General features: G+C 34.7%; 6 protein-coding genes and 2 non-coding genes across 17 annotated transcripts; 4 read left to right on the forward strand and 4 right to left on the reverse strand.

Moving 5' to 3' along the window:
• Positions 1-9371: 9371 nt before the first annotated feature.
• On the reverse strand, positions 9372-11219 carry LOC115717351 (uncharacterized). The gene has a single exon (XM_061103261.1). The coding sequence runs from the start codon at positions 11217-11219 to the stop codon at positions 9372-9374; it is 1848 nt and encodes a 615-aa protein (XP_060959244.1).
• A 241-nt stretch (positions 11220-11460) lies between these two features.
• LOC133030713 (small nucleolar RNA R71) lies at positions 11461-11567 on the forward strand. The gene has a single exon (XR_009684261.1). It is a non-coding gene; the product is annotated as a small nucleolar RNA R71 (small nucleolar RNA).
• Positions 11568-15450: 3883 nt separating this feature from the next.
• Positions 15451-19797, forward strand: LOC115698744 (pentatricopeptide repeat-containing protein At5g39680). Of its 8 annotated transcripts, none has more exons than XM_030625904.2 (4): positions 15451-17985; positions 18220-18307; positions 19156-19223; positions 19378-19797. In XM_030625904.2, exon 1 carries the CDS (start codon positions 15537-15539, stop codon positions 17658-17660), a length of 2124 nt encoding a protein of 707 aa, XP_030481764.2. In that variant the 5' UTR covers positions 15451-15536; the 3' UTR covers positions 17661-17985; positions 18220-18307; positions 19156-19223; positions 19378-19797. The 8 variants fall into 8 exon arrangements, with proteins under 8 accessions (XP_030481764.2, XP_060958612.1, XP_060958608.1 ...); XM_061102629.1 differs by having other exon boundaries at positions 15509-15620; positions 15783-17985; positions 18220-19223; XM_061102625.1 differs by having other exon boundaries at positions 15521-17985; positions 18683-19223.
• Positions 19798-21981: 2184 nt separating this feature from the next.
• On the reverse strand, positions 21982-24839 carry LOC115700783 (pentatricopeptide repeat-containing protein At2g01860). Of its 3 annotated transcripts, none has more exons than XM_030628427.2 (2): positions 24498-24839; positions 21982-24027 (listed from the first exon to the last, which is right to left on the reverse strand). In XM_030628427.2, exon 2 carries the CDS (start codon positions 23622-23624, stop codon positions 22140-22142), a length of 1485 nt encoding a protein of 494 aa, XP_030484287.2. In that variant the 5' UTR covers positions 23625-24027; positions 24498-24839; the 3' UTR covers positions 21982-22139. The 3 variants fall into 3 exon arrangements, with proteins under 3 accessions (XP_030484287.2, XP_030484284.2, XP_030484285.2); XM_030628424.2 differs by having other exon boundaries at positions 21982-24032; XM_030628425.2 differs by having other exon boundaries at positions 21982-24051.
• LOC115703661 (uncharacterized) lies at positions 24719-25705 on the forward strand. Its single transcript, XM_061103262.1, has 2 exons — positions 24719-24792; positions 24910-25705. The coding sequence occupies exons 1-2, from the start codon at positions 24719-24721 to the stop codon at positions 25703-25705; spliced, it is 870 nt and encodes a 289-aa protein (XP_060959245.1).
• Positions 25706-26613: 908 nt separating this feature from the next.
• Positions 26614-26686, forward strand: TRNAR-ACG (transfer RNA arginine (anticodon ACG)). Its single transcript has one exon. It is a non-coding gene; the product is annotated as a tRNA-Arg (tRNA).
• A 275-nt stretch (positions 26687-26961) lies between these two features.
• LOC115699197 (CDPK-related kinase 1) lies at positions 26962-33103 on the reverse strand. Its single transcript, XM_030626486.2, has 11 exons — positions 31593-33103; positions 30821-30951; positions 30274-30315; positions 30045-30153; positions 29836-29914; positions 29462-29758; positions 29045-29157; positions 28208-28315; positions 28068-28130; positions 27782-27949; positions 26962-27507 (listed from the first exon to the last, which is right to left on the reverse strand). Exons 1-11 carry the CDS (start codon positions 32073-32075, stop codon positions 27370-27372), a joined length of 1731 nt encoding a protein of 576 aa, XP_030482346.1. The 5' UTR covers positions 32076-33103; the 3' UTR covers positions 26962-27369.
• Positions 33104-68761: 35658 nt separating this feature from the next.
• LOC133030212 (glucose-1-phosphate adenylyltransferase large subunit 1, chloroplastic-like) lies at positions 68762-69708 on the reverse strand. The gene is made up of 4 exons (XM_061102632.1): positions 69575-69708; positions 69370-69476; positions 69192-69252; positions 68762-69108 (listed from the first exon to the last, which is right to left on the reverse strand). Exons 2-4 carry the CDS (start codon positions 69465-69467, stop codon positions 69007-69009), a joined length of 261 nt encoding a protein of 86 aa, XP_060958615.1. The 5' UTR covers positions 69468-69476; positions 69575-69708; the 3' UTR covers positions 68762-69006.
• Between the last annotated feature and the right edge of the window lie 2381 nt (positions 69709-72089).

Consider the following 72089-nt stretch of genomic DNA (forward strand, 5'->3'; position numbering starts at 1 on the left):
ATATAGATGGTTTTGTCAAGCTTTCCATTAAGAACAGTTGTCTTGCGCGTTCATCTGCCAAATTTCATAATCAAGAGCGACAACTATAGATAAGAGTATTCTGATGGATTTGAGCATGACTATTGGACTAAAAGTGTTATCATTGTCCACACATTCTCTTTGGGTATAACTCTTTGCTACAAGTCTAGCTTTATAAGTTTCGACTTGTCATCAACTCCTCTTTTCTTCTTGAAGATCCACTAGCATTTGATGGCCCTAAAGTCATGAATTTATTTATTTTTTATATAATTTAATTTATTTAATAACTAGAAGAAAAATGTAAATTTTATATGAAGGGTAATATGATTAATTTAAAACATTCTGATTACCTTTCTTTATTGATGTAAACAAAATAAATAATTATGTTTCTATTTTCGGTCAACATAATAAACAACATGTGAAAATAATAATTCTAATTCTATGAAATTTGATTCCCTTTCATTTCTCTCATTAATTTATTCTGATTACTATTATATTTTAGTAAACGTGTCATGAGTGTGATAGTTGTTGTGAAAATTATATTGCTTTATAATTGCGCAAGTGTACACAATCATAAACAAGTAATACAATGATAAGTAATCAAAGTTCGTCTCCACAGGGACTTTTTACTAAATAATGTTAAATCAACTAAAAGTAATTCCAAGAATTTCAAATAAAAATAAAATAAAGTCACACATTAATGCATGAGAAAAATTTATAGCTTTGATTCTAAACTTGAGACTAACTTTTTAAGCTAAATAAACTAAAAATGAGAAGCTAAAAGTGACTAAAGTGGTGGTAATTTCAGATTTGGAAATTAGACTTGGGTGATTAATTTCCACTTGTATGTCCCAGTTGATACAGCAATGACCCAGCAATGACTCAGCAATCCTGGCAGAGTTAACAAATTTAAAAAAAAAACAGCAAGCTTTTTCCAAATCTTGCAATAAACCATTCATAATCTCACAATGCATTCCTACATCAGTTTAGATCACAAATAGCCTAATAAAGCATCAAATCTTTAGTTATGCATGGTAGCAAAATATTCCTATTTCACTACTAATTAATACCTAAAAGAAAAGGTAAAAATCATGCATCAATTAGAGGGGTTCACCTAGGTCTTACTTTTCCAAGTAAGATCTAGCTTGGTAAATGTTAAAAATGGCCACAAATTAACATTCATTCAACATTTCATCACAACTAATTGAACTAAGGCAAGATTACTTCATCATTGCAAAATCAAAACACTAGTCCATACAAGGGTTCATAACCACCCAAATCTCAAAGAGTTTAGTTCATAGCTGAAATTAAAAACAACAAACCAGAAAATAAATTGTTCATGGAGTTAAAGAGAAAGTTAGAGAGAAGAAAATGATACAAAACGAAGTGGAGAGCAAGAGAGATGAGTGGTGAGCTCAAATCCTTTCTTTGGTAGTTGCCTTCTTCTCCTACTTCTCAATCTTCTTCTTCTCTTCTTTGTACTCTTTCTTTCTCTGTACCTTTTTTTTTTTTATTTTCTGCTGTAAGTTTCGTACCCCTCTTCAAGTGCAGCCACCCTCTTTCTTCTAAAGTCCTCCTCTTTTTCTTTTTGCCCCCCAATTAGGGTACCAAAGTTTACCCTAATTGGAAATCCCAATCATCACCCACTTGTCCTTCATTTTCCACATGTTTGTTGAGTCAATAGCCAAATTCCGCCACCTCAGCTCCTTTCTTTCTTCATTAAAGCCAGCTGGACTATCTGCCAAAATAAACTTACTGGGCTGACAAATTGCTACGCGATGATTGCTATAGCAATGCCAGTCAGCAATAAGCATTTTTCTGCTCCTTTTTCTCCTTGTCCCAAATATTTCCAAATACATATTCTTGTATTTTTTCTGCTTAGAACACATAAAAACAATAACATAAGTCTATTTAACACTTACTAACACACACACTTCAATTTATTACAAAGGCACAACAAACTAAACATAGTTACATAGTATAGACATTAATTGCTCCACAATTCACATTAAAATTCAAGCTTAAAGATATAAAAATAACTCTAAATCTTAGAGTTATCAACACCCCAAACTTAGAATCTTGCTCGTCCTCGAGCAATGACAACACAAAATAAACAAAGTAAAACACAACAACAAATTTTTACACAAAAACTCAACATACAAGACAAATGAGAGATTTCATAGAAATTCAAGTTGGCCTAGCGAACATTGATGCTCTCAGAAAAAATAGAATTAAATGGAATAGGAAATTGCTTGTCGTCACTTTATATGTTGCCCCTTTAAAGTTTTTGTCATTGGATAACATTAATACTTCCCAAAAGTCACCTACTCAACAATTTATACAAGTATATCCCACCAACACTTTGAACTTTCCTACAACTACCTTAAACTTTTTTTTTTTTTTTCATTCATTTAAGCTCCATAAGTTGGATTAGTGCACTCCTCTCCACTAATGTAGTCTAAACTTATCCCCTTGATCAATAGGACTTTATTAGGCTTGTAATGTTAGGCTTGGGTTAGGGTATGTTAAAGGATGTATTTTAGCTAGCTCAACACCTAACCACTTCACTTGTCAAAAACCGAGCCTCTTCCTTATGATTTTTTCTTGACTCACTTCCCTAATTCAATACTCACAAGTACTTGATATTAAAATTAACTTCTCTTGCTATGTTTATTCTCTCTTTTTTTTTTTATTTAATTCAAATGGGTGGAATACCCCAAACTTAGTTGCAAGTATATATATATATACTTATTTTTTTTTCTTTTCTTTGATGATTTTTTTTTTTTTTATGTTAGAAAGGAATTTAATACTATATTATACTTATATATAGCAAGAGAAAGTTATTAAAAATGCATACTAATATACCTTGTGAGCTAATTCCCCCACCCCAAACTTACAACCCAACATTGTCCCTAATGTGGCTAAAAGTATAATCTTGAATTAGCTCGCCACAAATTACACTCACCGCACTCACCCCAAACTTAATGTGAAACTTGGCTCTTGACAAGTGAGCAATTAAGTTAGGACATATGTGGAAATGCAAATTAGGATTGACGTGATATGTATGATCGGGTTGCACAATAAGAATAGGCGAAACGGCTCAAACTTGGGTGACTAGGGAAAAAAATTTATTTTATAGGGAAGGTTAGAAAGGCTCAAATGTCCAAGGAAGGCCTAAATCATTTCTAAGGGACAAGTCTAACTAGGATTTCGCTTCAAGGAGGTGCACTAACCAATTCTAGATGCTAAAATTACATGTGAAATAATCGTATGAGAAATGCAAAGCATGGTGGAAAAATACAAGTAGAAACTAGGGAGGAGAGACTAAAGAGAAACATCCATAATATCCAACAATTCAGCATGACAAGGCAACAAATAAAATTAGGCAGCAACAGTAATGGAAAGAGCGGAAAATATCATCATCGAGCAGAACACTAGGCCACAGAATAACTCATAAAACTCTCAATGTCAAGCTAACAACCACATGAACAACATAAAATAAAAGTTCCAAGCACAAAAGACAACACACAACTAGCACAATACAATCGAAAAACAAACAGCACAAAACAGAAAAATATAAAAATAGCTTAGGTATTAGAAAACTCCCTCTACTCGGAGTCCTCGTGGGGCTCCTCTGTGTTCGAAGCTGATGGCCCCCCCACGGGTCTAGAACGTGCTGAGAGAAGTCCGGGAACTTGGGATCAAAACGGGGCGTAGTCCTCTTGAATGCACGCTCCATGACGGCGTCGCGCTTCTACTCATAATCCCACATCGCGTGCAATCGACCACACATTTGTTGTTGCACTTGCTCAAAGCGATCTACGGGAGGCTCCGTGGCTGGGGACGTCGCTGGGGTAGGCGTTGTTTTTGGAGCTCGAGGTGGACCAAAATTGATAGGCCCCCGAGGATTCAGGGCGCCTTCTTCCTTCCATATTGGTACACCTGCCTCGCGGCAAAGAGCAGTGATAGTAGCAGGGAGGAATAACTTCCCCTTCCCCCGGTGTGCACAATCAGCAATCTCTTGGGCAAGGACAGCCCCTACGTCAACATCCCAACCCATTCTAAGGCAATATAGCATCCAAGCGCGGTCTCTCCTGACGGTCGAATCATGTGAGGTGGGGCATAGGGCAGTTTGCACGAATGTATACCAACATTTCAACTCGTGCTCCAAGTCAGTGCGCCGAAATTGAAGATTGCCATAATTATCGAAACCCCATTCGGACCCTGGCTTAGCAAGCACCGGCATCATGTCACCCACAGTCTCGTCGCTCACCTGCCCTTTTTGCGCGGAGTATTGGCACTCGACAGAGTTTAACCCAAACAGGTTGTTGATTGCTGCAGCTGAAAATGAGACTGGGACTTCACGCACCACCACTACAGTGGGCCATTCTTGGGATAGGAAGTTGGCGTAAAATTCCTTGACAACTTCCATGACCGCCGGCTCTCTTTGCTGGACAAAAAGTCCCCAATCTCGCTTATGAACCGTTGCACTGACCCATTCGGGCAACTCATCAATATCCTCAATATCGGCTACTAATCCACGCTCCATATAAAAGTCCTGATTGTCCACCTTCTCGTGATACTTTGTCTCAGCTGCTTGGCAATGGAACTTGGGAATTTCATGCAGTGATTTCTTTTTATTCTTGTTGGCGGTTTTCTTAACTTTCGGCATTTTATTTTCTTTTTCACTTGCACACTACCCCAACACAATGAATTTCTTCTTTGCTTTCTTACTCACTGATGCCCCTCAACACAATAATAACTCTTACAATGCACTTCACTATCCCCAACCCAATCTTGTTCAAAAATCACCTCTCTTTGACCATACCACACTAAGTCAGATTTTGACACATTACACACATTCCATGTAGTACTTGGCCATGATAACTTCCTCTGTGTAACTCACTCAATGCCCAACTTATCCAACACCACTAATCTGTTCAACTTGCAATATTTCCAACACTACAACAAATTCCAATTCAACACCATCTCACTAATTATCACCATCATAAAAGCCACTGCAGAGAACAGTTTGAAATTCAAATGCACACCAACAATGTCCAAGTTACAACCCCAATTTCAAACTATCAATGTAACCCAATCAACTCCTTTATACCAAAGAAACCATCTTCCACGCATCACTCTGTTCACAATCCCTGTTTTTTTTTTTTCACATTCACTAATTTTTTTTTTCCAGCCCAATATTCTTCAACAATTCCACCAAAATCCAATTCAAACCATCCAAACCAAAATTATCACACTACTTCCACACTTAAATCACAAAATAACTTCCAATTATGCAATTCACAAAATACTAGCAGTCCACTACAGCCACCAAGTATGCACTAAAACCCAAAATAACTTTCAAATTAATTTACCCAATCAAAACTTAGCTTGAACCGGTTTCTTGACTCGGGTTGATGTAAGTGCCGACTGAAATGGCTCAGCTGGGTGGCTTCGAAGTCAGGTGGATCCGTTGAGTGTGAGCTGGTTCGTGCGAGCTGCTGGATTCGTGGATGTGCAGGGACTGTGATGCTCGGAGGTGTGTTCTGGTGAAGTCGTGGTTGGCTACTGGGTTAGTATCGAGTGAGGGTGGAAGTTCGGTTGAATGGAGATGAAATGCTGGGTTCGAACTTGGAGGTGGAATGGCTGGTGATTTGGATGATGGTGCTGGTTCAGGTGGTCACGGTGGAGGTTGGTGGTGCGGTCTCAGGTCAAATGGAAGCACGGTTGAGTGAGGGTCGACTGGAACTTGGCTCGGGCAGTGCGATGGTGCGGTTCGAAGAGCCTGGAGCTGGTGCAATTTGGTGGTTCAAATGGTGAGTGGAAGCTCTGATTCAGGTGAGATTGTGGGTAGTTCGAATGGTGGGGTGCGGTTGAATGGGGGTTTGACTGGGTATCGTGTTTGCTTGGTGAATGTTGAACGGCTGAGACAAAGGGGAGTGAAGATGATGATGGTGGATATAAATGTGGTAGGGTTAGGAACTATTGGGCTGATCATTGAGGAAGTGGGCTAGTCAACAACATCATGGGGCCCAGTTGACCACCAATTAAAGCCCCATAAACACTAACTCACTTGTATTTATTTTCTTTGTTCATAACAGGTTGGTATTTTTGGGTAAAAGATGGTCAACCCAAGTACATCAGCCCAAATGATTGGACTGACATAAAGTTTGTACCCAATGATTGTGTCATTAACACATTTTTCACTTGTTCCTCTCGACCACACCAAGTACTTGTTTTTTTTCTTTTTCAAAACCCCAATCCTTTGATCAGCCCAAAACCAAAACTCCTCTTGCTAAGCCCTTGCTATAGCAACTAAACAGCATCCTGCCACCCCAAACTTAATGCTTTTGCCCAATTCAAAACTTCTTCACTTCCACAGCCTTTTTCACTTGATTCTCTGCACAAAGAAAAGACACAATCTCAATTTCACCATGACAATTATTTATAGCTAATTATAATATATATAATTTCTTTTTCTTTTTTTTTTCTATATTTTTTTTTCTTTTGCTTTTCTTTCTTTTTTTTTTCTTTTTTCAAGGGGTGCCTTCATTGAGAATTTTTTTTCTTTTCATTCTTTTCATCATTTTTTTTTCCATTCAAAATTTTTTTTTCTCTTTTTTTTTTAGGCACCCCAAATTACAATGATCAAGCATCTTTCAAAGAAATCGAGGTCTTTTCTCGGTTGACCGCGCCTCTCCAATAGTGTTTCAGCCGCTACCCGGTCACTTTAAATTCCCTCCCGGATTGTTGATCTTTCACTGTAATCGCACCAAAAGGAGTCACTTCTTGCACAGTAAACGGGCCAGACCAACGAGACTTTAATTTTCCAGGAAAGAGTTTGAGCCTTGAATTAAAGAGTAAAACTTCTTGCCCTTTTGCAAAAACTCTTTCCTTGATTCTATCATCATGCCATCTCTTTGTCTTTTCCTTATACAATTTAGCATTCTCATATGAAAACAAACGCAATTCATCCAACTCGTTCAGCTGTAACTTTCTTGCTTCTCCAGCTGCTGAAATATCCATATTGAGATTTTTTAGTGCCCAAAACGCCTTGTGTTCTAACTCCACGGGAAGATGGCATGCTTTCCCATAAACTAGGCGATATGGAGACATGCCTAGAGGAGTTTTATATGTTGTCCTATATGCCCAAAGTGCATCATCGAGGCGTTGGGACCAATCTTTTCTGTTGGGATTTACAACCTTTTCCAATATGCCTTTAATTTCCCGATTAGATATTTCAGCTTGCCCGTTAGTCTGTGGGTGATAGGCAGTGGCAATTTTATGTTTTACACTATATTTTGCCAAGAGGGCAGCTAACACTTTGTTCACGAAGTGTGTTCCCTCATCACTTATCAAAGCTCTAGGAGTCCCAAACCTTGTAAAGACATGTTTATGAAGGAATTTCATAACCACTCGAGCATCATTCTTCGGACTAGCAATTGCCTCCACCCACTTTGACACATAATCCACCGCCACTAGAATGTAGAGATTCCCAAAGGATTGTGGGAAAGGTCCCATAAAGTCGATACCCCACACGTCAAACAATTCCACCTCCAAAATACAATTAAGAGGCATCTCATTCCTGACGGAGATGTTTCCCACTCGCTGGCAGCGATCACATTGTTGAACAAAAGCATGAGCATCTTTAAAAATAGAGGGCCAATAATACCCGGATTGAAAAACCTTGGCCGCCGTGCGTTGTCCACCAAAATGGCCACCATAAGGAGCTGAATGACAATGCTCCAAGATGCTTCTAACTTCACTCATTGGCACACATCTCCGCATAATACGATCTGGGCACTGCTTGTACAAGTACGGCTCATCCCAAAAATAAAACTTGCTATCATGAAGGAACTTTTTGAGCTGCTGCTTGGTAAAATCAGGTGGATAGGCACCTCCAACTAAGTAATTGACAATGTCTGCGTACCATGGTACCCGTGTTTGCTCTACCACTAGCAGTTGCTCATCTGGGAATGAGTCTTGAATTTGTAATCCTCCCTCTAAGTGGCTGCTGTGATTGTTAGTTTCCAACCTAGAGAGATGATCTGCCACTTTGTTTTCTGTCCCTTTTCTGTCTCGAATTTCCAAGTCAAACTCTTGTAGCAACAAAACCCAACGAATAAGCCTCGGTTTAGAATCTTTCTTGGTTATTAAATACTTGATTGCCGAGTGGTCAGTATACACAACAACCTTGGTTCCCACAAGATACGATCTGAATTTCTCAAAGGCAAAAACCACCGCCAGCAACTCCTTCTCAGCAGTGGTGTAGTTAATTTGGGCATCAACAAGAGTTTTGCTTGCGTAATAAATGGAATGAAAGATCTTATTCTTCTGCTGCCCAAGAACAGCCCCAACGACAAAATCACTTGCATCACACATGAGTTCAAAGGGCAATGACCAATCGGGTGCTACAATCACGGGGGTCGTAACAAGAGTTATCTTCAACTTCAAAAATGCTTCATTACATTCAGCGGTAAACTCAAATGGTCTATTTTGTTCCAGCAAGTTACACAAGGGTTTGGACACCTTAGAAAAGTCTTTATGAAGCTCCTATAGAAACACGCGTGTCCAAGGAAGCTTCTTATGCCTTTCACCGTGGTAGGGGCTGGTAACTTCTCAATCACTTCTAGCTTTGCCTTGTCAACTTCTATCCCCTTGCTAGACACTTTGTGACCCAACACAATACCCTCTTGGACCATGAAGTGGCATTTCTCCCAATTAAGCACCAAGTTGGTTTCTTCACATCTTGCTAACACTCTTTCCAAATTCTCCAAACAAACCCCAAATGAATCCCCATAGATAGAGAAGTCATCCATGAATATCTCCAAAATACTCTCAGCCATATCCGAGAAAATAGCCATCATACACCTTTGGAAAGTCGCGGGAGCATTGCACAAGCCAAATGGCATCCTCCTAAAGGCAAAGGTACCATATGGACAAGTGAAGGTGGTTTTCTCTTGATCTTCTGGTGCTATAGAAATCTGATTGTAACCCGAATATCCGTCAAGAAAGCAATAAAACTCTTTTCCCGCCAAACGATCCAACATTTGGTCAATAAATGGCAGCGGGAAATGATCCTTCCGAGTAGCATTGTTTAGCTTCCGGTAGTCCATACACACCCTCCAACTGGTCACGGTTCGAGTGGGAATCAACTCATTGTTTGCATTGGCCACCACCGTGACTCCTCCTTTCTTGGGCACACATTGAACAGGACTAACCCATGAGCTATCCGAAATTGGGTACACAATACCATAATCTAGCCATTTGATCACTTCTTTTCGCACCACTTCTTTCATGACAAGATTCAATCTTCGCTGATGCTCAACAGAATTGCTACAACCAGCTTCTCAAAGTATCTTGTGCGTGCAAATTGTTGGACTAATACCCCTTATGTCCGCCATAGTCCACCCGATTGCTTTTTTATGCTTTTTCAACACCTCTAGCAAGGCACCTTCATCTTCAACTACCAAGTTTGATGCTATAATAACTGGTAGCATGTCATTCTCCCCCAAATAGGCATACTTCAGATGGCTTGGCAAGGGTTTCAACTCCAACTTCGGTGGTTCTTGGATGGAGGGTTTTAGAGGCTTAAAATTACTTTCCTTCAACTCCAAAGATTCAAAGGGCTTCTTGAATTTAGGAATAGGTTGCAATGGCTCCACCCACGCAACTTGGTTGTCTTCATCTTCTCTCAAGTCTTCAAGCTCATTAAAAGAACTGATAAATTTCTCATCCTTCCAAGCTTCCCTGTGAAATTTTTCAGCCACTATCGAGTCAATTACACTTATGCGGGAGCACTCTTCTATCTCATCCGGAAATCTCATAGCATTGAACACATTAAAGGTGACTTTTTGGTCATTCACCCTCATTGTGAGCTCCCCATTTTGCACATCAATCAGAGTTCTCCCGGTAGCAAGGAACGGTCGACCCAAGATAATAGGCACATCTCTATCAGCTTCATAGTCTAGGATGATGAAATCAGCTGGAAAAATGAACTTGTCAACCTGTACTAGAACATCTTCTATTTTTCCTTCTGGATGGGCCATGGACCTGTCAGCAAGTTGCAATGTAACAGTTGTAGGACGTGCTTCACCAATACCCAACTTCTTAAAGATCGACATAGGCATGAGGTTGATGCTTGCACCCAAATCACATAAAGCTCTTCCAACATCCCGCCCCCCAATAGAACAAGGGATTGTAAAACTACCCGGATCCTTCACCTTCGGTGGAATCTTACTTTTCAACATGGCGCTGCATCCTTCGGTAAGAGCTACAGTTTCAAACTCCCCCAACCTCCTTTTCTTCGTCAAAATGTCTTTTAAGAACTTGACATAGTTCGAAATTTGTTCCAATGCTTCCACCAAGGGAATATTGATATGGAGCTGCTTCAACACATCTAAAAACTTCTTGAATTGCCCATCTTGCTGCTGTTTCCGAAATCTTTGAGGAAATGGAAGGGGTGGTTTAGTACATACTGGTGCGGATTGCTGACTGTCAGATTGCTGACCCGATGCTGTATCAACTGGTCTGGTATCAGCAATTTCCTGGGCAGTTTTTTTACTCAATTTTTCGTCATTTTGGATTGAAGTGGGTTCCCCACTACCCTTTATTTCCTCCTCGGAATTTTTCAGATGCTTGCCACTCCTCAAGTGAATGGACTTGCATTGTTCCTTCCCATCCCTCCTTGGATTTTCTGTGTCGCTAGGCAAAGACCCTTGCGGCCTAGCTTTTAATTCATTGGCCAAATGTCCAAGTTGCAACTCTAAGTTTCGAAGAGAGGCAGCTTGACTTTGTATCACCGCATCATTTTTGGCCATATAATCCCGCATTAGACTCTCCAAAGAACTTGGTTGGGAATTTTGAGCATGTTGTGGATGTCGCGGTTGTTGTGAAAAACCCGGTGGATATGCTTGTCTTCCTTGGGCTGGTGCGGTGCTTGAGCTTGCTCCTTGACCCCCCCAAGACAAGTTAGGATGATTCTTCCATGCTTGATTGTAAGAGTTTGAGAATGCCCCATTGTTTCTATTAAAATTCTGATTACCCATGTAGCAAACGGACTCCGGATTAGATGGACACTTCTCAAACGCATGCCCTTCTCCACAAAACACACATGATACATCATCACTTTGAATGGCAGCAGCTGGTTGAATATTTTTAGCGTTCCCAATACTCAAATTCTTCAAAACATTCGTCATGGAAGCCATTTGAGCTGTCAAAGCCGTTATTGCATCTACCTCAAGGACTCCCGCCACTTTTCTACTTGTTGGAGCTCTTGTGTTGGACCATTGGTAGTTGTTACTTGCAATGGTCTCCAAAATCTCAAATGCTTCATTGTAAGACTTCGACAAAATAGCACCATTGGCCGATGCATCTAGCACCATTCGAGAAGCTGCATTCAAACCATTATAAAAAGTCTCCATCTGAATACAATGTGGAATGCCATGATGTGGACACTTTCGCAAAAGTTCCTTAAACCTCTCCCACGCATCACTTGTGGACTCATCTTCAAGTTGCTGAAAAGACATGATCTCACTTCTGAATTTTGCATTTCTAGTAGGAGGAAAGTATTTCCTCAGAAACTTCTCAGCAAGGTCATTCCAATTGGTCACAGAATCAGGCGGCAAAGTGTTGAGCCATGATCTAGCTCGGTCTCGTAGTGAGAATGGGAATAGCTTCAACCTTAACACCTCTTCACTCACTCCTTGGATCTTGAAAGAATCGCTCACCTCCAAAAATGAACGGAGATGGAGGTGAGGATCTTCAGTTGGCATCCCACTGAATTGCCCCACGGTTTGGAGCATTTGAAACATCACTGGCTTGAGCTCAAACTGCGGTGCTTGTATTTCAGGCCTCACAATGCCTGGATTGAGCTCATTAAACATGGGGGCTGCATACTCCCTTATAGCCCTTGCTCGATCATCTGCCAATATGATGGGATTAACAATTTGTTGAGCAATCCCCTCATCATGAAAATTCTCAGCCATGATGTCTCGGCCCTTAGCCTTTTGAACCCTTCTTCTTCTTCGGAATGTGCGTTCAATCTCGGGATCAATCGGAGCAAGTTCAAAGTCCTCTTGTTGGTTGATACACTATAGATACCTGAGATTTCAAAGACAAACCAGCAAGATTAAAAGCACAAAAATTCTTAGAATGTCAATTAGTTGATAAAACAAAATTTAGAACTTAAAGTCCACTTTTGCAAGACCCGCGCCAAAAACTTGTTGTGAAAATTATATTGCTTTATAATTGCGCAAGTGTACACAATCACAAACAAGTAATACAATGATAAGTAATCAAAGTTCATCTCCACAGGGACTTTTTACTAAATAATGTTAAATCAACTAAAAGTAATTCCAAGAATTTCAAATAAAAATAAAATAAAGTCACACATTAATGCATGAGAAAAATTTATAGCTTTGATTCTAAACTTGAGACTAACTTTTTAAGCTAAATAAACTAAAAATGAGAAGCTAAAAGTGACTAAAGTGGTGGTAATTTCAGATTTGGAAATTAGACTTGGGTGATTAATTTCCACTTGTATGTCCCAGTTGATACAAAGAATGACTCAAAGAATGACTCAGCAATCCTGGCAGAGTTAACAAATTTCAAAAAAAACCAGCAAGCTTTTTCCAAATCTTGCAATAAACCATTCATAATCTCACAATGCATTCCTACATCAGTTTAGATCACAAATAGCCTAATAAAGCATCAAATCTTTAGTTATGCATGGTAGCAAAATATTCCTATTTCACTACTAATTAATACCTAAAAGAAAAGGTAAAAATCATGCATCAATTAGAGGGGTTCACCTAGGTCTTACTTTTCCAAGTAAGATCTAGCTTGGTAAATGTTAAAAATGGCCACAAATTAACATTCATTCAACATTTCATCACAACTAATTGAACTAAGACAAGATTACTTCATCATTGCAAAATCAAAACACTAGTCCATACAAGGGTTCATAACCACCCAAATCTCAAAGAGTTTAGTTCATAGCTGAAATTAAAAACAACAAACCAGAAAATAAATTGTTCATGGAGTTAAAGAGAAAATTAGAGAGAAGAAAATGATACAAAACGAAGTGGAGAGCAAGAGAGATGAGTGGTGAGCTCAAATCCTTTCTTTGGTAGTTGCCTTCTTCTCCTACTTCTCAATCTTCTTCTTCTCTTCTTTGTACTCTTTCTTTCTCTGTACCTTTTTTTTTATTTTCTGCTGTAAGTTTCGTACCCCTCTTCAAGTGCAGCCACCCTCTTTCTTCTAATGTCCTCCTCTTTTTCTTTTTGCCCCCCAATTAGGGTACCAAAGTTTACCCTAATTGGAAATCCCAATCATCACCCACTTGTCCTTCATTTTCCACATGTTTGTTGAGTCAATAGCCAAATTCCGCCACCTCAGCTCCTTTCTTTCTTCATTAAAGCCAGCTGGACTATCTGCCAAAATAAACTTACTGGGCTGACAAATTGCTACGCGATGATTGCTATAGCAATGCCAGTCAGCAATAAGCATTTTTCTGCTCCTTTTTCTCCTTGTCCCAAATATTTCCAAATACCTATTCTTGTATTTTTTCTGCTTAGAACACATAAAAACAATAACATAAGTCTATTTAACACTTACTAACACACACACTTCAATTTATTACAAAGGCACAACAAACTAAACACAATTACATAGTATAGACATTAATTGCTCCACAATTCACATTAAAATTCAAGCTTAAAAATATAAAAATAACTCTAAATCTTAGAGTTATCAACAGTAAATCAATGACATGTGCATTCTACTTTAACTTTAACAGAATATCATATTACTTAAAAGAATATTCTTTATTAATTTTATAATATTATTATATATATTTAAAAACAAAAATTATGTAGATAAAAATTATATAGATATTTTATATAAGAAAAATTTAATTTAAATTTAAAATACTTAAAATATTGTAGATATTTTATATAAGAAAATTTTAATTGTAAATATTTTATATTAGTCTTTTGGTCGTATTTTAGTGTGTTTATATTATTTAGTTTCTTTTTTTTCGATCAATATATAAATAGAGTGATACTTAATGATTTTTATGATTTTATCGATCGATGCATTTCACATGATTTTTAAAGGCACGTGATCTTGAAATATAATTTATATAAATTATTTTCTAGTATCAAAATCAAAAGTATTTTAAGTCAAACTATATTTGTAAGGTAAGTCAAACTTGATATATCATGATTATATAAAGTACTAATTATTGTTAGGAGGCATATATACACTAATGTTGCCCCAATAGTTAAAAAAAATCTCAAAAATTAAAATCTTAAATCTCATTTCAAAAATTAAAAAAATAAATACATTATTTAATTAAAAAAAATTAAACATACATATATTGTACTTAACATCACCTAATTAAACCTAATTAAAAAGAAAACTAATTATACATGCAATGCACGTAACATCAACCTAGTATATAAAAAGGTATAAAAGTTTAAAATACGGTGTAATAGTATTTTAGTAAATAAAGTGTATTTTTGTATTTTTTTATGTAAAAATTTCATCATTCTAACCCCTCTTAAAATAAATAAATAGGCTAATTAAGATTTTTACCCATGAATTTTAACATGTACTAAATCATGCTCCCTAAACTATTCTGGCCATTAAAAATTTCTTCTAAACTATTGAGATTATTGGTTTAAGGACATTTGTCTAATTTCATTAAATTTTACTAATTCGGTGATTGTCTATGAACTAAATTATGCATCCCGGACTTGATTACTACTAAACTATGCCCCTCGAACTTTGACATATGCCAAATCATATCTCTTGAACTTTTATCATGGTAGACTTTTCTTACTAAAATTAGATAAATGTCCTTAAATCTAACAATCTCAATAGTTCGAGAAAATTTTTAGCGGTCTTCAAAGTTCGAGGGTATGATTTGGTACATGTCAAAATTTAGAGGGTAAAAATCCTAATTGGCTAAAAAGTAATCTAATCTCTTTGCAATAATAATAATAAGAGAAATTTTATTTACACCCCAAAATTTTTTTAAAATACCCTATTTCAATAATTTTTATTTTATATAAAATTTATATCTTTAATTGTAGTAAGTTTTTTAAATTTTTTTTCTTTCAATTCATATTCTTAAAAATTATACTTATCAAACAAAAATAAATTATATTTTAAATATTATGACAAAGAAATTAAAATAAAAAATTATTTGAAGTTTTTTTAGGAAAAAAAAAAATATATATATATATACATGAGTTAAAAAAATTATAAAATTAAAATCAAAATAAATATTAAAATTAACATGATATAATGTGAGGAAAAAATTAAAAAAAATAATAAAAGTAATTTTTAAAATTTATTTCAGTTTATATATATTTTTTTTTTTCAAGAATAGAGTGTATTTATCATACCAATAATAATAATAATAATAATAATAATAATATGAAATCCACCATCTAATGAGAATAGAAGACTATCTACACTCGCCATGAACAACTACTACTGCAGCGACAATGGCCATTCTTAAAGCTACACCAAGGAACTCTCCTGTTTTTCTGTTCAAAGCTACAGAACACATAACCTCCTCTGCTGATCCGGTGAGGCTCCTGAAATTTGCTACTGATACTAAAAACTTTAAGCTCGGAAAAATAATCCATGCCCATTTCGTCGTTGTTCCGAACAACGCATTAGATAACGGTAGTGGTGTAGTTCACACGAATTTTCTGATCAATTTCTACGCTAAATGTGGTCAAATTCAGATTGCTCGCCAGCTGTTCGATTGTATGCGTGTGAGAAATGTGGTTTCTTGGAGTGCATTAATGGCTGGTTACTTGCATAATGGACGTGACTTCGAAGTTCTTGGCTTGTTCAAAAGTATGTTTTCTCTGGATCATATATGTCGGCCTAATGAATTTGTAATGACCACTGTTCTTTCTTCCTGCACTAATGGTGGGAAAGTCCACGAAGGCAAGCAGTGTCATGGTTATGTTTTAAAGTCTGGGTTGATTTTTCATCAGCATGTGAAGAATTCCCTTGTTCACATGTACTCAAGGCTTTCGGATATGGAAGGGGCTATAAGAGTTTTCAATACAGTACCAACTAATGATATTTTTTCTTATAATTCATTATTACATGGGCTACTAGAACTTGGTCATCTAAAGGAAGCAATACAAGTTTTAAGTAGGATGGTGGGTGAGTGTCTGAAATGGGACAGTGCTACTTATGTTACTGTTTTTGGCCTTTGTTCTAGTCTTGGAACTTTGAGATTAGGTCTAGAAGTTCATTGCCAAATGTTGAAGGCTGACATTGAGCATGATGCCTTTGTTAACTGTGCGATCATGGATATGTATGGGAAATGTGGCAAGCTCATTAATGCAGTGAATATTTTTCAACGCTTGTTAACTCGTAATGTTGTCTCCTGGACAACAATCATGGCTGCTTATTTTCAAAATGGGTACTTTGAGGAAGCTTTGAACCATTTTGTAAACATGAAAACAAAAGATATTGCACCAAATGAGTACACATTTGCTGTGTTGTTGAACTCAAGTGCATCTTTGTCAGCACTGAAACATGGAGCTCTGTTACATGCCTGTGCTGAGAAGTCAGGTTTTAAAGATCATATCATTGTTGGAAATGCACTGATCAATATGTATGCCAAGAGTGGCCACATAGAAGCAGCGAATGAAGTATTCTTAGACATGACTTTTAGAAACTCTGTTACCTGGAATGCTATGATATCTGGGTATTCCCATCATGGGCTTGGTAAGGAAGCTCTAAATGTGTTTCGAGATATGATGACTGCTGGAGACTATCCTAACTACGTAACGTTTGTTGCTGTACTTTCTGCTTGTGCTCATTTGGGTCTGGTTCAACAAGGGTTCTATTATTTGAACCAACTGATGAAACAACTTGGCATTGAACCTGGAGTTGAGCACTATACCTGCATTGTTGGGCTTTTGAGCAGGGCTGGAATGCTTGATGAAGCTGAGAATTATATGAGATCTGTATCAACCAAATGGGATGTAGTTGCCTGGCGCACTTTACTGAATGCTTGTTATGTGCATAGAAATTATGGCTTAGGCAAGCGAGTTGCAGAGATTGTTGTAAAGATGGATCCTGATGATGTAGGAACTTATCTACTGTTATCAAATATGTATGCCAAAGCAAGCAGGTGGGATGGAGTTGTGATGATTCGAAAACTCATGAGGGGAAGAAACATTAAGAAAGAACCTGGAGTGAGTTGGGTGGAGATAAAAAATACTACCCATGTCTTTGTTTCAGAGGATAAATTGCACCCAGAATCTAGACAGATTTATGAAAAGGTAGGGGAGTTGTTGAACAAAATCAAACAACTGGGGTATGTACCGGATGTTGCTGCAGTGTTGCATGATGTAGAGGATGAGCAGAAAGAAGAGTATCTTAGCTATCACAGTGAGAAGTTGGCGATAGCATATGGCCTAATGAAAACACCTTCTGAAGCGCCTCTCCGTATTATTAAGAACCTCCGAATGTGTGATGATTGCCACTCTGCTGTGAAACTCATTTCAAAACTCACAAACAGGATAATAATTGTTAGAGATGCCAATCGTTTCCATCACTTTCAAAACGGATGTTGTTCTTGTGCAGACTACTGGTGAAAGGTAATTTAAACGAGCTAAAGCAGCAAAACTATACATCATGTATCAGCACAAATGACACCTGAGCATACTCCTGAAAGTGAACGCATCAGACTCTTGACTATCTTCTGTGTGTTATCTTTGTAGTTTGACCACCATCCATTTATAAAATTCTTCTTTCAAATCTTGATACTTAAGCAGGCTTTATTCGAGTCACCCTATCGCGTTTACTACTGCCTTGTGGCAACTTCAAGAGGATTGTGGAATGCTTTTCTGAATTCGATTAAACCAAATTCAGATCAACATTAGATCACTTTATGAACTGATGATCAACATTTATGCTCTGGTAGGTTGCTTCTAAGCTAATTCAAGTTTTCCATACTCCTGCAGCTTCAGTTTACAGCCTTCCTAGTCCTTTTAGTGTAGAAGTTGTGAATTTTATAACCTTATTTGTTTCATACCTTTTTGAATCAGATAAATTTGTATGTATGTATATATAGGGATATATAAAATTGTTTGCATACATAAAGCATACTGCATACAACCTGTGGAAATAAAATTCTTGTCTCAAATAATGCAGGGAGGTGTTTTCCTCTTTTTAAATGCTCATATGTTCCCCCATTATTCTTTGGATGACTCACCCAACGCTGGTGGAAGATTAGCATTTGGTAAGAGAATTGTCTCACCTTTTCTATTTCTTGTTTTTCTTTTCCTCATTTATTTATGTTTACCAGCTTTTGAACTATGGTTTACATATGTTTATTGATATTAATATTGTAGATTAATTATATAATATATTTAGGTGAAAAGCATGTCTTGCTCTAGTAGCTACTGCAGATGATATTATTAGTGAACAAGTAAAACCAAATATGAATAAATTTAATAGGTAACATATGACATACAAAGTACAAACGGTTGCGCCATCTAGGAATTTCATTTAAAAAAAAAATCACCCTTTTTTTTGACTAATAATGCCTTCTATGATGAAATTAGCGAAAAAAGTTTTACTTAGAACAGTGTATGACTAATATATGCTTTTACAGGGAATTTTATTTGTAATATTTTTGGGATGTAGTTGAGAATGAGTTTACTAGACTGAAAAGTGAGAACTCACACATCCATCTTCCCTCTTCCACATTTATTCTCCAACTTTTGCATTTTGGTTGATGTTTTAGAACTTGCTTTCTAATATAGGACATGAGACATTTTTGTTGTTTATTCTGTGATGTGCTCCATTTAATTTTGAATTAGGATTAGATTTCTGATCACTGCTTTGCTGCACGAAACTTAGTTTTAGCTGTATTATACAACTCAACATATGTAAATCTCGTTTTTCTGTAAAATTGTACCTTAAGAAGCAGAACGTTTGTTATTAATTTTGTGGCTTCGTGAAATAATTCATCAGTATTTCTTATTCCTTTGTTTTAAACAGGCAGTTTCATTGATGAATTCATTTGAAAATCTTTATTACACTTTTCAACAAGCCTACTCATTTGCTATTTTTGCATCGAAGTAGGATTTAAACATTGGTGGGCGTTTCATATTCTGGTGAGAATCAGCATAAGATCGTTCCGTTTATGCAAGGTAATGAGTAACACTCTTCACATTCTCTTTTCCCTTTGTTTTTGCACACTGAGGGTGGCAAAGTTATATGTTTAAAAAGGTTTCCCTCTCTGTTAGGGTAGGGATTTATTTGATCGTTGGAACTGATTGTTTCAATTTTATTCTGTTTTTGAAGATTTAACAGATTGGTAAATCGTGACGTGGTTTTCATTGATTGGCATGGCGGCAAAGAAGTCCTTCCAAAACACATTGAGGATAATGTTGCCTATCTTATGTACTGTTATTAATGCCACTTCTTACTTGTATGCAATCACTTGAAGATGTATGCATGAATTCTTGCAAACTATAAGGACTGTTGTCCCTATCTAACTCCAACTGTATATACTCAAATCCCTCTTGAATACAAAAATCTTGCAATCAAACAAAGCTTTTCCTATGTAAACTTGTCACTTTCAACCATCTTTCTTCTTCTTTTTTTTTTTCGAGAAATTTTCTTTTGTGTGTAGTCAAAGCTGGCTTAAGCGGTAAATTCAATTTTAAAAAAAAAAATACTTCATAGATTCTAAAATAAGCAAAATTTTTAGAATTATGTGTATTGAGACTACAAGATTTTATCATTTTTTTTGCAAGTGCTTAGTGTTTATTTGTTAATATAAACATTTATTATGTATACTTTACATTATACAAAAATATTTATTATATTATATATATGGATAATAAAAAATAGAGCCTTTTAATATAGAAGGTCTTGTGCAATGACGTAAGTTGCCATATACGTGGGCCGGCCTTGTGTGTAGTGATCCTTAGGAGCAAATAAGGTATATTGTAAGCTCGCAGGTGTTAGGGTGATAGTGGTGTTCGGGTGTTAAGTGTACATGAAAAATACTAGTAATGCTACCACAACTATACTTTATAATACATCCACTACTAGTTTGGTGTAGATCTCATGGTCCTACCCTTGACCACTTCAGGTTGTACTACCCTTTATGTCAGTGTATCTAGTAACTGATCGGTTATCATTTATCTCTCATTAGGGTGCTTGGATGTAGACTTGTTTACTCTTTTCATCCGCTTTGTTCTATGTCTTCTCGTATTCTATTAAGTTTTAATGAGCATCGTAGAAAACTTCTCGAGTTAGATTATTGATGTTGCTCCATAAAATCAAATTAGTAAAATGTGCAGATAGAATATGATGAAAATTGAAAATATTAGTAATTAATTATTATTGAAGATACAGAAGAAAGTAAGTATGAAAGAGATACTAATACATGATTTTTTATGTGGTTAAAATTCTAAAATAATCCTAGTACATGAGTCACTACTATATTAAGTTGAATTTTTTTTTGCAACAATAGTTTGTGAATTTTGGCAACTTTTAAGCTTAAGAATCAAATTCAAATCCTTTTCAAGAGTTATTTGGTTGTTCATCCCCATGCCTTAGAGCCTTCTCGTGGTGTGAGATGCGAGGCTCATCCCCGAGCCTTGGAGCCTACTCCTAGTGCGCCATTGGGGATCCTTTTGGCGACTTGAGATGCAAGGCTTATCCTTGAGCCTTGGTGCACCATTGGGAAGCGTTATCGCATTGCAAGATGGAAGGCTTGTCCTCGAGCCTTAGAACCTTCTCGCGGGCGCCATTAGGGAGCCTTCTTATGGTGCAAGATGGGAGACTCTTCCCCGAGCCTTGGAGCCTCCTCGACAAATTAGATTACATCTCTGGCCATGTTTCTCCCGTTCTTCCTTAATTTGAAGGATCTAGTTTCCTATGTTTTGACAATGTCATTGTGTTCACTTTTACAAACCCTACACAGCTTATCAAAATAGTATTATCACATCCAAAGCCTATTTTGCAATTGTATGGAACTTAACTGATTTTAATAATTTTATAAATGCACACTGTTCTTTTAATTGTATGGATTTATTATACCTTGCTGCCACTGAGTTTAGTACTGGACATTATCCTCTATTTGTTTGTCTGTTGTGGAAGCTCTGGAACTGCAGGAACTCTTGGATTCATGAGGGTATATCCCCCTCCCCAGATCAGATCCTTCGCGACGCTTCAGCTTATATGGAGCATTATACAACCTGCAACAAGAAGTCTCCCAGTTTGTCTCCAGCTTTGAATGATCATCTCCAACACAACAACAACTGCCCACCCTCTTCAACCTTCCATCATCGGCTTTTGGTGGATGCTGCCCAAGATTTGCAACTTCTTAAAATGGGCTTTGGCATGACCATCCACACCAGTTCGGGTGAAGTTCTCCTTAACTTGGCGAAGCCTCAAAACGGCATCACTACACCTTTGCTAATGGAAGCACAAGCACTTTATTCAGCAGTATCCTGGTGTCATGAACATTCCTTTTATCCAGATTGCATTGTCTCAGATTGTAGTGTATTAGTCAATTATATTTGTAACAATGGAACTCATAATTTGCATCTTAATCCTTTTGCAACTGGAATCAAAAGCTTGCTCTCTTCTTTCCCTAAAGTGTCTCTTAGCTACATCCCAAGAGAGGCCAATTTTGCTGCCCATGGTTTAGCTAAGACTGCTTTAGGCTTAGAGCAGGAAGCTTTATGGATGAGCTCTACTATCCAAAATGCTTTATCTCATGTACCTTGTACTTCAAATTCTGATTAATGAATACAGGTCTTTCTCTCAAAAAAAAAAAAAAAACCTATTTTGCAATCAAACAGCATCCAAAATGATTCAGTGGAACAAAAATATCAGCTTTTCGCAAGACTTGCACCACCATACAACACATCAGAAGCTTTCAATGCACAATTGTTTAAAACTTCTTTAAATTTAAATAAAGCTTCTCGACAATTCAATTGGAAAGACAATTACAGGATTTATAGACACTTCAGTTCTCAAATTACAACATAATTTACAGGGTTCTCAATGAAACAGTTTACACCCTATCCGTTCATCAGATCAGAACTTCAAAATCTCATAACCAATTTCTCCCTTTCCAATTGTAACAGTCGAGAAATTAGTTGTTTATCCAATTTGAATCCTGCCAGCTCTGCTTCCTTGCAGATATCCTTACACTTAGCCAACCTCCCAGAAGCCATGTAAAGTTTAATCAAGTCCTTGTAAACATCATATGTGGGTGAGAAACCTGATTCTTTTAACCTTGCAAAGTATCTTGAAGCCCTTGAGACATCATTCAGAGCAACAAAAAGTCTGATCACAACACGATAAGCTGGAAGATCAAAGAGAGAATTTGATTCCTCCATTTCCCAAACCACAGCTAATGCCTCCCTATACTTTTTCTCTAAACAGCGGCTATGAATCAGCGTTGTATACATAACTATACTTAGGTCATTCCCTGATTGTTTATACCATTCATATAGGCTCTCAGCAATTTCAAATTTCCCAAGTCTAATGCATACTTTCATTATAGATGTACAGTCCTGCTGGCTCAAAGTTAAGTCCTGTCTATCTCCGAGCTCATTTAATAAGCTCTCCACAAGAGCATATCTTTCAGGATTCTTTCCAAGCTCTATAATTACTTTAGCATATGCGCTGGAATCTAACATCATATCATTATCTTTTGCCAATGATAATATCTTCCAAGCAAGATGCAAGCTACCTCCTTTGGTGAATCCTCTTACCATTGCCTCAATCACACTTCCACTAGCCGAAGCCGATCCAACAAACCTCCTCAAATCAAATGGAACTTTCAATGCATGGTTCCTAGCCAGCACCTCAACGGTAGAAGCTAAAATCCGGTCATCTGGGTACAGATGAGGTTGTTTCTGAACCCAACAGAACGTCTGCAAAGCTCTTTCAGGAAGATTTAGATGACCCAGTTCTCGAACTGTCATTGACAAGGACCCCTTTTGCAGAAACTTTGAACACTTGTTGAGAACTAAGGACACATCTTTTTCGGCCGGAAGATTCTTTATCTCTCGAGCTAGGCCAATTAGAACACCAGGGCTCTTGTAAACTTGCTTGGATAGAGGAGCACGAGAAAACATTGTTTCAGGGGTACCTGCCCTTTTTACATGTTTCTTCGGTGTAGGAAGCCCCAAAGGTCGAAGCATGTGAGGAATTGGGAGTGGAAGGGATCTCTCTCTACCCAACTTCCCAGGCTTTTGAGGTATTCTCCCTTGGAAAAGCGATGTAATAGCCTCAATTTCATCTGGACCCCAAACAATCTCATTACCATCTTCACTTCCATTTTTTTCTTCACCCTCTTCATCAGTCATATCTGGGGGACATGTTTCCTTTACAGTTTTCTTATTCTTCAAAAACAAATTCGTCCCAAGGTTGGGAGGAAGCCTAGAACGCATTGGATATCGAAGGTTCTTTGTTAGTTTTCTCCTTGTTTTGGGATATCCCATCACAATCACTCTGCTATGCCTTGCAAAATTCCCATATGGAATTGAATACAAGCCAGCAGTCAATAACCTACAATCCATTCCCAAGAATTAAGAACTAGGGTTTATGAATTAGGTTACCAAGCAAGCTGAGTTTTCAACTTATTTGTCATCTACCAATATCATGGAATACTTGGCATGCAACAAATCCAGATTCTAATTCTAGTTTCAAAGCAGACTCCCAACCGTGATTTTGATGAGGTGAGTACCCCGAAACTCAATGGCTCAATCAATCAGTCATTAGTAAGATAAAATTTGTCTGATAAGATGCGTGGTGGATCGGTATGGATGGTCGGATAGTGGAAGTTTAAAAGCAGCAAGGTGGAGGTTACCAAGAATGAAATAGGAGGCTAATAATGAGTGAGTGGTGGTGCAAGTGATACTCCAGCTCTAACCGTACTGTTACGCATGATCAACTACACAGAATAATATCACCACAACGCTCCTGTCCTGCACATGAGATAAGTCACTGTACGTAATTCAGACCCGACAATTCTTGACACAACATCAATTATAAGACTAGAAAACACACAAAAATAAATAAGAATAAAAGATCATAATAACAAGGCATGTAAAAACTAATAGACATTAGCTTTCAAACACGCGATTATAGTCCATAAATCAGCCTTTGGAGCCTGATAGCAAACTCTGAATGATTTAGTGACTATACTTGAGTAATTGTTCTTAAAATCCTTAAATTCTCTAGAAATTCGGGCAGCATAATGTCTCAACAATTTAAAAACCTATATAAAATAAACACATATACAATAATCCCAGAGCAGACAAATAATTTCACAAGAAACTCCGACTATCACAGCAAACATACAAGAACAATAAAGTACTGCAAGAGATAAAGCATTAACACTAAGCAGAAAATTCCAACAGCATTCCAGATAAGATAACAGTCATACAAACCTTATCTCTTCTTTTCCTCTTGCAATAGGATGTAAAGCGTGTCTATTATAAACTGAGAAAAATGGTATCTCTCTCGCTCCTGAATGAATATTAGAATTACAATCACAAAATCATCTAAAAGGCTCAAATATTCATAGATGCCCAAAATGACAATTACTAACTTCAGAGTTTCGGGTTTTGGAGTGTGGGGGTCTCGATTTTGGGCTTGGCTTGGGCCGAGGATGGCCGGGGACGGCGGTGTGGTCTGGGCAGAGGGCTGCCACGCGAGTCAGGGAACAAGAGAGAGGGAGAGAGCGTGAGAGAGAATTTATTTTGTTTCTTTTTTAATTTTAACTGTTTATTTTAGTTATTTTAATGAGTTTATTTTAGTTATTTTAACTGTTTCTTTTTTTTTTTTTTAAGATGTTATCAGTCATTATAAGTGTTTTCTTTTTTGCTTCAATGTTGCTGGTTTGGCTGCTGTAGCAAGGGACTCTTTCTCCTCTCTGCTGCCGTGGCTAGAAGCTACAGCCAATTCTGTTTCCAGCGAGATGATGGGGCGTGTAATAATGCTATGTTGGGCTTTATGGGCAGCGAGAAACGATCTGGTGTGGAATAAGCGGGTTAGAAGGGTGAGTGACGTGGTGGCGTTTGCTAATTTGAGTCTTGACCATTGGATAAAAGCTCAAGGAAAGGGTAATCTACCCTTGTTGTCTCCTCTCAAAGAGGGAGACGGTGCGGAGCAGTGGTTAAAACCGTCTTCGGGTATCAAGCTCAACGTAGATGCGGCCATCTTTGCCTCCTCCCTCAAGTATGGCTTCGGATGTGTGGTAAGGAATTCAGCTGGTGAGTTGGTCTCTGTTTTTGCAGGGATCAAAGATGGTTCGGTTGCCCCTGAATTGGCCGAAAGCATAGGTATCAGGGAGGCTCTAAGTTGGCTCAAAAATAATGCATACACGCGGGCTACTATCGAGTCGGATAGCCTTGTCTGCGTTGAAGCTATTCGGAGCGAAGAGTCTCTTGTTTCTGTGTTCGGTTTGGTGGTTGAAGATTGCAAAAATATTCTTAAAGATTTGGTCAATGTTTCAATTTCTTTTGTTAAGCGTTCTGCGAACTGTGCTGCGCACTTTGTTGCCCGGCACTCTGTTACTTTCGCTGAATGTATGTTTCCCATTAACAGTGTTCCTTTGAACTTTTTGTCTATCTTGGAGAGCGATTGCTCCTTTTAATAAAAGAACACTTATTCAAAAAAAAATATTAATATGAGAAATGCTAAAAAGTATCAGTGGTGCCAAGCACCCTTTTACGTGTCAATATCGCTATTAGTCTAATTAAATATCAGGTTCCATATAGTTTAATATTATAGCTTTTAAAGAGTATCGCTAGTCAAAGGCGACACGTCTTAAGGGTTTTAAGCACCATTAGTGCCCAATAACAATGCTCTATTAATATATTAATATATATAGAAAATTTTTATGGTAGGTACCCTTGTTTTGTCTTATATATATCAATATATATATAGAAAAATTTTATGGTAGGTATCCTTATTTTGTCCTATAAAAATGTCCTATATATATATAAAGGAGAAGTATTAGGCGGTGACATGACGTTCTAAAATTACTTAAAAATTATTTTTCTTTTTTCTCCTTAATTTTTTCAATTTTTTTTTAATTTTTTAAGTATCAGGCGATGACATGACGCTCTAAAATTACTTGAAACACTTAGGTCGAACTATGCTAATCTGTCGAGTCGAGCAACACTTAGGTCAACTTATCCCGACCAGCTCCTTAATCAGTTAATTGGACATCACGTGTCACTTGAGCAATTTTTAGGATACCACAAGAGTACAACATAAAAAAGAATATAAAAAGGTATATTTTGTAAATAAAATTTTTAAAATGTATAAAATTTTGTAAAATCATATTATTGTAATTTTTTATTGTTTTGTGTATTTCTAGAATAATCTCATTTAAAATATATTTTCATATCCTCTACATACAAAAATGGGGACAAAATCCCCTAAAATGAATTTATGTCAAAATTTCATATAAATCAATCTTGACATTCCCATATATGACTCTGTGTGTGAAAAAAGAGAAGAAACGAAAATATATTTATTTAAGAACAATGTCACAACGACTCTGTGGCCCAATGGATAAGGCGCTGGTCTACGGAACCAGAGATTCTGGGTTCGATCCCCAGCAGAGTCGATGATTTGGTTTTGTGTACTTTTATTTTAATTTTGAGAGATAAATGTCATAAACCACATGTGTGTGTGTGTGTAATTTATATGTGCAGGTAACATTACTCAAAATAGTCCTTTGTCTTCACCCATATCTACTCAACTTTGTGAACCTAAAACAAACGATAAGGCTTATCTATGGCTGTTACTTCCACTAAATCATCTGGCATTAACATTTAATAGCTCCTCCGTTAACACATATATTTTCATTTTGTGAAGAAAACTAAGGAAAAGTGCAGGAAGTATGATAAGATGGGGATGAACCCGAAATTTACTAGAATTTAAAAAAGCAGTTTGCTTAATCCTAAATACATTTTTAATCTACAATTCTCATCTGTACAATCCTCTAAACTTGAACAGCACCAATCAGGAGGCAAACCCTTATGTAAGTTTCAGAAAATAGAAACTAAAAAACGAGGAAAAACACTGACTTGAGGACATGCTAAATGGACTCATCAGCAACAATTGCCATATTTGCAGCAAGAACTTCTTGCTTTGCAGAATCATTCATTGGGCCAGGAAAATTGCTGGGTCATTTGCTGCCGAAGAAGTTTTCAAATAGACACTGCTTTTGTTCTGTTTGACACATTTTGGGCCAATGAGGTTGAAAGTGTGGAAAATAAGAGATTACACTTGGTACCCAAAATAGTATTAAGCTTTCTGGAATGAGCGGGAAGAAACCCCGTGTAAAAGTCTGACAAAACCAAGAAAGCTAAGCTTCCCGTCCGAATGTTTAATCCAGTCTTGGAGAACTACGTGAACGGGTACTGATGGACTAAGTCCAAGTTCCTGATAGGAAGAAAGAACAGAAGAAACAGATTATAAATAGAAATCAGTACCAAAGATCTACTTCTGGTAAGAAAAAATTCTTGTTAATTATAAGATTCAAAATGGATGTTTAATTCTGTGTTTTGACATTTTTGATAAGAAGTTGATAGAAGTTACAATGAGGTATTCAAGAAAGCTAAGCATTTATTAACCAAAAAGCTCTTTAATTCTGTCAACTTTATATTCTAATATTGTTCTTTTTTGTACAAGAGTGAGGGGAGACTTTGACACATACCGATGCGAGTTCTTCAATCATAATTGGTCTGTTTCCATCTTTCTCAAATAGTTCATAGGCTCGCCTTGCATGTTGCTCCCACGTTTCCATTCCTTCCAGCTGATGTACACTTATGGAAGCAGCACAGAATTCTTCAAAATCTAATTTTCTATATTGAATGGAGCTAATCTGTACAATATGTAATATATGATCAGCTAAATGTTGAAAATCTCTACTTGTCTGGGAATATCAAGAAAAATAACGATGAGTTACGACGAACAAAAACATGATCATATGTCAATATTACCATGTGAATGTAATCTGTGGACCGTGAATCCTTCATGGCATCAGTGGAGCACTTTAGTAAACCCTGGCAAATTTCTGATGTTAATATGAATGGATATAGATAATATCAGAAACACAGATGCAAGCAAGTCTAAAGCTTACTGTCTTAAAGTTCTGCATAGAGATGAATCCACTTTTGTTTGGCCCTAAAAGCATAAATTGGTCCCTCAAATAAGCTGTATGAGATACTGACAATGTCTTTGAAAGAGCCTGTCACATATCAAGGAGGCAAAAGAATAAATGATTACTTCATATATCTATTGTTTTGTTAAAATATAGTTTACTGTTCAGGCAAACCATATGAAAAGCAAAGTTAGATCTTATTATTAGAAAGATTTACTATATTTGTCGCAGTTAACAGTATTTACTAATTCAAGTCAGAATTATTTCTATTCTCAACAAATAAGTTCGATTAAGTCTGTTCAAGCTAGTGTATAGGATTTGGACCATTCAAACTGGAGCAAGAAAAGAACAAAGAGGCAAAATAACTAAGTAAAATATCTTTCCCAAGCAAATATAAGAGATACAAAATCCCCCTCTTTCAAATTTAGGACTATGCCTTTGGGGGAATTCAGAGAGCTGTGGGTGTGGTGGCCTCATCACTATCAAGGTAAAGTCTTCTGGGGAAGAAATAGATTACAGGAGCCAATTCAAGTATAAGGAAGAAGGTCTAGAACATAGCTATATTATTTATACGTTGGAACCTTCAGCTTGAAAGGTATAGTCAATTTTTCAAGGGCATTGAGAAATGGAATTGATGCGACTGTGGAAAAAAGTTAAATTTTGGTAGCTTATTAGTCCTAAGACTTGAAATGACTTTTCATTTTCTGATTTACTAATGGAATATCTGGCTGCGAGTTGGGTCGATATCCTAAAATCATTTTTAATTTTCTAGCACACACAATATTATTTTGTCTTTATAAATCATATATTACTCACCCCTAATGCTGATTTCCGCAGAGAAGAAGAGCATATATAAGCTTTTACCATCTTCAAAACTATCATGTCTGTTGGCACCTTTAGATCTTGACAATCAGCTAACCATGGATGACCTAAACAAAGATATTAGTTGTCAAATTCTAGGTCACTAAAATTTCTTTAAGCATCCAATTTCAACTACAACCAAATACATCACCCATTCTAACTGATATGACAAAAAGAGAAATCATCAGCATTCCCTATTTCTTGATTCATTGGATTTCTTTTCAATTTTCTTGATCAGCATTAACCATGGATGAACACAAAGCAGTAATTAATTGAAAAAGCTAGTTGCATACCCATAGCTTAAGTAACAAGAATCCACAATGATGGGTGAAATCAGGACTCTATTATGTTTAGATCACTTCAGTGACTTACTTAGAGCTTGAGCAGCCGTTAGCCTCTTCCGGTAATCCTTGTTCAACAATCTCTTTACAAAATCTCTTGCATCAGAAGACAATGTCGGCCATGGAGCTTCATCAAAGCTGGGATCTGCCTTAAGGACAGTTCGGAAGATGCCAGATTCAGTCCGGGCCCAAAAGGGTCGACTTCCACATAAAAGGATGTAGGCAATTACACCAATACTCCACATGTCTGCTTCTGTGCCGTATGACCTATGTAGAACTTCAGGAGCTACATAATATGCGCTTCCAACAATATCGTTTAATCTCTCATCTGCAACATATTTTATTGTCAGGCCCAATCTATTCAAAATTAATCAAAAGGATATATATCTGAGGCAATGCCCTCACCTGGCTTTACATAGTCAGAGAGTCCAAAATCAATTGCCTTCAACGTGGAATTCTCGTCCTTTGTTACAAAAAGAAAATTCTAAAGCAGAAAACAAGTAAATCAACATAAGAAAAAGGGAGAAGACTGTAAGACAATCACACACAAGAAAGCAGAATCTATATCTATAGATTATAAATCTCTTCCTCCCATCTTCTAAAAGGAAAAATACCTCTGGCTTGAGGTCCCGATGAACAACACCTTGAAGATGACAGAAAGCAACAACACTTAAAATCTGCACCATAACTGCCTTTGCATCTTCTTCGGAATACTTTCCACCCCTAAGAACGTAGCAAAAAATAAAATTACTGAGATAGAGAAGGCCAGTAACAAATGGTAAAAGGAGTGTGTATGTCTTATTTAAAGCAAGAAAAAAAAAAGGCCTTCATAAGAAAACTAACCTTGAGAGTATTCGATCCAGCAGTTCACCTCCTTTACACAGCCTGAAAAACATAGCAAGTGGCATCATAAGTTTATCATGTTAAACTAAGAGCATCAAAGAACTTGGGCAAGACACGTATTAAATACCCATCAATGAGTAAAATTTACAAAACCTTGGGGGAAAAAATCCAGCAGAATGTTAAAATAAAAGGAAAAGGATTTCCATATCTGGTACTCGATACAAGACCATTCCACTATTCCAGTACATATGTTTATCTTAGAAGGTTTTGAAAGGATAGGATTACTCAGCCTGCTAGTCTATATTTCAAAAACATTTCTACATATATAACTGAGAGATACTGGCTCCATAATTGAGCAAGAGGCTAGCATGGATTCCATGAAGATAACTTGACAACTCTAAAACTAGTTTTCACATGAACAAATGAAAAATTATCTTATTTTGAGCTCATTTATCTATGGTGCATTTCTTGTGGGGAAAATTGAACACATTAGATTGTAATGTTATAAAATGAATATTTAAAAGAAGAAAGAAAACAGTGGACATACTCCATCACTACATAAACATTTTCATCATCTTCGTAGGAATCGTAGAATTGCACTAAGTTCTTATGTCCCGACAGAGCACGAAGTATCTTCACTTCTCTCCTTACATCCTCTATGGCAATTGCTGTCGTCATCTGCAAAAATCATTTCTCATGAGAACAGAACAAAGCACTTCCAATGAATTTCCGGCCCATGGTCAAATGGAAAGTTAAACAAAATATTGCTAATTTAACTTTGAACTCTCATACTTGAATTTCTGTGACTTGGAGGAGAATAAGTGTTCTAGTTATAAAGACCCTTGAAAGGATGATATTAGCAATGTATAGATGATTACTATGAAATTTGTCTGTTTTAAAGTTAGGAGGCAATGAAACGGCCATTACTATATTAAACAAAATCAACGAACACCCACCAATTTTGATCCTACATACATTTACAGATTTTTTTTTTTATGAAATTGAACTTATATAACATGATAATCATGGTGATCATGCATATGCTCGAGCAAATATAATCATAAATTAACACTAATCTTTCCTTAGAGCTCTACAACATGATATGCAAACTACACAATTAAGTAGACCAAGTCAATTCAGAGTCTACAATACAAAACTACTAGGAAAATGCAGCAAGTATTATTTTTAAAATTTAAGGATATTAATGTCAAATTTTCTTTACTCAATCCTAATCAAACTTCCATAAGAACTACAAATAACATGCAAATAACCAAAACAACTCCATTCACAAAAGAAAAGTAATAAAAAAAGAAACATACCTTTGATTTTGGAATAACTTTAACAGCCACATCTTGGCCCTTCATACTCCCTTTCTTTGCTTGAGCTGAGCAAGTATACCCAAAATGCCCTCGTCCCACTTCTTCCCCAATCTCATAATTGGTTACAAAATGCTTTGAGAAGCCAAAATTTTTATCCAATCCAACCTCACACTCACTCCCTTCTGGGATTGAGGCCTCGTTGGGCTTGATCGAGCCATGGCGGCGGGCTAAAAGGGCGCGAATGTGCTTCGCCGGAGACGGTGGCGGAAATGGCCGCTTGAAGATCCTCAAAGGAGTGGAGCTAACGCTTGAGTTGGCCGGAGAGTTCTTAAAGAGACTGGGAAGAGGACTTGGGCTGTAAAAGGGAAAATTGGAGGACTTTCTGGTCTGAGAATTAGACGCAGCCTCATTTCCATCGTGAACTATTGAGGTTTCAGATTGAGTTTGGCGATTTTCAATGGGTTTTCCATGACAGAGTCCCATGGGATCAAAAAACCCAGATAGGAATTTCAACAATTACAAAGATAAAAAATGAAGATCAGAAGAAGGGGGGAAAAGAAAAAGTAGATGAATTCAGACCATAAAGGGAGAAACAGCAAAAGTGAAAGTGAAAGAAAAAAAACTTGAAGATTATTATATGGTGATAGAAAATTCTAAATTTTGAAGGATCAAACAAAGCCAAACACAGCTGAGATCAGAACAAGAATACCAGCAAAAACAAATTTTTCCAACTGAATTCTAATAAAAATTTAAGCTTGGACGCTAAAACAAAAAGCAACCAAACTTTTTCTGATTAAACAAACAATGGCAGAGAGGAAGAAGAAGAAGAAGAGGAAGAAGAGAATTAAAACCCATCAAAGTTTAACAAAACAAGAAGCAAATTATAGGTGAGGTAGCAAAGCCAGAGCCAGTAAAAAAAAAAAAAGAAATTCCAAGAAGAAGGAAGGAATGAGTAGTGAAATATAATAATAATAATAATAATTATAATGGAAAAGAACAAGTTTTTAGAGAAGGAAAAAGTGAAGAAAAGAAAAAGATGCTTAGCAGAGGCTGCAAGAAAAGAAAACCCAACCTCTCTTCTTTTTTATTTTTTATTTTTATTTTTTCTTGCTTTAATGTAAGCTTTTCTTTTTTCCTTTCCTTTTAATTTATTTTAAATTTGCAGTTTATTGGTTTATGTAAATTTGTAGCAAATATCACTTTTATTTTAGGACAAGGGTCTGTTAACTCTGTTTCTTCTTCTTCTTCTACTACTACTCTTCTTTCTTCTCTTTCACTTTCATAACAATAATAGTTATTATTATTATAATAATAAGAATAATAATAGAAGTGGGGTTGGGTTTCGGTTCCCTTACAGCCTGTACTTTTTTTTTAATCACAATATTTATAAGATTTATTGGGTTTGTTTTCTTTTTCATCTTTTGGTTTATATTTTTTTTGTTTTTGTCAGCAAATTAGTTTAGTTAAACTTAAACAAAAACAAGCTGAGCTAACATTGTCTATGTTTTTGTGTGTTTATTTGAGCTTTGACCTGCTTTTGTTTGCTTTGAATGGCCCTGTCTTTTTCTCTTTTGAATATTTATTTTCCTTTCCCTAAAATTAAAATTATTGACGGCTTGTGTCATTGTTTGTTTGTTATGTTAGAGAAAATTTCATAAATTCATAATCAATAAACATCGTATTAAATTCTGAGTATATTATAGAAGTTTCATAAATATTGACTGCCATAGACTCATAGAGTAACATTAATTATCTCTAAGACTTGGTCAAACTACATCTACATTGAATTATAGAAATAGATTTTCCCATAGTACAAATCGTTTAAGACCAAAAGAGAAAACAAAAAAAGCCATTTGATAATACTAAACTGTTACAATTCGGTTACCCCAAATTTATTATAGCTCAACAAGTTCTTAATTTGTTGAATAAATGTCATATGCTTTAAATAGAAATATATAAAAAAAAAAATTAAAAAACTAACATTCCAATTTTTCTGGATGGTGAAACAGAGTTGCTTTTTCTTGCTAGTGTTTTTGCTTTTGGGAATTGGTTAAGCAGTGGGAATATATTCCACATCTTAATATATTTCAATTCGTGATGATAAGATTTGATTGTAAATGTTAATATGGTGCTACATATGCCTTTAAAACTTTAACAGAATAACAACTTTTCTTTCACAAAACAAAAAATTTACTATCAATAATTATTGGAGTAAGTATTAGAAAGAAGAAGAAAAAATGCTTGAAGTTAATTTATCAAGGTTTAATTAATTAAACATAGTTAAAAATGCTCACAAAATTTGTCCTATATACTAATATACCCTTTAGTTTGAAGGTACAATATTGCCCATTATCGCTTTGATCTTTTTGCTCAAAAGCAGGTACAGCTATTTTCATGTCCCAAAATAGGTGTCATTTACAAGCATTAAGAATCATTTTTATTCTTCAAATGCACAACGATATCTATATTTATACAATATAATTATTATATAAAAGAAATTGGCACCAAGTGGAGAAATATGGCACAAGAAAACGGCAGAAATTTAATTAAATATATTAAATAAAACGATTTAGAGGTTAATTGATGTGAACAAAGAGTGTGTTGAATCAAAAACAAAATACTAATAATAATAATAATAGAGTGTTTTATCAAGATATGAAAACGATCCCATAACAATAAAAATAAAAGTTTATACCTATAAACCCTGCAATCTCAGTTATTCAAAAATCTATTTTTATTTTATTTAAGTTTACAATTAAACATATAAAGCTGAAAATCAAACCTAACCCTATCCATTGCTTGAGTCCAAGTCAAGCCTCACTAACCATATATTTAAGAGACTCATAATGGCGTTCATACTTTCATAAACACAAAGCAACTAATAATAATAGTATCGAGGTTGGGGGTTAGAAGACTATCGGTTTAACAAACCCCTCAAAATCCATACTTTAGGAAAATTTATAATTTTATTATATATATATAATTACTTATTTATATTTAATTATACATTTCAATATATACCTAACCATAATTTTAATTATCTATACTATTTCCTTAATTTTTTATATTTAATTTAGTATAAAACATAATTGAAGTGTTTATTATAATTATTGCTAATAAATAATAAATATTAATTATTTTATATTTTATATTAATTTATTTAATATAAACAAATTTAATTATTACTATTTGAATACATAATATTATTGATTTTGTGGAACTAAATCAAAGGGACAGTAGAACTATTTTAATATTTAGAGTAATTTGTCGCATAAATATCTAAGTTTAACTCTCAATAGTAAATAAATATCTAAGTTATTTATCCTACGTTATAATTTTAAAACTTTTGTAGGTACATAACTGCTAAATGTTAGTAAATTGTCACGTGACAATACCTGATTAGTCTAAATCATTAAATTTTTATTTTTTTTTAAAAAAAATAATTTAAATATACTAGTGGAAAAATGACACGTGGATTATGACTTATTATTTAACAGTCAGGTACCTACAGAGTTTCGAAAATATAATTTAAGTATTATTACCGCTAAAAATTAAACTTAGGTATTTATTTGCATCTAAAATTTAAACTTAAGTATTTATATCACAAATTACTCTAATTATTATTGTACCACCTCAAGAATCCCCATATGTAATGTATATATGTTAAATCATAAACAAAAAAGATGACTAAGAAAGTTACATCTTAATGATCTATTAAAGTATCATTGTAATTTTTCCGTATGTTGTATCTTATGGAGGTAATGAAACTCACCAAATTTTTTAGATCAACCACTACACACAAAGATCAGTTTAGTCTGATAGGATCCACAAAATAATATTATTGGATTCAATCTCAACTCATGAGCAATAACAGTTTTTACTGAAGAGAAATAGAAAAAGATTTCATAAATACATTGTATATATAGATTTAAAATTATACCAATATAATAATTATAACAAATAAACTAATATTAAATGTTTAATTAAATAAAATATTTATTTATATAAAATATTAAATAATCATATTATATGTTGACACAGTTTTTTGAATCTAAGAAGATTGTAAACAAGTAAGATGAACATAAGTATTTGTCAATCAAAGTAAATTGATTTATCAAAAATAAATTTAACAAAGATGAACACGAGGATTTTATAGTGGTTCACCCCCTCTCGGTGGTAATAGGCTAGTCCACTTGGGTTGTTATTGGTGTCAATGCTTGAGGAGATTTCTCTAGAGTTATGTTCTCTAAGAGTTCAGTCCTCAAATGATGAGTTTTTAAGAATGAGAGAACCCTAATAGTTAGTCCTAACTCTATCGTCCCCCATGGTTAAATTGAGTGTCCGGTGAACCGTATATCAGTGATGCATAGGATTTGAGATCCCTAAGACCAAACCCCATCTCCCTCAAGGCGGTGAAGTATAGGATATTTACTAAACTCCTGTTATCAACCAATGTTTGTTGTACCTTGGTGTTAGCCTTTTGAACTGTAAGCACTAGTGGATCATTGTGTGGGAAATGTACTCCTCTTGCATCTTCCTCTGTAAAGGTGACTGGGGTGTTTTCCCCTTCAAATTTCTTTGGAGGTCTTCGCTCCAAGCTCCAGGAGTGAGGTTCTTGCCATGCCTCTTAGGCATACTTGTCTCTCGCTCTTCAAGTTTTGCCTCCTGCGCAAAACCCTCCTATGATCATTATGATGCCTTCCACCACTTCAAGGACTTTGCCGGGCACTCTTTGCTGGTGTTCCTCATCCATTTGTGCCCTGTTGATGCTCGCACCTCCTCTCCTAACGACGGATGGTGATACGTCTTGCTTCGGTGCAATCAACCGGTCTTCGTCAAGGTGAGTTTTCGCGTATTGACAACGACGAGAGCATCTAGTCATTTTGTAACAATTGTGTGCAAAGGAACTACCTGGCTTGAGCTTGTCAATCCCACAGACAGTGCCAAATTGTTAATAGTGAGAATTCGTCAACTAATCTAGTGGCCGGACAATACAAAGCAACCTAGAAATTAAATGACGATAGAGATGAAATATGAAGATGAAAAGATGTGTGAAAGTTATTTTCTCTCTATTGCATTCAAGGCCTGAGTTACACCAAGTGTTTTTCCAACCCCCTTTCACATATGAGATGGGGGTATTTATGTTGGAAATTATTTTACCAGGATCTATTTACTATCATGTATGTTGGATTAACAACCTAATAGGAATTCTAAAACAATGAAAATAAACACATATAAAGTTAGAAAACCTTACAGTCGGTGCAGCGGAATAATATGACTCCTTCCGTTCAGATCTCTAGCCCTTGATTCCTTTCTGTAGCAGAGCATTACCAAGATCTGAACCTGTATCTTCTTTTCTCCTTCTTTGATGCAGATTTTCCATAGTCTTACATACTATGATTGAGATACCACTTGATGTGTGTGGGCACTACTCATCTCACAAGGATTTCGAAATTTCTCTCTCTTTTTCTCTCTTAATTTCGTGGGTTTGAAGCATACAAAGACATGCAAGAGAAGAGAACAAGGGCTGCTATATATAGGGAAAGGGAGAGCACAACTTTCCAAATAAACAGTTTCCTCTTTTACTGTGTAATTGATTAACTGTCTTATTTAGTGTGATCCACCACTTTCCTATTACTGCTAGGCTTTGATTAGCAATTACATGGCAATTTAAAATTAAAAATAATAATTGGGAAACATGCAAAGGGAGTGGCCGACCATGGAGTGTTATGGGCCTCACTTGGATTTTGCAGTTTCCTCAATTTTATTTCTATTTCTCCAAAAATGCCATTTTTCCAATTCTAATCATTTAAATGCCAAAACAAATTATTTAATAACTAAAATAGATTATTAAATAATATTATCATTTAAAATAATTATTAATTAGACATACAAAGTCTCTTAATTAATAATTAAACCTAGAAACCCTTTTATTTACAATTTCATCCTTAAACTGTGAGAATTCACAAATTAGACATAGTCTAACTTTTAGAATTATAATTGATTAATTAAAATCAATTAACTGAGTCTTACAAGTAGTATGGTCTCAATTAGTATGGGGACCATGGTTCTATATAACCGACCTTCCAATAAGTCGAACCGAATTTACCAAGTAAATTCCCTAACTTATTAATTCCTCATTGAATCCACACTTAGAACTTGGAATTGCACTCTCAGTCATATAGAACGCTCTATATGTTCCATGATATAGACACGTCATTAGTTATCCATTGTTATAACCCTAATGTGATCAATGATCCTCTATATATATGATTTACATTGAAAAGGCACTACTGTTACCGCTACACCTTCAATGTATTTTATCCTTAAAACACTTAACCCTGTATAAATGATATTTCAGCTAAGTGAAATGAGATATCCAACATTTATCTTCGTTTGGTTAAGCTTGAAGGAAATCATCCTTTACTTTCTATTTGCCAAATAGAAGCTATAGATTCCATATTTATGTTAGAGCTCCCACTCAATTGCACTACCGTGTTCCCAAAATGTACGTATCACCCTGACCCAAAAGTAGGCTTAACTAACAAATCAAAGAACACGAGTAACACTCTTGAGATGGAACCTAACCATATAAGGATTAAGATCATTTGATCTAGGATCAACAGGTGATATTGAATTGAATAGATATTACGGTAAATTTTAATATATCTAATCAAAGTTCAATATCGGTCCCTTCCGATGTATACTCCATACATCCGATACTGGTAAACTTTGCCAATGTCCTGGAAAGGACATAACAATTTTCCAAGGTGTAAGAATACCTATCGCTGATTATACCATGTCAGTCTAAATCCAGTGTTCTGACAAATCAGGGAATAAACTTTTGAACATATACTTAAGATTATATTCCACTGTGCTGACAACACTATAATCTTTAACAAATTCATATGTTCTGGACTTAAAAAGAATTCATACATTATATACATATAATCATGAAATAAATCATGTGAACCATGCAACATAAAATGTTATTTCTGATCTTTATTAATAAGTAAATCTGATTATATTGAAATGAGTTTTATTTAGGGCACAAAACCCAACAATTTACAGGCTCTAATGGCCTGGTGTACAAAGTGGTCCCATGGGGACAAAACGTTGCTTTCACGCTGCTGCGGCAGGTGTTGGAGGTGGTCTGACACCTCGTACCCTTATTTGGTATCAGCTGGTCCCCGACTGCAAGAGAGTGATCCTTAGTTACAGGTATGTGGTCCCTAGTTGCAAGCATGTGGTCCCTGATTACAGGGAAGCGGTCCCCGATTGCAGGTTATAGGAGAGTGGTTACAGTGTGTGGTCTCTGATTACAGGTCGCAAGAGAGTGGTTGTAGTGTACCCTTGGTCGGGTCCTCAGATCTCGTAAGTCTGTTGTTGCCGCTACTCGTACCTCCTTTCTTTCAAAGTTCTCAGAAGGTGTTGTTGAACGCTTTCTTCTTACACGCCTTGTCGATGTACGTTCACATGCAATGGCTCGAATGCGAGACCCCCCATGGGCTCACATGCGAGCCCCCAACACTTAATACACACACAACACTCCCCACATTACACACACACGGCTCGCATGCGAGCCCCCATACACTCGCACACATGTCTCACCACTCCCCCATATACTCTCCCATACACGTCTCACCACTCCCTCATATACTCGTACACACGTCTCACCACTCCTCCATATACTCGTACACACGTCTTACCACTCCCTCATATACTCGCACACACATCTCACTACTCCCACATATACCTGCACATACACACGTATACTCCAAGCTTGGTTTGCATTGGACCTCCACGTGAGCTCGCACACAGGTCTCCCACTAAGGCATGCACACTTGCATCCTTGTAGGGTTCATGGGGCTAGTCTTAGGATTGTGCAAACGTATCCCGACATCCGAGAATATTGTCTTTAAGAAATATGGACATAAGGTGCAGGAAAAACTAGCGATAAAACTAAATAAATTGACAAAAAAAAACCAAAAGAGCCCCAAAAAGCCTATTCCCTAACACAAAGAAGGAGCTAGCCACAAATGGAGCAAGAATAAAGGAGCACAGTCATCTTCCGAGGGAAACATTGTACTATAGAATTATCCTCAATGTTTATGTCTCACGTGTCACTATATTGATTAATATACACTGTAAAATTTTTAATACAATTTTATAGAAAGCTAAGAAAAGAAATAAAAGTTGGGAATCAACTCCTACTATGTAGTAGACTATATAATATAAAAGATTAAAGGCGTAACAATATAATAGAGATGGAAGGGAAAAGAAACAGAAACAGAATAAGAAAAATCCAAAATCAAAAATAGACATAACACAAAAAACACACATAATAATTGCATATCTCAAGGCACTACACTGCCCCTAACCCAAACCCAATAAAAGATCACCTTTCTGTGATTGGTGGCCAAAGTTAAAGAGTCTGAAAATCATATCGTGATTAGCGCCAGAGAAACTCCATTGGATCCTCTTATTTTTTTAATTTCGATTTAAGAAATGTTTTCACCAAAATCTGTTATTAATCTCTAATTAGTCAAAGGACTTTGGATTGGAAACATCTGTACCCCATGTTCTTACATGATCACTAATTTTTAATTCCCATTCATCACACAAGAAACCCTTTTTTTAATTTTAGAAGAATAATAAGATAATATGGACCAAATTTTATTCTCTACCATTTTTATTCCAACTTTATTCTTATGGGAGCAAAATAAAGAAGGGTTAAAGAAGAGGGTATCAAGGAATAAGAATTTTATTTATCTTAGCAGAAAGCTCCACTCTACAATAAAGGAGAATCATTGTATAGTAGTTGACCTTTTTCTTCTTCTCTATTAACCTTTCATTTTTGTCGTAGTTTAAATAAAATATAAAGGCTCTCTCTTCTTCTCTTATATTATTATTATTATTTTGTACAGAGCATAGATTTCTTCTAATATGATATTTTTTTTTGGTCACTTCCATAACATAAAGGGTGTTTTTGTAAGAGTGATTAATTTATATGTTTTAGAAGGTATTAGAAATACTGGTAGTGATAATATTGTTATAATACTGATCAGTCCCTTTGTTTTCTAAATTATGCACTTGTTTCAAGGAACTCTTGGAATTTCATTTGTTTGTTTGTACTCTTCTGTCCACACCCTACCGGACCTGAATGAGTTAACCCTTTCATGATATTTGTCACAAAGCTATATTATTATTTTTTTTATGGTATAGTGCTATTCTCAATTTTTTATTATAATTTTTTAGTCAATTTTTATTATCGAAAACACATGTTGGAATAATATTTTTTATTATTTTTTTTTCATGACGGTATTTGTTATAGTTACAACATAATCTCTGTAATTTTTTTAAAAATTTCAAATAGTATATACTACTGAAAATAAGTCTAAAATTAACATATCTGAAACTCTATTTTTGATACTATGAACTATTTAAAATTTTTCAAATATTTATAAGAATGATATTATAAATATAACGAATACTGCTATTAAAAAAATTTTAAAAAAATATTTCAATATGTAATTTCTTAGACTACTATAACTAAAATGTTGTCATTAATACTATATTTAATATATATAGGTGCACTCTTAAATTAGAAAAATTTGCGTTTTTATAATTTATTTTTTTATTTAATTAGAAATTTTTTTCTTTTTTACATTATATGGGCTGAGATTGGTCTATCAATTGAAAATAATAATAACAAAAAAAAAATTCCGGCAAAAAAATGATAAAAAAGGTTGAGTTTGACTTAAATATTTTTCATATAAACATATTTTTGACATAGTGTAAAAAGATGCATTTTTTGATATATTTTTTTTAATTAAGTAGCTAAATTAAGCATAGAAATTCAAATTTCTCTTTTATTATTCGCTATCGAACTAAAATTTAATGGTTTAATATTTTTAAAATTAATAATTATAGTTAAATTTGTTTAATACCCATTAATGAGTAATACCCATTGAGAAGTATTATATATAGGGTAATACTATGGTAGGACCTAGCAAAAGTTCCCTACCGATAGGGAACTTTTTTTTTTACCGTTGATTTTAGTTCTTGTAGTTATTATGATATAAGGTATATACTCTTACTATATGACTGGTTGTATACAATTAAAACTTTATACATATTATAATAATATTTAATAATATATTTATTTTAAAAAATAAAATAATATTAATAATTAAAAAATTTATTAATTTTTTTTAATTATTATTTTTTAAAAAAAAAAATTAATTTAAATTATTTTTATATAGATATTTATTTTTAAAAATTATTCTAATATAGGATCGCTTGAATGATTTTATATGCTCTTTAATTGGAACCGTACCAACTTGCTTCTCCTAAGCTCAATTTTTTTGGCAGAAAAAATAATATCTAACCGAATTAATTAATTTTTTTTTTTTTTGATAAGTGGTGTCTCAAAAGAGCGGCCAAACAACAACAAGATAAAACCCATTGAAAAAACAGTCAATAACACCAGAACTACGCACAGCCTAAAAGCAAAACAAAGAAAAGACTAGGTGTAAACATAAAAAAAAAAAAAAAAAAAAAAAAAAAACGAAAGTAAATTATGAAAAACCAAAAAAAAAAAAAAAGTTTAGAAAAAATAATACTTTTTTGAAAATAAATACCAATATAAAAATAATTCAAAGTAACTTTAAAAAAAATAATAATTTAAAATAAAAATTAATAATTTTTTTAATTATTAGTATTATTTTTTTAAAAATAAATATAATTAAATATTATTATAATATGTATAAAATTTTAATCGTATACAAGCAGTCCTATCGTAAGACTATACATCTTACATCATAATAACCACATGATCTAAAATTAATGGTAAAAAAAAAATTCCTACCGATAAAGAACTTTTGCTATGTCCTACCATAGTATTTCCCTATATATATATATATATATATCTTTATATATTAAAAGTACCTATCTAACGACATTTATTGGTTTAACAGAATATACTTAAAAATAAAAGAATATTCTGTTAAATTTAACGATTAGTTTGATCTCTCGTTAACAAATAAACTCAATAATTAAACCCAAAAAATTAAACAATCTTTTAAATATTAATAATCTATTTTTAAATTAAAAAAAATCATCTTAGCCACATATCTCTCTAACAAACGGGAGAATATTAATTGCTTTATTAATTTCTTTTCTATTCTAATGTGAATAAATTTTTGGCAATAGAGAGTCATCAAATTAGTCCAAGTGTTTCCACTCCATAATCTATATATCTATCATTACTCTTTTTTTTAACCTATTAATTTTAATTGATGATAAAATTTAATTTTTCTATTTTTCTATCATATAAGGATAACTATTTTTTTTATTGTTATTATTTTTTTCACTATGATGTTTGTAGATATTTTTTTTACTAAATAATTATTAAATATTAAATAGATTAATTAAAAATATCTAAATCATATACCATTTAAATTTAAATTTGATTAGATTTAATTTTGTATCTACTTTCTCATTATTTGTAATTGTTCTAAATCTGATCGTGCAAACTCATATATTAAACACAATACTCCACCTTGAAACCGTTCTCTGTTTTTTTTCTTTCTTATTGGTTGGTGTTAATTCGCCCCGATGATTCAAGTGTCATGGTTTAGCAGAAATACCATTTCTATCTTTAATTTTTTCAAATATAAAGATATTTCAAATACATAAAGATATTTCAAATATAAATATTTAATTTTTTCAAGAAAAAAATTTGTAATCTTTAAAAATAAATATATTTAAAATCTTAAAAAGACTAAAATCTTAAATGAAATTAGCAATACGTGGCTCGACACGTACATTCACCTAGTATATATATATATATTTTAAAAGATGCTTTCAATTAAATTAGGCCATAAGGCCCGTACTTATCTTCCTCAACCATGCCAATCACAATATATCAATATCTTTATATATTAAAAGTGCCTATCTAACGGCAATTCTTGGTTTAACGATTCTTGGTTTAACGATTCTTTTTTTTTATTTATAACTTAACAGACTGTTAACGTTAAACGTTAACAAATAAATAAACCCAATAATTAAACCAAAAAAATTAAACAATCTTTTTTTAAATTAAAAAAAATATCTTACCCACATATCTCTAACAAATCCTACCATTTTTGAATTTTTTTTACACGGCTACAATCTTTTTTTTTTTTAAATTAAAAAAAATATCTTACCCATATATCTCTCTAACAAATTCTATTGAAATTTTTTTACACGGCTTCATTCAAATTTTAAAAAATAAACCCAATAATTAAACCCAAAAAATTAAATAATATTTACGATTAACTTACATATCTCTCCAACAAACTACAATTTTTGAAATTTTTTTTAGCTTCATTCAAATTTCAAAAAATAAACCCAATAATTAAACAAAAAAATTAAACAATCTTTGGTCCAAATCTCATGATCTCACCCAATGCATATATCTAATACTTTATTTTCCACGCTTTGGAAATTTCTCATCACATATTATTACTATATATCATCATATTATAATAATTAAAAGTGTCCTTCTTACCCTCCAAATCTCTTCAAGTAACTCTGTAAATATAATAAACCATATACCTTTTTCTTTACGTGAAAACTTCTCTCTATAATATAAACTACAAATTATAGTATTTCATTTCTTTTCCAAGAGATCGATCCATATATGTAAATATGGCAGGGATTCATACTCATCAAGTTCATCCTTATAATGATGATGAATTCAATTTTGATCAAGAAACTGCTTCGACGATTTCAGAAAATTCCAAAGAGTTGCACTACAGGAAAAGACTGAGACGATTATATTTGGTGGCAGTAATCGTATTATTCTTAACAGTTGGGATTTTGGTGTTTTCAATAACAGGCAATCATCGGATGAAATTTTAATACTTCTTTGTTACTTTTGTTGTGCTATTTTGAGTGACGGTGGCTTTATAATGAGCAGATGAGATTTCAGTTAGCATTGTTAAAATTCATGACTTCTGGTAGGCTGACAGTGGTAGCTTCTTATGAATACTTGTACACATTAATTTTAATTTTGCTCTATTTTTGACTCCATATCTAAGATTTCTCCTTGGTAGTGAGAATGTTCCAGTGTTAGTTATTCTTAATTTTGTAATATTTGTAATATGTATCTAAGATTTCTTCTTGGTAGTGAGAATGTTCCTTCAAGTGTTAGTTATTCTTAATTTTGTAATATTTGTTTTTACAGGTGAAAGATGTTCTTGCTGCTATTATTGGAACAAATGCAACATATATTATAACCTTATTATTATTGTTTCCAATATATTTTTACTAACATTTGTAGTTTAATTTAAACTCCATTATACTGGACATAAAAGTTTAATTTAAATTTATTATTCAAATCTCTCTAAATTAAATATTATTTATTTTTGATTCATTTATTTCTTTCCGAATTCATAATATAATACTTAATATAAAACATAACATACGTGCATCGCACGTAACAGTATACTAGTATAAAGAAAAGTATAAAAAAGTCATATATGAGTTATGTTTCTTATTTTTTATTTTATCTATTTTCTTATTTATTTAAAAAAATTATTCATTTTGATCATCATTATTAATAATTAATTAATTAATTGTTCTTATTTTTAATACTCACAGAAAACTTCAAAAGACACTATTAATAGTATTTAGTCTTCATTAAGAACAAAAGATGTAACATATTTCCTTAAAAAAAAATGTAATATATTCATATCAATTTCACAAGTCCATATATAGTTGGATTTAATTTAAGAGACCAATAATTTTTTTCTATATAATTTTTAATTTTTATTATATTTATCTATATATATATAAAAAGGTTCGATAATATATAGTTAAAATAATCCATCTCATTTCATATAATAATAAAAAGTAAATAATACAAATAAAAATAATATTTTAAATCAATTTATAATTTTTTTTCAAAGTATGCTCAATTATTTTAGTTCACTTTTATTATTTATTTAATTATTTTATTTTACTTTTAATATATATTATAAATTATATTAATTTAATACAAAAAAAATTATATCTCAATATTTTTTTAGAGTTTCCTATTTTTGACAAATAAATAAATTATTAATCATTCATTAGTTTTTTTTTAGATAAAAACTGTTGTATTGATATAAAATTATTATACATAACAAAATTGAGGAAGGAAATATACTCCAACCAAATTCAATCAACATTAGGGGTGTTCGCGGTGCGGGTGGTACAGTTTTTGACTATTTTTTCAAACCAACCCGCACATGCAGTTTTTCCAATTTTCCAAACCGCATCCGCACCACGAAACTAGAAAATCGCACCGCAAAAAATGGTGCGGTGAGGTGCAATTTTGCGGTTTCTGCAGTTTAGACTATCACCAATAATTAAACTATCACAAATACAACAAAACTTGAGCAACACATGTAAAAAAAACCATAAAGCTTGAACATGAATATATAAAAAAAAAATGAAGTTTCAATAATATAATAATTAGTGGGCTTTGGGTTGAATATTCACATATTAGACCTAAATAAATATAAAAATTAGTATTTTTATAATGTGCGGTGCGGTTCGGTTTGAACCGCATATAAACAATTCCAAACCGCACCGCACCGCGTGGTTTAGAAAAAATTCAAACTGCGACCGCACCGCAAAAAATTTCAAACCATATTTTTTTTTGCGGTGCGGTGTGGTGCGGGCGGTTTGATGAACACCCCTAATCAACATCCACCAAAAAGCATTAACAAATCAAAGAACATGAATGATTTATGCCTTAAGGAAATTGGATATAAGATTGTAAAATAAAAGAAACTCAAACAACTTTAAGAAATTTTATATCAATGAAATAAAAAAAAAAAAACTGCATATCCAGCCACTTTAGAAATAAAAGAATGTGAGAACATTAATTTCTTGTAGTTGAGAATAATCCTGAACAATGGTGAATGTAATATCCACCATATCTCTCGTAGAGTTTCTCTCAAATATTGTAATACCAATTACTTAAATCGATAACACAATTGATTCATCCATTCTACATTTGAGGTGTCTTGATGGTGGGTTAAGCCATTTCTTTATGGGTATAGGCTCTTGAAATAATGTAGATCGTTTCTCCTTTAGATCCATTTCAATTGGATGAAAACAATCAGAGATTGGCCTCGACATCGCTGCTATTACACACCCAAAAGCATCTTGGACCATAGGCGGCTTCCAAGGGACTAGAGCAGGAGGCACGTATGGTGTGATACATCATTATTTTCAAGAGCTTCTACTTTCTAGACTGTTAAGACAAATCTAAAATTTTCTCCATCAAAGTGGAGAAGTATGTAATTCATGGAATATTCAAGTGAATCCATGTGATGTATAGTAGAAAATGATTACTAGAACAATGAAAAAAGATGAATTTGGGAAGGAAGATGGTGGTTACAGAAGGTTGATCAAGAAAACAAATGAAAAAAAACACAATACAATAACTGCCTCAGAACATTTAGTGGGCATACGCTCTCCACTTTTATGTTTCTTTCATTAGTTGGATATTTATTTAGTGGGGTAAATACCATTTTGGACCCTCTGTTTTACAAAAGTTACCAATTGGACCATGTGTTTTGTTAAATGACAAAATGGACCCTGTATTTTTTAAAATAGTACAAATAGGACCTTGAATTGATTTTTTGTCAAAATAAAGTTTAATTATAATCCGATCTAAAAGTGCTATGACAAAACTGTTTATATTTTTTTGTATCTATCCGTATTAAGCATTGTCTTCAAGTTGGTTGTATTAAAAAAAAAACTATCAAAAATTAAGCTCAGGGTCCTATTTTTACTATTTTAGAAAATACAGGGTCCATTTTGTCATTTAACAAAACACAGAGTCCAATCTGTAACTTCTGCAAAACACAGGGTCCAAAATGGTATTTACCCTTATTTAGTGTCTTTATATTTTTGATAACTCATACCCTAAATAATTAATTATAAATAATAAAATACCATCAATTTAATATAGTAACTTTTTATTTTTTATAACTCACATTTTTTTAATTATTTATTTAAAATACAAGTTGGTTGTGTAAAATATAAATGCTAAGGGTTCTAAATTTGTGAGGCTTTGTTATATATGGTTGATGGAGAATTTTTTTTTTACATATTTTTATTACAACAATAGTGAAAATTTTTGTATCCTTGAATTAATTAAACGGGTTGTATTCTTTATTTGTGTAGCTCTTATTATTCTTTTGTATATTTATGAGACTTTTTTATTATCACCAAACTATTCAACTTTCTTTCAAAGAAAAAACTCTTTCAACTTTCTTACTATAATATATTCTACTCAAATTATAATATTTGTACAATATATATCTTAAAACTTTAAGTATTTTACTTTGGAAAAATTATCATCTTGAGGTTGAGAAGAAGTCAAATTATAAGTATATTTATGAATAATATTAAGGTATATAATTTTTATTTTTAGTTATTGTGACTGAATGTTTTATATGAATTTTTTTGTGTACATTATGAAAATATATTAAGGCAATTGCATTATATATATGTGTGAATCGAATATATAAAGAGCATCATTTTATATATGTGATGATATAGATTTTAAAACGAGATTTGAGCATGTAATCACAACTATGTAGATGTCTATGCATAGGAGAATTAACAGTGACACAGAGAGTTTGCAACCTTTCAATTAAAAAGAAGACTAAATTTTTGTTAAGATATATAATTTCTTTCCCTTTCAAATTTGAGTTTACTAATTATTTTTTGTCGTTTTGTTATCTTTTTATCAAATTTTGATATATTTCTTTTTTTTATATGTTGGTGCTGTGATTATTTTTGAAGAGTTTTATTTTTTTATTTCTTTTAAAATTATATACATTGTAAATACAAATATATATATATATACATTATTGTATTATTTATATATGGAGAATGATAAATATACATATTATCCTTATACTTTAGTGAAATCACTTAAACAATAATCCTCTCATCTACAACATTAAGCTATTCCTTTCATAATTTTAGACATCGATTTCTATTTTTTTTTTTTTTTGGAATAACCAAATAAACAAGTATCACATGGTCCTTTTAAATGCATCAAACTAAAAATAAAATAGTAAAAAAATTATGATCTATCATTAAGAATTGAGATTTCCAATTTTATTTGGGATATCAATATAATTAAGTATACTTTTAAAACTTTGAGTGTTGTAAAGTCATGAAAGTTTTTTTTTTTTTTTTTTTTTCATTTGTCTATATAAACAAGAATTTGTTTTTTTATAGTAACAATGTATCATTTCATAATGTTTTAGTATTTATAAGAGTATTGCATTTTGTCCAACAAAAAACAATTATATTAAATGTCTAGCGTTTTTAGAATTAGGATTATATTTAAATTTTGGTTAAAATTGTTAGTGTTAAGAAATAAAAAGTTTTAATGTTAGATGGAGAAAAATTTAAAATTAGAGTTAAAATTATTTTGCTAAACTTGAACTCATGAAATCAAAAAATTATTTGGTTAAAATTATTCACTTTTATAGTGTAGGAAATAATGGCAGCCCGAAACTGCCCCTACACCCAACACCCCAACAGTCACAAAATAGGGGTAATATTGTCCTTCTCTCTTTGTGCGGATCCAAAGAGAATATTCCCTCTACCAATCCGAATATGCCCCTTTTCAAAATCTGATACCCTTTAATTACCCTACTGCCATTAATGGCAATATAAAAGCTTATTTTTCTTTTATTGAAAACCCTAGCAAACCACTTTTTCTTCTCTTCAAAGCATAGCAGTCGGCCCTATATTCTTCTCCTTCCTTTCTCTTCTTGCTGCAACTCAACACAGCCAAGACACATTATTTTCTTCCCTTTTTTCTTGCTGCAAAACACCCCAGCCGAAAACACCTTCTTTTCTTCCTATCCTTCTTGCTGCAACACAGAACAGTAGGGAGCCGAACCTTCTCCTTCTTCCTCTTCTTCGAGCTACAGCAGTAGCTTTAAATGGCTGCTCCTTGTATCCCTTTCTCACCTGCAAAACAAACACCACACAACCCGAAAAACCAAAGAAAACTAATCCCGAAAACCAGCAGAAAAATAAAAGAAAAGAACACTATAGATTTGATTTCGGAGTTCCCCTTGAAATCAAGAGTACATCTCCGTCAAGCTTCCCTCAAAGACGCTTGATTCTTCACTATCCAAATCAATTTCGATTACAAGGATTTTGGAGATTCCAAGCTACAAAGTCAGCTGGTAATCTCTTGCTCTTTTCTCTCTTTTCTTTCTTTATTTTTTTGGTTTTGTTCATACAATATTTCTCACTAACTCTCTCTATTTTTCTCTTGTTTCTGAGGTGGGTTACAAAGCAAAACAAGGGCTGCCTTGTGATTTTCTCTGCTGGCCGAATGGTGCTCTTACCCAAAGTGGAAGGTTGAACCACTTATTTATAATGTTTTGTTGTTGCTGGCTGTGTTGTATGAACTGAGAAAATAACTATATTCTGTTGAGATATTTTTTCCTTGAATAGCTGAAAGTTGTTAGAGTCTTGAGATATTTATTTGCTTCCTTTTATTGTAAAGAAATAAAAGACCTAAGCCTAGGAAAACAGAACCGACAACTCTATGAGTTATAATGGTCTGTTGAGGCTTTATAAAGAGGTCTAATTTATTTTCCTTGTAACTTTATTTATGGGACAATAGTATGGGAATTTATCCAACAAATTCCACCTAAATTTCCATACTAGCAGTCCAAGAAAATTTCTGCCTTTGCTTTATTTACTTGTTGCTGTCTTTGAGGGTCATTGCTTGAATATGTGTCCATTTACCATCCTGTGTCAACTCCCAACAGGTTCATACAATGTTTGAACTTGTTGAGAGTGACCACCTTAGTTCCCATATCTGCTGGGTTCTCCTCAGTAGGAACTTTTTCCACTTGTATTTCACCTTGAGTCACCTTGTCCCTTATAAAGTGGTATTTAATCTCTATATGTTTAGTTCGATCATGGAACACAGGGTTCCTACATAAGTGTACACAGCTTTGACTGTCTAAGTACACTCTAGGAACCTCTTTAAGTAACTTGATCTCTGTCAAAAGTCCTTTCATCCATATGGCTTCTTTAATAGCTTCTGTGGTTGATATGTACTCCGATTATGTTGTTGAAAGTGCAACCACAGGTTGGAGTTGGGCTTTCCAACTCACACAGTTTCCTCCAAGTAGGAACATGTAAGATGAAGTAGACTTTCTGCTGTCTCTGTCCCCGGCATAGTCGGCATTGCTGTATCCTTCTATGTTGGTGCTGAACTTCTGTTGCTTGTAGGTGAGTCCAACCTTAGGTGTCCCTACTAGGTACCTGAAAACCCATTTCATTGCAAGCCAATGAATCTTTCCTGGGGTTGCCATGTATTTGCTCAAGTTACTTATGGCAAAGGCCAGATCTGGCCTTGTACAAACCATTAAGTACATAATAGTCCCAACAACACTTGAGTAAGGCACTTTACTCATTGCTTCCTTCTCTGCTTCAGTCTTAGGACATTGTTCCTTTGTCAAAGTGTACTGGCTAGTTATTGGATGAGAAGTTTTCTTTGAATCTTTCATTGAAAACTTCTCTATAATCTTTTGAATGTAGTCCTCTTGTGTCAAGAATAACTTGCCCAACTTTCCGTCCCTCTTTATAGTGATACCCAGTATCTTAGATGCTATCCCCAAGTCTTTCATCTCAAACTCAGCCTTGAGTTGCTTCTTCATCTCATCCACTTGAGATCTTTCCTTGCTTATGATAAGCATGTCATCTACATAAAGTAACAAGTAGATGACCGTGTTGATGTTAGTTCCTTTGTGATAGAAACATGCATCATAGTAACTCCTTGAGAAACCTTGTTTCATCATAAAGGTGTCAAACCTTTTATTCCACTGCCTAGGGGATTGCTTGAGTCCATACAAGGACTTAACCAGTTTACAAACATGGTTTGGTTTTCCCTTCTCTACATACCCTTCTGGCTGGGTCATGTATATTTCTTCTTCCAATTCTCCATGGAGAAAGGCAGTGGTAACATCCATCTGATCTATCTCCATGTCAAACTGAGTAGCTAAGCTTAGGACCACTCTAATCGTTTTATACTTCACCACTGGAGAGAAAATCTCATCGAAGTTAATACCTTCCTTTTGTGTGAAGCCTTTAGCTACTAGCCTAGCCTTGAACCTTATAGGCTCATCTTTAGATCTTCCTTCCTTGTGCTTGAACAACCACTTACAAGACACAATACTTTTACCCTCGGGTTTTGGTACCACAACCCAAGTCTTGTTCTTCTTGAGAGATCCCATCTCATCATCCATGGCCTTATTCCACTCCTTAGAATTCTTTCCATTTACTACCTCATTATAAGTCTTGGGTTCCATATCATCCATTTCCAAATCTATTAGAAGAGCATAAGCCAATTCTTCACTCCAAATGTTGTAGCTGAATTTCTGATTTGGCTTCGGAGTCCTCTTAGATCTATCCCTTGTCAACTGATAGTTTGTAAGGTCCTCTTCGGTGTCTTCATCCCTGATCTCTTGTTGAGCATCAGTTCCTCCCCCTTGACCATTGTTCATGGGCTGCTGGCTTTGGTTAGGTTCCACCTGAACCATTCCCGGTGTGTCTTCATTTTGTTCCACCTGATTAGAACCAGTTTTAACTTCTAGGTTTGTACCTGCAGGGTTAGTATCTTCTATTCCTGTACTAGACTTTTCATTAGGTAAACAAGGAAAAATATTTTCTTGGAATATAACATCTCTACTATTCATAGTTTTAAATCCCCCTTTTTCCTTTACCCAAAGTCTATACCCTTTTACCCCTTCGGGGTACCCTAAGAAAACACACTTTAAAGCCCTAGGTTCAAGTTTTCCTATGCTTTGATGTGCATAAGCTGCACATCCAAAAACTTTCAAATGAGAAAGGTTTGGTGGTTTACCTGACCATTTCTCCTCGGGAGTTTTACCTTCAGTTGCTCTTGATGGGCTTCTATTTATTAGGTGAACTGCTGTCAAGGCAGCTTCTCCCCAAAACCCTTGAGATAATCCTGACTGAAGTAGCATACACCTTACTTTGTTTAGTATGGTGCGGTTCATTCTTTCAGCCACCCCGTTTTGCTGAGGTGTAATCCTCACTGTTCTATGTCGCTGCAAGCCATTTTCTTTACAATAGAGGTCAAATTCATTGTTACAAAATTCCAAACCATTATCAGTTCTTAAAGTTTTCAGCTTTTCATTAGTTAAGTTCTCAACCAATAATTTCCAATGTTTGAATTTTGGAAAAGCATCATTTTTATTCTTAAGTAGATATATCCATACTTTCCTAGAATATTCATCTACTATAGATAAAAAATAAGAACAACCACCATGAGTGCTGATTTTTTCAGGACCCCATAAATCAGAACTTACATACTCAAGTATTCTTTTAGAGTTGTGAGTACCTGCTGTGAACTTTAATCTGTGATGCTTTCCAAGTATGCAATGTTCACAAAAGTCTAATTTACTCACTTTATCCTTACCCAACAGTTGTTGCTCACTCATGAGTTGCAAGCCTCGCTCACTTATATGCCCTAATCTTTTGTGCCATAGAGTAGCTATCTCTTCTTCTTTGTCGTTGTGAGTTGTAATGTTACAGCTTGAAATAGGAGAGCCTTGTAGGTAGTAAAGTCCACAATTTTTGATTCCTTTCATGATTGTTAATGCTCCTCTACTAAGCTTCATATGACCTGCCTCTACCTTACTCACAACACCCAAATCATCAAGCACACTAATAGAAATTAAATTCCTAGAAAGATTAGGCACATACCTCACTGCTGTTAGGGTTCTTACTATCCCATCATACATTTTAAATCTGATAGATCCCAAGCCTTTAATCTCACAAGTCTGATTGTTTCCAAGGATTACTTTTCCTCCTTTAGATTCCCTATAATCAAACATATAACTCTTGTCATTAGTCATATGAAAAGTACAACCTGAATCTAAAATCCAATCATCTTTAAAAGATGATACATCAATGTATACTTCACCACTATCAACACTCTCATAACCATCACCATAATTAGCTTGGTTATTTTTATGAAAATTAGGTTTAGAGTTAGAATTTTCTCCCTGTCCTTTATATTTATTTGGTTTGCCTTTGTTTAGAAAATAGCAATCTCGCTTGAAATGCCCTGGCTTGCCACAGTTGTAGCATCCCGTAGGATCAGTTGGTTCTTTTGAGTTTGATCTTCCCTTGTTGTGACTCTTTCCTTTGTGGTGATCTCTACTGTGACTTTTACTCTTGTAGTGTCCATGTTTTCTTTGATTGGGTCTCCCTCTACTGAAGTTTACTTCTCCATTAGAACCTCCATGCTTCTCATTCTTGATCTCCAAGTCTTTTGACTTCAAGGCTGAAATTACTTCTTCTAAAGTAATTTCTGTCCTACCATATTTAATGGCATTCTTCACTTCTTTGTAGGATTCGGGTAATGAGTTTAAGATGATGATGGCTTGGTTCTCATCACTTAAAGCCTCATTTTCACCAGAATTAGCCAATTCAATATGTAACCTTAGAAATTCATCTAGGTTTTCATCAAGAGTCTTGCTAGTGCTCATCTTTAAACCAAAGATCCTTTCTTTAAGAAAGATCTTGTTGATTAAAGATTTCTTTTGAAACTGATCTTCAAGCTTTTTCCATATTTTTGCTAGTGTATCTTCTTTATCAACTAACCTGATAATAGCATTAGACAAATTAAAATTGATTAAACCAGTAGCAGTTTCAAGAAGTTCTTCTTGTGTAGATTTAGAAGTATTTTCTGGCCATTCTATGGGTTCACTAAGAACCCTAAGTAATTTGTTATGAGCAAGAAGAGCTCTAATCTTCTTCCTCCAAATCCTATAGTCCCCCGATCCATCAAACTTGTCAACATCCACTCTAATATTACTCATGTTTAATTGTTATAACAAGATAATAAAAGTAAGAATGTAACAAGACAAAGTTTAGGTTAGAGTTTTCCTTTTTATCAACTTCTTGATAATTTTAGATTTGGCTTCTTCAATGTTTTGATGATCGTTCTTGTTTCTTGACGTTGTTTCCAGGTGTTGTTGAATCTTCTTGCTTCCCCGAGCTCTGATACCACTGTAGGAAATAATAGCAGCCCGAAACTGCCCCTACACCCAACACCCCAACTGTAACACCCTAACTAACATAGGCGTATTACGTGATTTTTAAACATGCTGTGCAGCTCGTTGCTAATCAACGAGGTTTATGGAAAACGTGATTAATTAAAATTTTTGCTTTTTAATTAAACTTATAAAATAATATTACAAAAGACTCGGGATCCCGATTATAAAATCATTTACAAAAAGATTTAACTGTTTAGCGATACACTGAAAATAAATGTCGCACAGCGACCGATTCATAAAATCAGCCTCGCTGTCCCGATGATCGTACGCTCCAGGCCTAACCGCCCCGACATGTACAATCTTCACAAGCTCGCTCACGGTCCATCAGCTTTAGCCTTGCCTTTACCTACACATAAACGTAGAACTGTGAGTCGACAGACTCAGTAAGAAAAATATAATAATATTCATACATAATCCCGGTCATGATCAGACGCCCATACCCCTGATCATAACCCTAACTGCCGTGTCCAACACGATACTGAGTCCCGCTATTACCGTGTCCAACACGCATCGAGCCACTTCTTGCCATGTCCAACATGGTGCGGGTTACGAACGTTCATAGGGACGGTACTATTGACACGTAACAACTGATCGGTCGAGCCGGTCATACTCATTCTTGGTCATACTCGAGCTGTACCGACGTGTTACTATATCCTCACGATCGGTCGAGCCGGTCATACTCATTGGTCATACTCCGGCCTATACCAGACGGGATACGTCAATAGTACGGAACCACCAACCAAGTGTTACTGATCGGTCGAGCCGGTCATACTCATTCTTTGGTCATACTCCGACTGTCCGAAGCGTGACGGGGGTTAGATGGTTCGAAGCCAACATACATAACTAATGTAATCTAACGGGCTTCCTACATGCTCGTTAAACATGTAATCTAAATATGCATATCTTGTTATACTAATCTTACGGATTCCGAATTCGGGTGTCTTGGAGTCAACCAGCTTATTTGGAACTTTCGTGACGACGGATTACGAGCTCCACAAACCATAAAAATCACAACACTATAAGTGACACGCTAAATCACTTCACGGGGACGAAACTAGGGAACTAAAAGTTTCCTATCGATAAAAAGCATGTCAATACCCCCCAAAACATAAAAACGAGGAAAACTAGGGTCCACTGAATTTTCCCAATTAGGTAGGTTGCCAATAGGAATTTGATTCTGGAAAATTGAGAACCTCATACGGAATTCCGGATGCACAATGGGAATTAGGTTCCTCGCAGAAACCCAAATTTTCATAACTTGCACAATTCAACCCCAAATCACATGAAATCTTCCAGACCTGTTCTATACCTCCCCTAGAACATTTCCTAGGCATTAAAACAACCCAGAAACCACAGATACGAAAAATGCCATTGGAGCTCAAGCTTTGAGTTCTAAACTCAAACTTGAGCAAAACCACCTAACATGCATTCAAACTAGCTTGAATCTACTTAAACAAGCATATCTAAACCTCTGAAAACAACTAAAAACATCCAGCAACATCACAGCAACAAATTATACAATTTCTTTCAAAAATCATATATTTAGCTTAGAAAAATCATAACTTTAAACAAGATAGCAAGCATGCATTAAAACCTAGATAATCCAATCATTTTAAACCTAATTAAGCTTCTGAAAACAACAAATAATCACAGCAACAATCAGCCATACAAAACTAACATGCAACCTACCATTTTCATCTTTAAAAACTTCAAGAACATTAAGAAAGGATGAAGAAGACTTACTAGCAACTAGAAATCACAACTTAGTATGTTAGTTAGGGTGTTACAATTTGGTATCAGAGCCACCAGGTTGTCTTCCGAAGATCGTCACGACATGTACAATCATCATCAGCAGTTAGCTCGTTTCACGGTTCAGTAAGCCTTTATTGCTTTAGTAGTTTATTTTATTCAGTTATGAAAAAAAGAAAAGCCTGTTAGGAAGCATGTTAGTAGCCTGATAGTAGAATAGGTGCATGTTTCGTTTTTAATTTCCAAATTAAGCGGCATTAGTAAGCTCTCCTTGAATACGACCTGATATGCCAACTCTTGGTTTCGCAGGCGGTTCTAATCAGATGGACGCCAGGCGGACTACCGGGAGTCGGGGCAACTCGTAGGTCGAACCAAGGACGGGGAGCTCGGTTTCCCCCCACTGTTGGGGGCGGGAGGTAGAGGTCCCCGAGGCGGGGGCTCGTGGTCGGGGTGATGAGAACCCCGCCACGGGCTGCGCCTGTGCTCCGCCGATCGGGAGCCCGAGGTGGGAGTTGCGGTTTGCGGAAATGCAAGCCGGATTGAAAGAGCAAGACCTCGAGATTCGGAGGTTGAGACGGCGGGGTGCTCCTGGGTTCCGAAGTGCCGTAATTCCGGTGGCACGCCCTTCTGCCCGGGCCGAGATAGTGGTGGCGGCCAATAGATTGGAACCCCTGTACGAACGGATGCGAGACAAGCACCTCCGGTTTCTTGGGAGGTCCGGACGTAATGAAAGCCGAGCGATGGGCGCGGTGATTACCAAGATCTGAATTTCATGGGTGTCACGTGTGAGTGGTGTGCGCCACTTTCCGAGTTCCGAGGAGGACGCTACGGTGCAGTGGGACATGGTGTCTCGGATCCACGACGTCACCACCATGACACAGGAAGGTTCAGGGAACTCTTCAACGCGAGTACTATAACGAGGCGGTCAGAAGCGCCAAGAGGAAAGAGTTCGCTCACACGACCCGGCAGGAGAATAGAGCGTCAACGAGTATACTACTCGAGTTTGATCGGTTGGCGAGGTTAGCCTCGGGGTGTCTTAGGCCGACCGACTTCGGCAAGAAGAGAAGTATACGGACGGGTTAAATGCGAGGATCAAACACGACTTGATGATTACCACGGACGACACCACCATGCTCGGATGGTGGAGAAGGCAACTGCGAGCGAGGCGCGGTTGGGTGTATGTCGGAGTCGGCTAGTACTCGGCGAGTGGCGGGGCTCCCACCTCCCGCATCGGGTTTTAGCATGGGGAGTAGTGGTTCGGCCATTGATCGAGAGGAAGAGAGCACCCCTTGCTTGGGTGGCTCGAGTCGAACAAGAGGTTCGGGGGGAACCGAACGGAGGAGTCGTCTGGTGGTGCGAGACCCGATTCTCCTATCCCGAAGGGTGCCACCGCAAAAGGCACCATCGGGGTGAGTGCGGTCGGCCGCTTTCATGGCATGCCTTGGACACTTGAAGAGTGTCCCGGCTCCGATCGAGAGGCAGGAGAGCTCGGCGATACCACTCCCGGCCGGGGTATTCGCCATCACTCGGGCGATGCGGATGCCGGCCATCGGTTGTCACGAATTCGGCTTTCTATTAATACCTCGCTATACTCAGTGCTGTTTGATTCTGAGGCTACACATTCTTATGTGGCGGCCAGAGTCTTTAGTAAATTGGATAGACCGTTTGATAGATATGAATCAGGGTTTGGAACCCTATTACCTGGCGGAGAATTGGTTATCTCCAATAGGTGGATTCGTCTACATCATGATCAGGATAGATGGTAGAGAGTTAAGTGCTGATCTGATAGAGATGAGTTTAGTCGAATTTGACATTATCTTAGGAATGGATTTCCTATCTAAATATTCGACGAGCATTGATTGTAAAAGGAAGATGGTGATCTTCCAACCGGAAAGTGAAGAACCATTCGTGTTTGTTGGTTCAGTTCAGGGATCCCGAATCCCGGTGATTTCGGCCATGTCAGCTAGAGATTTATTGCATGGCGGTTGTTTAGGGTTTCTGGCCGTGGTGGTGGACACCACTCGGCCGGGTCTACATTCGGCCAGAGGACATCAGGGTGGTTCGGGACTTTTTGGATGTTTTTCCCGAAGAACTTCCAGGGTTACCACCTCAGCGGGAGATTGTCTTTGTGATAGACTTGGCACCGAGGGGTGGAACTAGGTTTCCAAAGCCTCAGTATAGAATGGCTCAGTGAACTTAAGGAATTAAAGATTCAGCTCCAAGGGTTGCTTGACATAGGGTTCATTCGACCCACTGTGTCACCCTGGGGAGCCCCGGTTTTATTCGTCAAGAAGAAGGATGGATCTATGAGGATGTGCATCGACTACAGGGAATTGAACAAGCTGACGGTGAAGAATAAGTATCCATTACCTAGGATCGATGATTTTTTCGATCAGCTTCAGGGGAAGACGGTCTTTTCTAAGATTGATCTTCGTTCGAGTTATCATCAGTTGAGAATCCGAGAGGAGGACATTCCGAAGACGGCTTTCCGCACTAGGTATGGACATTACGAATTTCTGGTTATGTCATTCGGACTAACCAATGCTCCTGCAGCATTCATGGACTTGATGAATAGAGTATTCAAGGATTTCCTCGATATCTGTGTGATTGTGTTTATCGACGACATCCTCGTGTACTCTCAATCAGAAGAGGAGCATGAGTTACATCTTCGAGATGGAGGCTGCAACCCGGCTTCGAGAACATAAGCTTTATGCCAAGTTCAAGAAATGTGAGTTACGGCTATCTCGGTATCCTTCCTAGGGCACATTGTGAGCAAAGATGGGATCAAGGTGGATCCGGGAAGATTGAATCCGAGTCGAGGATTGGCGGGAGCCGAAGACAGTGACATAGATCAGAAGCTTCTTGGATTTAGCTGGGTACTACCGTAGGTTTGTCGAAGGGTTCTCTAAAATTTCAATGCCCCTAACCGAACTTACAAAGAAAAATCAGCGGTTTATCTGGTCAGACAAGTGCGAAGCTAGTTTTCAAGAGCTAAAGCGGAGGTTGATTACCGCACCAGTGCTAGCTTTGCCTTCAGACAGCGAGAAGTTCGTAGTTTATTGTGACGCATCCAAACAGGGTTTGGGGTGTGTATTGATGCAAGCCGATCGGGTCATCGCTTATGCCTCCCGTCAGTTAAAGGATTATGAACAGCGATACCCGACTCATGACCTAGAGTTGGCAGCGGTGGTTTTCGCATTGAAGATTTGGCGGCATTACCTTTACGGGGAAAAGTGTGAGATCTATACCGACCATAAAAGTCTCAAATAATTCTTTACTCAGAAGGATTTGAATATGAGACAAAGGCGTTGGTTGGAGTTAGTGAAAGATTACGGCTGTGAAATCCTCTATCACCCCGGAAAAGCCAATGTAGTGGCCGATGCCCTGAGCAGAAAGGGTCCCGGGCAAGTAGCTAGTATGGTTCGGATCTCACCTCAGCTAGCAGAGGATATGGTTAGATCCGACGTGAGTTTGTGGTAGGTCGGCACTTCACAACTTAACGCCGCAATCCGATCCGTTGGAAAGAATAAAAGTCGCTCAGATGACGGATCCAGAGTTAGTGAAGATCCGAGATGAGGTGTTGGTCGGTCAAGCCAAGGACTTTTCGGTGTCGGACGATGGGATGCTTTGTATAAAGCCGGGGTTTGTGTTCGAATAGTGTGGAATTTAGGAATGAGATCTTTGAGGAAGCTCATTCTACCCCGTATTCTGCGCATCCCGGCACCCATGTAAGATGTACCAAGATTTGAAACCCGTACTTACGGTGGAGCGGTATGAAGAAGAATTTGGTAGAATTCGTATCGAGATGCCTCACTTGTCGGCGGATTAAGGGGCCGAACATCGCAGACCGGCGGGGGTTGTTGCGGCCTCTAACCCAGGACCAATGGAAATGGGAAGATATTACGATGGATTTTGTGGTCGGGTTACCTAGGACCACGGGTTTATTTGATTCTATCTGGGTAGTGGTGGATCGATTTACGAAATTTGCTCATTTTCTGCCGGTTAGAACAACATTTACAGTGGATCAGTTGGCAGAGTTGTATGTCAGAGAGATAGTGAGACTTCACGGGGTACCGAAGTCTATAGTTTCGGACAGGGATCCGAAGTTCACCTCCAAATTTTGGCAAAGTTTGCAACGGGCAATGGGTACAAAGCTGAAATTTAGTACAGCATTTCATCCTCAGACAGATGGTCAGTCCGAAAGGACAATTCAGATATTGGAGGACATGTTGAGAGCCTGTGTTATGGACTTTGAAGGCTCATGGAATAAGTATCTACCGTTGATAGAATTTTCTTACAACAACAGTTACCACAGTACGATAGGGACGGCTCCCTATGAACTGTTATACGGTAGGAAATGTAGATCTCCCATCCACTGGGATGAGACAGGGGAAAGGAAATACCTAGGTCCAGAGTTATTCAGGTTAGATTTCGGGGACGAAATCCTTTTAAGGGGGGGATAGTTGTAAAGCCCGCTTAGTTAATTTAGAAATTAGCAGTTAATCTTGATTAATTATGAAATTATTTATAGCTATTTAAATAATTTATTATACTGTTATTTATGGAATTCAGAAATGCATTGCTATGTCATTCAGTAGTTCATATTTTGCATTTCCGGTGCCCGGTATTTTAGAACTCGGTGTTTGGCTCAGTAGAAATCACAACTTAGTATGTTAGTTAGGGTGTTACACCAACAGTCACAAAATAGGGGTAATATTGTCCTTCTCTCTTTGTGCGGATCCAAAGAGAATATTCCTTCTACCAATCCGAATATGCCCCTTTTCAAAATCTGATACCCTTTAATTACCCTACTGCCATTAATGGCAATATAAAAGCTTATTTTTCTTTTATTGAAAATCCTAGCAAACCACTTTTTCTTCTCTTCAAAGCATAGCAGCCGGCCCTATATTCTTCTCCTTCCTTTCTCTTCTTGCTGCAACTCAACACAGCCAAGACACATTATTTTCTTCCCTTTTTTCTTGCTGCAAAACACCCCAGCCGAAAACACCTTCTTTTCTTCCTATCCTTCTTGCTGTAACACAGAACAGTAGGGAGCCGAACCTTCTCTTTCTTCCTCTTCTTCGAGCTACAGTAGTAGCTTTAAATGGCTGCTCCTTGTATCCCTTTCTCACCTGCAAAACAAACACCACACAACCCGAAAAACCAAAGAAAACTAATCCCTAAAACCAGCAGAAAAATAAAAGAAAAGAACACTATAGATTTGATTTCGGAGTTCCCCTTGAAATCAAGAGTACATCTCCGTCAAGCTTCCCTCAAAGACGCTTGATTCTTCACTATCCAAATCAGTTTCGGTTACAAGGATTTTGGAGATTCCAAGCTACAAAGTCAGCTGGTAATCTCTTGCTCTTTTCTCTCTTTTCTTTCTTTATTTTTCTGGTTTTGTTCATACAATATTTCTCACTAACTCTCTCTATTTATCTCTTGTTTCTGAGGTGGGTTACAAAGCAAAACAAGGGCTGCCTTGTGATTTTCTCTGCTGGCCGAATGGTGTTCTTACCCAAAGTGGAAGGTTGAACCACTTATTTATAATGTTTTGTTGTTGCTGGCTGTGTTGTATGAACTGAGAAAATAACTATATTCTGTTGAGATATTTTTTCCTTGAATAGCTGAAAGTTGTTAGAGTCTTGAGATATTTATTTGCTTCCTTTTATTGTAAAGAAATAAAAGACCTAAGCCTAGGAAAACAGAACCGACAACTCTATGAGTTATAATGGTCTGTTGAGGCTTTATAAAGAGGTCTAATTTATTTTCCTTGTAACTTTATTTATGGGACAATAGTATGGGAATTTATCCAACATATAGAATTAGGTTATATGTTCTATTTTACTTATATAATATTTTAAATTATCAATATACGCAACGCGAATTTCTTTCCTAATTTATATAAATTTAAAATTAACATAGATATATATAAAGAGTTTTATCAATTAAAAATTTATATAAATACATTTCTACTTTGGACAATTCTTATTATAGTTATTATAATATGAAAATTTGACAATACACCATCAACCCACAACACACTATGCCATATTTTTATGATCTATTTTTGTAGTCCCATATTTTTGACTATGAACCCACAATACACTATTCTTACCAGATCTCTCCCTCCATCTACGAACCCAAAATACTTTCTTCAATCTATGTTGCCTTTGATAGTATGTCCCGTCGCCGATCAACACCCACCATCGTTCGACTGTCGACCCAAGCGCTCCGTTAGCCACAAGTTTAGTAGACCCAAGCAAAACTTCTTTGAGCGCAACGCCTTTTTTTGTTCAAAATTCAAGGCATCTATCTCCTCTGAGATATATATATATCGTAAATAAAAGGATACATATATGTGCATATATATTTATATTTATTTTTATTTTCACTTCTAGTTTTTAACAATTTTTTTATTTTTCATTTGAGAAAGAATGTTAGTTCAATCATCTTCATATCTCTTTTACTTTTAAACCCACCATTCATTCATTCTACTACAAAATATATTTTTTTGTATTTGTATAAAATAGTTTGGTACTCCTCTTTTTCTTTTTTCCTGCGATCTTCTTTTTACACACCAAAAGAAATTGGAGGATTTAGGATGTTCACTATGGGTTCCATAACTTGTTGATCATATGTTCAATGTTCACTTTTAAATTTCTTGTCTTTCTCATTTTTATAGTTCTCTGTCAGTTTTAGAAAATATACACTGATTTTAAGTTTGGAACATAATGGAAAATAAGAAAAAGAAATGGAATCAAAATGAAGCCCTTAATGTGTTTAATGAAATGTCACATTCAGAACTTTGTGCTTATATGAATTGATTCTATAATAATTGAGTTCTACATATAAATTTTAATGGCAGTTGCCTATTAGGTTCTCTTTAAATTATTTGTTATATAAATTGAGTAAAAAATCCATTATTAAGACTAACTAAACTTTTGGTTGTTTCAATTTTGAATTTTAATGTCTATCGCTTTCTGGTAATTTTGCCATCTCTTTCAATTTTACTTTTTCATGACTACTTTTTTTTGTGTGTTTTAAAACACATATGCGCTATAACGATTATATTTTCTGATCGAGGAGTGGTTTCTTTGCTTTCAATTCCGATGTTTTGGATCCTTTGTGGGCACTTTCATCGGTGAGGTTGTATTTGGTTTTTTATGTTGTTTAATTTTGTAGATTTTAACACAAATTTTATGTTTTGGATTGTTGATTTTGGGTTCCTTTTTATTTGACTGTGATTTTTTATTTTTTGTTTTGTATGTATGCTTGCATTTTTTTTTACCAATAATTAAACATCGGTTTCATGGTAAATTAAATTTTACGTTAGTGACTCACATAATTGACTATTGACTAAATGTTTGTAATTATTTTGCAATGTAATTATAACCAGTTATGTCAGAGTTCTATTTTTAATTTATATCTCAGTGTTTTTCAAATTGATTTTCTCTTATTTTTTTTTATTATAACTAGTTTTCTGAGTTATTGTGTATTATTTATTTTATTGTGGAACCAGATCTATTTTAATTAATGTTTTAATATTTTAGAACTAATTTCCTCTTGTTTGTATGTAATTTTTTTTTATTAATTTTAATCGGTTTTTAATATTTTTTATAGTATTTTATTTTTGTCAGACTGACCCAAACTATATGTTTGCTAGTAAGTTACAAAGTCCGTGTTGTATTTTAATTGTGTTGTTTCTCAATTAGTTTTTGATTTAATTAAACGGTAGGTTTCAAAGGGTTCTCTTAGGAAGCGTACTAGTTTTTATGATGTGGTATGGTTTATATTTTTTTCTTTAATTATAACCGGTCTAAGTTATTGTCTGTTGTTTATTTTTATTCGTTTTCTTGTGAAATCAGTTCTATTTTAATTTATGTCGCAGCTAGTTTTTTTATTTAAGTCATTTTAGAAAATAGTTCTTGAATTATTTATTTCAAAAACTGGTTTTTAATTTAATTGATTCAAGGAACTGGTATTTAATTTAGTTATTTTATGAACCAATTTTTGATTTAGTTAATTTAAGGAACCATATTTTAATTTATTTATTTTATTTAACTGATTTTTGTATGTAAGTTTTAATCTTGGTTACTTTACGGAACTAGTCTCTTTATCTCAGATTTTTAACTAGTTGATAAATATAACTGGAATCTTTATCTTATATTTTAAGTTACTGAGTGTTATTTATTTATTTTTTACTTATTTTGTAATGGAACTTCTTCTGTTTAGATTTATGTCTCAGTATTTTTGGAATTGAATCCTATTTTTTTTTTTTTAATATAATCGATTTTCAAGGTATTATGTGTTATTCATTTTTACTCATTTGTTGTGGAACTAGTTTTGAGTGTTTTAGGAATTGATTTTCTCTTTTTTTTTTTTGATTATAACTGGTTTAAGTTAATAGTGTTATTTGTTTGTATTCATTATGTTATAAAACCGGTTCTATTTTATTATAAATAGTTTGAGTTATTTCGTATTATTTATTTTTGTTCATTATAATACCATTATAGAACTGATTCTATTTTCATTATAACTAGTTTGAGTTATTTTGTACTTTTGTTTTTATTTATTATGTTATGGAACCGGTTCTACTTTAATTATAACTTGTTTTAAGTTATTTTGTATTATTTGTTTTTATTTACAATGTTGTAGAAACAATTCTATTTTAGTTTATATCTGAGATATCTACTCTACTTCCAGTTACTTTTCCGACGATAGTGACTTTTCTGGAGACTTTTTCGATGACTTTTTCAGCGATAGTGACTTTCTTGACAACTTTATCTTTTTTGGTGACTTTTTCGGCGATACTTATTATTAGAAGTTTTACTAAATTTATTTGTCTTTCTTTTTTTTTTTTCCAGTTTCTCATATTTTAAACTTTAATTATTTTTTAATATTATATCTTTTTGTATTATTTATTTATGTTATATAAAAGTAAACTTCTTTCAAATTTCTCATATTTATGAAAAAAACACACACAAAAAAGGGATTTTTACAAAAATATTAGATTTTTGGTAAAAGTTTACAATTTTACAGTTACACGGAATTTTTTACAAAAATACTGTCTTTTTACAAAACAACAGTAAAACAACAAAACAAAACAATTAAAATAACAGTGGAATAACTAAAAAACAACTGTAGAACAACTGTAAAAACTTAACACAATACATACAGTAATTTTTTAAAAAATTCTGTCCCACGGTAAAAAAAAAAAAAGGTAACAAAAGTTGGAAATTCTATTATTATTATGATTGTTGGTGCAACATTCTTGTGCTTCTTTGTGAAGGAGTTAAATGGTCAGGCCCATAATAGAAAGGGCGTGTCTTAGAAATAAAGGCCCGTGATGATAAAATGATATAAATAATTTTGATCGTGGGCTCCCACAGGCCACAGGGCTTTAATCAAGCCTTCCTAATTTGAAGCTTTTTAGTGTTGTCACAAAATTAGAATAATTTAGTCATATTCATCTTAAATAATTTTACACTTAAAATAATAAAAATAAATAACTTACCTCTGATTTATTTACCCAAACAACACCTAAAAATATATAACTTGTGTACCAAATTTGAATTTTTTTTTACCACAAACCACATAACACATCAAAGCTTTATAAAATCTGCCAAATAAAAGTTTTAACTCTATTATCAGCATAAGTAATTGGAAATATGTAATGATAAGTTTTAAGACTGAGTATCGATCGATTTGGTCGGTTTTTTTTTTTTTTTCATATTAAAATCGAAATTTTGATTTTCGGTTTAGATTGGTGCAATCTGAAAACTGACCGACTAATCCAGAAACTTTCTTAGAACCAATCGATGTAAACCGCGATTTGGTCGGTTCAAACAACCTAAAATCGAACTTTATATTTTTTTTAATCTATAAAATAAAGGTTTTTTTTATTTGTTGTCAATTTTTTCTCTTGAATCTCCTCTAATTTATGTTCTGTAAAAATAGAAAAAAATGTGTGAGAAATGAATTTGATTTTGTATGAAGAAAGATGATGAATATTGAAAGAGACATATTTACTAAGATTGAGTCATGGCGGAGAGTGGATATCTAATAATAGAGATGATTTTTGAAATTTTTGAAGAAGTAAGATATTATTTTAATTTATTGTGAGTTGTAAGATTAAGATAGAGAAAAAAAATGGCAAAGAGAATAGCAAGAGTATATATTTAATTTATATTAGAAAAAGTTAATTGGAGAGAGAATAGTCTATTTCTTTAAAATTATTAAAAGAGTAACATATTTAATTTGTTGTACAAAATATATATAACTTTAAAGGAGAGGTCTGTTGTCACGCATGTGATTTTTGAGTGACTAGTGCTGCACACTTTTAATAGCCATTAGATTGTATTGATTTTGATTTAAAGGCTGATATTACACACTTCATATATCATTTCTATATAATATTATGTTTGATAAATAAAGGGGTATTTGACTTGAAAATGGGAAGTACAACCGGTTGTAACCAGTTGCAAAAATATTGGTTTTCGCGCCCATTTAGTAAAGTGAAGAAACACTTTCAACAAAACATGGCCCATTTAGTAAACTCCAAAATAAAGTGCTTATTCCTCTCATTTTCTCAAATTCGTACAAACTCTCCTTAAACCCTAAATTCTCTCCCTCCAATTGGGTCTCTCACCCAACCCACTTCGTCAGCTTTCCACCCTTTATCGCTAGCAGGTATTTACTCTTATTCTCCTTAAATCATGTCAATTGTCATTTGGGTACTTTGTAATTTTTTCCAAGTCCATTTTTGAGGTACTGGGTTGTTTGTGAGAGATTGTATTATGCAATTGCCGATGAATTTGGTCATCTTCTGAAAGTTGAAGTTCTTGATATTATTTTGAAGCTACAAGAAACATATCTGTATTTGAATATATCTCTGTACTTCAATCGTGTTTTAACTTTGTTTATTGGCTTAATCTTTGTAAAAGCGTTAGAACTAATATTGTTTAGAAACTGTAGTCAAATTTGGCTTTTCATTTCAAATTGTTTTCTGGGAAATTCACGAGTGAATTGGCAGAATAATAAAACAAGCTTTTTATTCTACTAGATTCAACACTGTCTTTCTGTAATTCAGTCTTGTTTAGTTTGTTTCTTTGCTTAATCTTGGTAGCAGCATTAGAACTAAGAATTTTTTAAACTGTAGTCAAATTTGGCTTCTAATGTCAAATGGTTTTCTGAGAAAATTACTTGTGAATTGACCCAAAAATAAAACATAATTTTTATTCTAAAGATAATAATAGAAGAGGTTCTGACTTTGTTCTTTGTTCCAGGTCTTTTTAACAAGTGGCTACCAAGAAATTGGATTCGTGGAAGCTATTTCGTTTTGAATGGCCAAACGTTATTTGATTTTTGAGATTTTCCTTTATTCACATTTAACAATTTGAATGTTGATTTTAGTGTTACAAGTAGTTACAAATATGTTTCTTTTCGTGTCAAATTATTACATTCTAATGAAAGAAATATAGTTCTTTTGTGAGCCATCATTGTTTGGTTCTTTTATATTTGTTTCTTCATTCTCTGAAACAATGTTTTACTGCTAATCAGTATGATTAGAATCCATTCTGACCTTTTATAGTCTCATTTATTCAATTGTATGTTGATCAGAACACTTCCCTTGTTAATTTTACATGACTACACAAATTGCATGTTGATTATTTTTCTTGTTCTTATTAGTTGTTTTTAGGGTTCTTAAACTCCTTTGCTACATCACAGAGGGTATCGCCACCAGAGAAGCTCGCGAAGAAGATGTTGCCTTGTCCTATGTAGAATTCTGGGAATCGTTTGTTACTTGTACAAGTAAGTCAATGTTCTTCTTCTCTCTCTCTCCCTCTCCATTAATATATAGAGGATCAAAACATGGTGCTCTTCCCATTTCTCTCTGTGTGTCTTCCTTTTAATCCTCAACCAGGATTAGAACCAAACTTTCAAAATGCTTTCAGATCAGACTTTAATAAACACACAAACAAACATATCAACCCGAGTTGTGAGTTAGGCGGGTTGAACAACCCATCCAACCAGCCCTGGAACATCCTTCTGCCCATGATTTGCTACTTAGTTCTGATATTCAAGATTTTACTTGACCTAGTTAGCGTTATATAATAGTCCCTAGATTGTAACTGTCTGTTTTGCACAAGAGTTAAGGTTTTAATTTGTAACTTGTGTTTGCAAAGCTAAAAAATTAAGAGGGTTTCAGATTAAAGCAAAAGAAAATACGAGAGTAGATGGTAACTTTGAAATATTAGTGTTTTTATTTTTTCACTTCAAATGGCTTGGAAACACATTTTTGCAGTATTTTTTACAAAACAATAAGCATGTTGCACTTCCAATCCACATAGTAAAGAACTAGGGATGCCTTGATTTACAGAACATAGTAGCTCTTATTTCTTAGTTCGCTCCTTTCCAATCCTAATGCTACCCAAAAAGAAAGGGGAAAAAAAGGGTATAGGATTGAAGACTTGTAGTAAAACTTAGATCACTGTTCCATCTTTGATTACTGAATTTTTCAGTACGACTGTTACGCCTGAACGGATGTAAAACCCTTCCGTTGACCTATCCGCTTCTTGGACCCCCTGCAAATAGGAAAGAAAAATTCAATAACTTGGGATATTTCATTATATAATAACACTTCTACTCATTGCTATGAAGGTATTACCTCTGAGTTAGCAATGATAACATTCTTTCCAATTCTTGCATTTTTGTCAATGATGCATTCTCTGTGAAATGGACAAAAGATAATGGTTTTAAACATGAAATCCTTGCCCAATGTAACTTGACTAACAAAATCTATTTCTCTTAGTGGTAATAAAAAAAAAAAGAAGATTTCTTTGTACTTGATTTTTGTGTTTTCTCCTATTCCAATAGGAACTCCTCCCTCAGCAAACAATGAAGCCACTTCAGATTCTGTTTCATAAAAATCTGCTCCAAGCATCACAGTATCCTGCATGTTATTATTTTTTTTTTTTCATTATTCAGTTTTTGGTGTTTTTTCCTCCAAACTCCATTGTTAATTCAATCACGACTTATTAGGAAACAAACCTTTAAGTGAACATTAGAATTAATCCGGGATCTGATACCAACAACACTATGCTCTATAACACTATTAGTTAAGAAACTCCCATGAGATATGATTGAATCAACAATCTGTATAAACAACCAGAAAGAATATTAACAGTTGATTAAATTAAAAGCCAAAAATCGTTGATATTTAGTTGATTGATTTAAATGTTTGTTGTAGATGTCATCGGGAAAGCGCAATGTCGATGAAGATGACAAGTCAGTTGCTAAGCGCACAAAGGCCTCCGACAAAGGGAAAAAAGTAGTTACCAATGAGGTAAATTTAACATGTATACGTAAATGTGTGATGTCGCATAATTATTATTTTCGGTTAATTTTTGGTATTCGGAATACAGAGCATCTTCCACACAGAAAATTGATCACTAAACAATAGTATGTTCCATGTAAATAACACCATAAATTGATGTAGATTGAGCTGAAAAGATGTTGAATGGGCTACAAATAATCACTAATGATGACCCTATGAGATTGTCCTATGACTATTAGGCCTGCAATAAATAATGCTCAGAATTCAGTTCTTCATGATCACACCGAACACAATGAAAGTATAATTTAGTCCAATCATACACTTGCAATGAACTAATGTCAACATATACCTACTCAAATTGAATGTTAAAGCCTTCCACAAATATAAAAATTAAAAAATACACAGTAATCATCAAAAGAAATTTTATGTCAAGCATGGCAATCATTTGCCAGGCAATCACTACAAAACATTAAGATACTTATATCTTTATTGATAAAAATGTAGTACTATTGATGAAGACTACACATTTATTGTTGTGATAAGACTACACATTTGTTCTCTTCAATGACAAACTTAAAATTAATAATATATTAATTTTGTTTCTTCATTTGTTTTGTCTTTTATTACTTTTCATTTGTTTTGTCTTTTATTACTTTGCATGGTTTAAAGTACACGCATGGTTTTATTATTGTTTTTGTAAGCTTTCTTATTTTGTGTTAGTGATAAATACAAGGTTTGGTCCAGAGGTAACCTATACAATAACTATATAATATGACCTATTTTTTCTTTGCTAGATCACCATTATTATATTATAATTTATTTGTATTTTAATCACTTCATGCATGTAATTTTATTTTTATTCCTTTTAAAATTAGGCAAAGGAAGAATAGTACATAAAGTTGTAGGTTGAATTTGCTAAATAAAGATATAAAACTATTGGGTATTAAGGGTTTTTCTTGAAATCACAATGGGTCTTCCATTGTCTATACAATTGTTTTGCTCGACAATTGAGAGTGACATTGTGTGTGTGTATATAAATATAGATATTTATCATTTGTAATTGCCTCACCACTAAATCAAATTTATAAGCCCATAACTACAGTATTTGTTTTATCACCAAAAAATGACTAAGACCAAATCCATTTCCAAAAACCTATTCCCTACCACTAACTCTTGTTACGGCTCAGCTAAGAATTACAGCCCGGACGCCCACGTATGTCCAATGAACTTAGGGACTCCTTCATCAATTTGCAAGAAATCTCCTCCATCTTCCTCTCGGTCAAGGAGATACCGGTCTCAGGCGACAGAACCTTGCTCCAATTGTGTCATGTTGCAGAGCACTCTTAACTCAGTGAATGCTTCAAAAAACAAATGTGCTGACCTGTTAGATGAGGCTCGAAAGAGGATTATCGAGCTTGCTTCGACCATGTACCAACAAAACAAGCTCCAGGGTCAAGGAAGTGACCAAGTGAAGACGGTGGAAGCATTTTTGGAAGCTGCCAATGACTACCTCAGAGGTGAAGCGAGAGTCCCTGAGGTGATTCATCTCGATTGAGGTCTTGGGAACTCGCCTTTTGTGCACCATTCACTGGCCCCATCCTCTCCAAACCTATGAATGGTCTTACATTTCTCCAAATTATGTTATGATATTTTGTTGTGTTTTCTTATTATGGTATGCTTTATATTATTTTTCTAAGAGTATGTTGTGTTGTAGTTTGTGTTCACGTGTTTATTAGTAACTTTAGTTAGTATTGAGTCATGTCCTCCACAGTACTCTTAAAAGCATGCATGCATGGTGTTAAAGGGTATTCTCTATCCCTAGTATCATGTAATCTCTTTTTTTTTATTAATATTATTAATGATGATCTTATATATATATCTAAGTGCAATTTAAAACTTTAGAGATTAATCTATCAATTATGTTGAAGAAATGTACTGTGCTCTTTCTTTTTTAAATCACTATGCTTTTGAACTACTGTATTATTATCTTTTCTTCAATATACTTTTTTTATTTTTTTTTAAAAAAAGTAATATTACACATCAGATCATTTAATTTGGAGACTATATAGACTATAGCCTATCCAGTAATATCTATATTACTTATTCATGGTGTATATTCACTCTCTAACGTGAGTATATTACTTTTGCATGAAAAATATGTGAGATTACACTATATACATTCATGGATATGGAAAATGACATTATTTCTGATTCGAAAGGGAAAAGGGA

The sequence above is a fragment of the Cannabis sativa genome, chromosome 8 (assembly GCF_029168945.1).
Source record: "Cannabis sativa cultivar Pink pepper isolate KNU-18-1 chromosome 8, ASM2916894v1, whole genome shotgun sequence".
Classification (NCBI taxonomy): Eukaryota; Viridiplantae; Streptophyta; class Magnoliopsida; order Rosales; family Cannabaceae; genus Cannabis; species Cannabis sativa.

Excerpts from the sequence above, each read along its gene's own strand:
- LOC115717351 (XM_061103261.1), bottom strand. The coding sequence starts at position 11,219 with ATGACGAATGTTTTGAAGAATTTGAGTATTGGGAACGCTAAAAATATT.
- LOC115698744 (XM_030625904.2), top strand. The coding sequence starts at position 15,537 with ATGGCCATTCTTAAAGCTACACCAAGGAACTCTCCTGTTTTTCTGTTC.
- LOC115700783 (XM_030628427.2), bottom strand. The coding sequence starts at position 23,624 with ATGGATTGTAGGTTATTGACTGCTGGCTTGTATTCAATTCCATATGGG.
- LOC115703661 (XM_061103262.1), top strand. The coding sequence starts at position 24,719 with ATGGCCGGGGACGGCGGTGTGGTCTGGGCAGAGGGCTGCCACGCGAGT. Across the intron at positions 24,793-24,909 it reads ACAAGAGAGAGGGAGAGAGC|TCATTATAAGTGTTTTCTTT; the intron begins GTGAGAGAGAAT and ends AGATGTTATCAG.
- LOC115699197 (XM_030626486.2), bottom strand. The coding sequence starts at position 32,075 with ATGGGACTCTGTCATGGAAAACCCATTGAAAATCGCCAAACTCAATCT. Across the intron at positions 29,158-29,461 it reads AACGGCTGCTCAAGCTCTAA|GTCATCCATGGTTAGCTGAT; the intron begins GTAAGTCACTGA and ends ATCTTTGTTTAG. Across the intron at positions 27,950-28,067 it reads CCACAGATTACATTCACATG|ATTAGCTCCATTCAATATAG; the intron begins GTAATATTGACA and ends CATATTGTACAG.
- LOC133030212 (XM_061102632.1), bottom strand. The coding sequence starts at position 69,467 with ATGCTTGGAGCAGATTTTTATGAAACAGAATCTGAAGTGGCTTCATTG. Across the intron at positions 69,253-69,369 it reads GGAGAAAACACAAAAATCAA|AGAATGCATCATTGACAAAA; the intron begins GTACAAAGAAAT and ends TCCATTTCACAG. Across the intron at positions 69,109-69,191 it reads TTATCATTGCTAACTCAGAG|GGGGTCCAAGAAGCGGATAG; the intron begins GTAATACCTTCA and ends TCCTATTTGCAG.